At 37.4% G+C, this 72,089-nt stretch overlaps 1 long non-coding RNA gene across 1 annotated transcript; it reads left to right on the plus strand.

Annotated features, from left to right (window-relative positions):
• The first annotated feature begins 5,597 nt into the window (after positions 1 to 5,597).
• Positions 5,598 to 52,065, plus strand: LOC149808169 (uncharacterized). Its single transcript, XR_016419673.1, has 3 exons — positions 5,598 to 6,707; positions 30,926 to 30,954; positions 51,902 to 52,065. It is a non-coding gene; the product is annotated as an uncharacterized LOC149808169 (long non-coding RNA).
• Positions 52,066 to 72,089: the final 20,024 nt, after the last annotated feature.

Here is a 72,089-nt window from a genome sequence, read left to right on the forward strand (position 1 = left end):
ATGTAATACACTTGGAAAGTAGTGGTAATAGTCGAAAGGTCATTTGTTTCATTAAAAAAGCAGCAAAATATAATGTAAACATTTATTTCTAGGATTTCGATATACTACACTATTTAAAATTCAATTTCATGAAATGATAAGCAATTTAGGTGGAATTATTTCGCTCAAATTTAGACGCTGACGTAAATGTTAATTCTTGCTGTTTTTAACAACATGTACGTCGAACTGTGGGTAAGAAAAGGTCTAATTACATATGAGCCATTAACACATGTTAGTTAGTTCCAAAAAGACGTCGTTTTAAATATGGACTTTATGTTATAATATTACGACTTCATTTCAAAAGATATCGCCAATCAGCGATGTCCACTTTCGTTTGTACTGGTGGTTAGGTGAACATAATCGTTAATATTTAATATCACTACTTTTCAAATGTCACCTGAAGTTTCAGCAAGTAACAAAAATGGAAGATCACATCTATGCATCATATAAAATGTTTATGTTCTTCTTACATATCATGCAATAAACAACGTTGTAGAGTTGATTTCTATTTTGTCTTAGAACGAACATATATAGACACCAGAGTGGCCTGAGTAGGTCACCAAAACCTGCTGCTACTACACAACATGGACAAATGGAATAATGGAACTTGATACATTGTTTACAAGGATTATCGTGCTGCCTGAAGGAGTTGTGTGTCAGTCCGTTCATTAGTCTGTTATTCCTCATTTCATTTAGCTCTACTGTCCCTGCCAGTAGGATTTGTGTGATGGTCTGTTGTCCGTCGTCTGTCCGTCCGTTAACTTTTTTATGTCAACACTCTACTACGTTCGAACTTTACCAAGCTTGACCAGAGTCTTTATATTGATGGAAGCTCGGACGATTTGAAGAAGAAAAAAAAAGAAAACACCAATATCTGATAATAAACTTCAGAGTTATAGCCATCGATTAAATGAAAAATTCTATAGTTTGCCTTGTCAACGCTCTAGCACGTTTATTTTACATCTGATCATTGCCAAACCTGGCCAGATTCTTAATACTGGGGAATGCTCGGAGGAGTTTGAAAACCACTAATATCGGATAATAAACACCAGGGACCCGTTTTATCAACGAACTACGACTATTTTGAGCGTAAGTCAATTTCTTAAATGCTTTACTGTTGATTACACTTTCCAAATAAAAGTGATTAGGCTAAATTTTCTTTTCTTTTTCATAAGCTATTTCTGCACTACCTGTATAAATCATTGCATACAGTGAAGTCTTAGGTGGATCACAGTGGACAATTTAAAAAAAATTGTCACAGTAAATGAAGTTTTTGTCATTTTGTAAACTATTTGATCCTATCTGAAAACAATTTGAGTCAGAATCAGCAATGCATCCAGCGGGTTTATCGTTGTTGTCAAGGAATTAAGAGGAAATAACTTCAGATATGCAATCGGCGTCTGGTCAAATTTCATTATCAAAGATTACTTGCTATGTCTGTAATGGAAGGCAGCTTCTATATACTTGTTCAAGCTCACAGAGTACTTATTTTCTGTTTGTTTGTTAATAAAATAAAAAGAGCGCCATCTAGCGGTACAGTATATGCCCGTCTTGGTCACGATGTCAGTAACATGTATATCAATTAAAATACACAGGCCGGTTAAAGGGTTAATATCACTTACGGTTTTACTTTTGACCCACACTGTGATAGTTACAGACACGGCGCAGAAAGTTGCGCCCGACACATCGTATTAATATAAGTAATATTAGTGCGATATATTTTTCGAATATGCCAACCGGTCCAAGAAGTACAGGCCTTTACACGAATCTGAGTAAGACGGACAGACATACGTTACGGGCTATCACATAATACTATCTGTCTCGCGACGAGTATACATAGTATCTAATTCTATAAATGTCGTTAGCAAGAAAAATGCATCATTATATAAAATTATACATTGATTGGGAATGAAAATAACTGAAGGAATTGGAGACAGAGTGGATAACGTTACAAAATAAAACGTCACAGAACTGAAACCAACAGTATGCTGATCCGATTACCATGTATGTCTATCTACTCACTAGGTGACGGCTTTTATGATTTTGACCTGTATCGCGAAAAGTATCATCGTTCGTTCGAGGAATAATCGACTCCGTACTCGTGCACATTTCGCCAAGCATATCCAAAAAACCGCTCTAAATGTGACGTTGGCTGAAAAATAAACGTGGCTTATTATTTTCACTTGTCATTTTTATTAATTACATCGTTTGAAATGATATGTTTATACAAATTTATTTTACATCGACTTCTTACAGTTTATATTAATCACTCTCGCTTTCTTCCTGGGTAGAAGCAGTACTAAGCATTGTGGATTAATTATCTTGCTGAAGGATAAATAACATTGCCAATGATCGAACCCACAACCTCTCGATCTGGAGTCCGAAGTACTACCACTGGATCACGCATTCCGCACTACAATGCTTAGAAGAACTCCTTTAATTGTGTTTAAATTATCTTCATTGGTTGTGGGGACACTGATGCTGGAGCCCAGCCGATGTAATACATTTAGATACCGACTTCGAGAATAAATTCTGACGTGATTTCTCGGAATGACGTTCACTTCCTTAAGCAATGTCTTTCTAGACTTTGCAAATATAAACAGAGGAAACACTCAAGTAAACGACACCATAACAGATAACGACGACGCCACCGCCACCTCCGCACAGACGCTACTATATCGTAAGCAAATTTCAGCCATTACAACAGAAACAGCATGGAGTCAATATTATACAGAAGTTCTTTTTGTCTGAGAGGGAGGGTTCATAGTATTTATTCTTTTATGAAAAAGTAAATTTGCTATAGCACGATTTATGACCAGGGGTGGTGGTAGTGTCATTTGTCCATATAAATTTTCGACCGGACTGAGGATGGGTGGGTCACTATTATATATGGGTCCTTTTTTATCTGTGAAGGGTCATAGTATTATAGGCTTTTATGAAAAAGGCAATTTTCTAAAGCATGATTAATGACCGGGGGTCATTTTTCTACATAAAATTTTGACCGGGGTCACTCTTCTATGGGGTAGCTTTACTTCATTACACCGGCAAATTAGGTTGCTGACTGATGAGATTTGGCAACTATAAATATTAATTTTATTTGTACTTTCATCAAAGCCGCGTTGGAATGGGACAAGGAACCGCTAGCTTTTAAACTAGCAATAAACTGTGTCGTCTGCTATATTTGTAAACCGTGAGTAATGTCGTCTGCTCTAATCAATATCTGTACGAGGCCGTCGAAACCCTCAACTGTTATTTGTTTCTTAATTTTGTATGTAACATTTGTAGTTAGACACATTACAGATGTACGGCTTGCCTTTAATTATAACCTTTCTTTTGACTGAATGCATCCCCGCCCCTTCCGTCAACCAGTCGTCTTTCTATACTAGTTCAATTAGAACGTGTTGGGGAAAAAATGGCCGCTGTCTTAAAATAATTAAGAAAGATTTGCATTGGTTCGATGCACCAATTATAATTCAAGAGAGCCTAAAGATGTCTTCATAGATCAGTCTGAATTAATATATTCATTATATTATGATAATTTATTTAAGTTATGTTGACGCTACAAGGTGTCAAACATAACCATTATTTGTATCTATTAGTTGCTCACACATATAATTTACACTAGCATATTATTTTCATAAGAATATTGAGATGCTTTACTTCTGCTACTGGGGTACCAGGTAACCGAGTGGTCTAAGGTGTTTTATAGATCGCCGAATTCTCACCTCTATCTGCATGGGCTCAAGTCTCAATCTCTGCCAGCGTTGGTATGTCTGAAAGCTAGCCAGTAGCTTCCTGTGGGTCATTTGTTCTTCACGGGATTTTTCCGGGTTTTTCCTCTACAAGATATACTGGCCGCCAATAATAGCCTATCATGTGCTGAAAAATTGTCCCCACCCCACCCAAAAACTTTTACTCACATCAGGTGATGCACAGCATACAAGCGCCAAAATTAGTCGATTATCATTTCGTTTCACGAAATTCTACTAATACAAATATGTCGCATGTTTTACATGTAACACGAGCGTTTATATTTTATTTTCCACAGAGAATGGATTAAGGAACAATATATCGTATTCTTTACAGAACAGATCAGATATTGGATTTATTAAACTAACCTTCAAGCCATAGCGTGGAATATTAGAACACTACAAATAGTGGTAACTTTTAAACGTGACATTGCATAAAGAACATGATTAATGACTGGGTTACGAATGATCCTGTTTCAGAGAATTATGTGGAAACGTTGACATAATCAGTCACGCTTCAGATCTGAAATAAGTTAAAGACACAGTCAATAATCATTTGTGCAAACACAGAATATGAACAACGCACTGGCAATGAGTTAGTTAACATAAGTTAGTTGTTGTAGGTTTAACGCGATTTTTGAGGACATGAGAAGCTATACATGGCGGCCAGTATTATCGTTGGAGGAAGAACCGGTGAAAACCCTCCTAACAGCCACCGACCCACTGGAAACTACTGACAAGCTTTCTCACGTATCCACATTCGCAGAGCCAGAGACTCGAACCCACATGGACAGACGTGAGATGGAAGTGGTCGGTCAAAACGATAGGGCTTTAGGCCACTCGGCAACCCGAGTCCCCCACCGCTAGTTAGCAATTTAAATGAAAATAAATTTTGCATTTCGTTTTTAAATATAATATGCAGAACACTTGATTTGTACAATCACCACGCCAGAAAATTAAAAAAAATATAAAGTTTTGTCTCGAGGAAATAAATCATTTGAAAGTACCGCACAACACTAATAATTGTCACTGTCAGCAGCCATGAAAGATTGCTCGTGACAGGTGATGGATAAATGTATCAAGCAGTTGCAACTCTTGATTACAGCAGTTCCATGCTGAACGTAAGAAACTATTTACTTATCATGGAACCATGGGTTTTTTTATTGTACGTATCTGTAGTATATATACCAATATAGCAATGCACACAAACTGACCTCGTGACACAACGAACCATTCGGATATCATCTGATGGTTTCATTTTATTTATACATTTTACCCATGCAATATGACACTGCAGAAGAAACAACAGTTGGAAGTAAAATATTTCCAGAAGCATTATCCCCCCCCCCCCAAAAAAAAAAAAAAAATTAATAACTATCAAGAGTGAAATTGTTCGTGGACTTATCCTTTAAATATAATTGTAATTCATAATATTAATTTTAATTTAATAGTGTTTAAATTTGACCTATCACGGAGACTTACGTAGTTACTTCTTAAAATAGCATAAGAAGCGTTACAAATATTTGCCCCAGTTAACTGAAAACATTTTATGTCTCGCTCATTCATTACAAAAAAGTTCTCAAATTACTAAGTAACTAAAATCATTATTATATTCTCTTTGGTGCCATTAATTTCTTCATTGTCATTTTCTTCTTCATTACTTCATTATCAATGTTGTTGTTGATGATTTTATTATTATTATTATTATTAGTAGTAGTAGTAGTAGTAGTAGTAGCAGTAGTAAATGCATTAAAATATTCTCTTTTCAGAAATGTTTCACTTTCATGTTTTTTTATTTTCGGTTGAAGAACAATCTGACTAAAAACTTTTCAAGAGTGAATATAGACCATCTAAAATCGGGCACTCCTCGTTTCCAGACAGTCTTTAATTTACAACTGTGCAGTTCCTGCAGGTCTGTCCGAGCTGAAAAGTTATGTTTTCTGATTGCTCATTGTCTAGTTTTGTTTCTCTTGCTGGAATCAAAGAGCGTATTTTTACATTTCGCTGCAGGGCATGTATTATTTATTTTCCTGGTCCTGTGACTCCTATGACATCTCTCCGTCATCCGATCCCAACACTGTTATAGCCCTCGAGGCTACATTTCTTAAACCGTGTGAAGAAACGGTTCTCTTGGGCCCTGTTTTACTGTAGAAACATCCATCATATTTTTTTACTTGTGGTTCGGATGGACTTTCCTCACAGCATTATTTAGATGCATTGAGATATTTTTGGGGGGTGGGGGCGATGAGTGTCACATAACTCGTTGAAATCACCTAGAATATCTGTGTCACACGAGTCAGCGTCATCAATATCGATGGCGATCACGCCGATTACTTTTTCCTCGCTTCCATTAGTATCCCACGAAAATGCTGCTTACGAAAGTCATATGCATAACTGTTATTTATCATTGTGTCATTTGTATTTGTTTCGTACCGCTTAGTTGTTCTCTCAGTTCATATCTGGGCGCCATATCACTCTCAGGATATTCGTGGCTTTGTCCGCTTTCTCCCTCTCATGACTTTTGCAGTCATGAAAGCTATAATAAACAACTTGTCCTTTTACTGACATTTTTTTGTGTTGGGTTACCCGATGCTAAATTTAGCGTTTTACATTTGCGTCCGTTACATGCTTTAGTGTATTCCAGCATGGTTTGCCTTACTTCTATGATTTATGTTGGACAGTCTCAGTTGATACCAAAACCTGTCCCTTTTAGTTAATATGCATGGAACAGAATCACACCCTTACTCGCGGACAGCAACAACAACTAGTTTATGTTTAACAGGAGTGTTGTGGTTATGGCTGTCTACCCTTTACGGGTCTACCAAAAATATGTGAATTCCCTCTAGGCCGGACTTCCACTTGCCAGGCTTGAGATTCCCAAATACGTTGTTGACAGTCAGTGCTGATGCCGTTTGGAAAGTAAGTTTAGATCTCCTGTTGCTAGCCTAGTTATCGATGTATTTTATTCTAGTAATTTCACATGCTCAAGTTGAAATTCCGACTTATCCTTAATGTCGCGTATGCCTCACAAGCTCTTGCGCGAGAACTTCAAATATTTGTAACTAAAATACACAGTCAAATTTTTTAAATTAATGTCCACAGATTGAAAACTTCAAAACATATTGAATCTCATTGGCAACATGGATTGTTTCACTTGCTCCTCCGATTTACAGACCAGGCTCCTTTTAGAGCTTAACGATTGGGTAACAAAGCCGTCTTCAGTTCCTTCAACCAGTTGTTAAAACCGACTGCCCGAATTCTCCACCTTTTAAAATATAAGCTCAGTTTCATGGAATCTTTTTTTTAAAGTTCGTTGCATATACATTAAACAATGGCTCTCTTGAGCTTTTACTTCTTTCCTTCTTGACCCAAATTTCTAAAAGGACTCTTCCCTTTTACTGAAGTCATCACGACTGTCAAGAATTTACAATAAGAAAAAACCACTTGATGACAGAATGAAATATATAAGACAGAAAAGGAGAATCTGGATGTAGAAGGGTTTTATTACCTTATTGTTACGTGACATAAGTATACTAAACTGATATGAACCCCGTATCTCGCTCCGGACATTAAGATTGCTTTAGGTCATTTACTCCGTTATCGTTGCGTAACCTTTGATTTGCTTACAATTGATCCATGATGTTGTGCCCTTCGAAAATCTCATTCTCATGTAGGGATATGAATAATGCTTTCCTTTGTCTGATAATGGCAGGACGTTATTATTGAATCGGATTATTGGACAAAAGCCTAGATTTTCAGATTGATAAAACATGTTGTGTTTTTTTTCTTCAGAAAAATAGGGTTTTCTCTTGATATGGCAGGTTTTCTAATTTTCACAGAAAAAAGATATGATACCAGAAGAAACTACAATTTTTTGTTTATGTCCATTTAGAATTAAATAAGTTTATTCCTGCAATATAACGCTTGACACATAAACCTGCGAGATCTTACGATAAACCTGGTTGCTCTGTGATATTTCATGTTTTGGATAACTAGACCTGATTTTTCTCTCAATGTCCTAAGTTTTATGAGAAGAACCTGTGGTTTCTTTTATTATAGATTAGAGTACCAACTAATAATTACATTGAGACCAGCCTGCTTTTTCTTTGCCTTTAGCATAAAATCAGACACACAAAAATAAATCTGCCTTTTCTACAAGAAAATATCTTGTAACACCACATATTTCTTCTGTACAATTACTAAACCAAATATTATTTACAAGAATTCGAAATTCGCGAAGGTAGGGACATGTATTCGCGTCAGCTTAACTGGAAAGATAATGCTAAAGAACTGCACTCGATATTTGAAGTTGCCATCCCACATTGCAGGATCGGATTTAGAACCAGGGTCATTATTTAAGAATGAATGTACTCTGTTGTTGTTTCATCTGTGTATGAGGTCGGGCATGTCACTAAAAAGTTTTTAAATCCCTCGGGATTTATGAAAACTGACCTGCCCCCAATTTGGAGTTCCTAGTTATAAATATATGGATAGACTACGTTTGTTTAGATCTGTGTCCTGTAAATCAGGCATTTGCTAATGTGATTATTGGAATTGGAATTTGCAGTACCAAATTTTCTTTACAGACGTAAGTAGTGAATGGGGGCGATAAAGCGTCAAGGGGAATTAGTTTTAAAAAACACCCTGGGGGGATATAGCGTCAATGGAAGATTTAACATTACGGAAACCCCTGGGGGGATAGAGCGTCAAGGGAAATTAACATCTGAAAAAAATCGTGGGCCTGTTGAGCCTCAAGGGAATTTAACATACGCAAAAAAAAAAAAATCTTGGGCCTGTTGAGCATCAAGGGGAAATGGAACAGGGTCGGGACCCTATTTTAATAAGGTCCCGACCTGATGGGTCTATGGAAATGGAACAGGCGAAAATTGAAACAGGGAGGGGTCTCTATTTTTTTTTTTTTAAAAAGTAAAAAAATGTGATAGGCAATGAAAGACAAGGTCTTTTCGAGAGATTGGAGTGGCCCTGAAAAGGGCCTTTGGTTTTCCTCTTCTTCTATTTCCTTAACTTCTTTATCCATCCCCTTATCTTTGCCAAAATTCCCTTCTTCTTTCTCTTTTCATTTTCCGGTATCCAGTCCGATTGACCCATGGCTCGGAACTTGTTCTGGATTTTCATCCAGTTAACGTTCAGTTTCTCTAGTTCTTCCTTTTTCTTTCCATTTTCTTCTTCTTTCCTCTCTTTTCTCCACCTCTCCTTTATTTTCTTCACTTCTTCATCTATCACCTTTCTCATCTGTTCTTCCCCTTTTTTCAATTGTTCAACACCCCTTTTTGACAAAGGGCCACTCTGACCGTTGTTCTATCTCTTCCAAAAACCTTCTTACTTCTTTTACCTTCTCCATGGCCTCTTTCATTGTCCCCACTCTGACATAGGGGGGATTTATCAGCCCTCTCAATCTCTTCACTTCTTCTTCAATTAATCCCTCTATCATCTCCCTGGCTAATTTTAGTTCGTTGACGTAGTGCAGACTTGTTCTTAACCTCCAATTTCTTTCAATCCTTTCAACTCCATATTCCCCATCCACCATCCAAAAGTAAATATTCCTTAAATTGTTAAACAATTGGGACACTTCCATCTTCGTTTTGTTTATTCCGTGGAATGGTGCGAATAACGAACACTGAGGGTTCTTATAGTTAAAGTGCGGACGTGAAGGAAAACATCCCCTAAGACACAAAACTTATATTACCTAGATCATCACTTAAAACGCGCGTACGTGAAGGAAAACATCCCCTACTTTTCTCATTTCATATTATCTACTATCCACATACGTGAAGCAGAAATAAACAAACTCCAAATCTACTATCCACATACGCAAAGCATTAAAATTAAACCCAAATCTACTATCCACACAAACCAACTTAAGCTCTTACAAAACCCAATAATCTACTATCCACACAAACGTACATGAGCGCTTACAAACACAAGCACATACACTCACACTAGGAAAAAAGAGTCAGTGTTTATAGTCACACTACTCTACATACACACATTGGCAAATGGATTACTATTTCTTTTCTAAAGGTTTGGGTAGCCCTGAAAAGAGCTGTTTGTTTTGAACTCCATGGCACCGGATTAATGATGGCACCTTCCAGGCCTGGCACCACACACACACATCTCCTACTCCAATCTCCTTTCACTCTTTTTGGTGGGAGAGCAGAGACGGAATGAGTGGCTTCAGAATCCCAATCTTCTGTCTCTGGGATTCTGAAATTTCCTTCTTGTGGCTGTGGTACAGCCATTCCTCTCTCCTTTTCCTCCTCTTCTTTTTTTCTTCTCTCCTCCTCTTCTTTGTTTCTTCTCTCCTCCTCTTTCATCCTTCCCTCTTCGACGATGGCCTCCGCGGCCAGTTCATTTAGTATGAGCCTGGCATATTCCAGGTGCACATGAAGTTCCAACAGTTTCGCTAGCCTTCTGCTCATTCTCTAGTGTTGATCAATCAACAAGGGTAGCTAGACTGCCGAGCGATTTTCAATTTATACTAAAAGCGCGGACGTGAAGGAAAGCATCCCCTAAACCCAAACCTTATATTACCTAGATCAGGACCAAACAACGCGCGGACCTAAAAGAAAAACTCTCACATTTTTGTACTACCCATCACTATTCTAAAAATTTTTTATTAAAGAAATAATATACTATCCATATACCTAAATCAGTTAAATCAAACCCAAATTTACTATTCCCACACTTCAAACAACAAAAAACATTATCATAACCTACTATCCACACAAACGTACGTGAGCGCTTACAATGGCACAAACTCACACACACACACACACACACACACACACACACACACACACACTTTCTAAGCAAGATAAATAATTCAAGTGCTTATACACGCACTTTTATTTTTTTTAAACTTATTATAGGCAATCGATTGTTATTTCTTTTCTAGAGATTGGGGTAGCCCTGAAAAGGGCTGGGGGGTTTTTTTGTGTGCGAAGTTGAAGCTAGGGCGATCTTTTATATTCTAAGAATGCGACGTCCTCTGACGATAGACTTTCTGACGAGAGGTCTGCTTCTTACAAAGCCTCTGTCAGGTTCAGGTTGCTGATGCTACTGCTGTTGTTGATGTTGCTGCTCTCTCTGCTGTTTCTGAAGTCTGTACTTCTCTGTCCATTCTTCTTTCTCCCTGTTCATTTCTTCTCTGAAGAGCTCTTCTATCAGGTCTTCAGTGACTTTTAACATTATCACATTCTCTATCTCTTCTGGCTTCGGTATCAGACTGTGTCTGACCCTATGCAAATTCACGTAGGCTTCGTTTAGCTTAGCTAGTTTGGAGCACATCTTCGTAGGAGGATGAGTCGACAATGGATGGTTAGACTGGAAACTGCCCCGGTTTTAATATTCAAAGCCCGGACGTGAAGGAAAACATCCCTACACGGTTTTCGAGTCGGAACGTTCAATGAGTGTCATCAGAGGGATAGAGAGAAGTCAAAGAGCATACATCAAGATTCCTATAGCCAAACAAACCACAAAGGCATTTTTTTTCTTCAGAACACAACATTTTTTTATTTAAAATCACTTAACACTAACAAACAACTATAACATTTTTAACAATAATCAAACAATATAACATCAAACATTCTTTTCAAATCACAAACATTTTTTTCAACTATTATTTTGGATAGGGCTGACAACGTTGTGAATGAAATTGTGATTTCCATTGTTGGAAGTCATTAGGCCATTGATGGACACTACGTTTCCTAGCTTGAGACAAAATACAGTATAATGGTCACAAAACCATCGATCTACTTTCACATCGTTTCTAGAAGAAGAACGAGGATCAAATTGAGTCACTAAAAGTTCTAAGGAATAGCCCCGACTACGATGATGCAGAAAATACACACAATATTGTCCACACACCAAGGAATCTGTGCCTTGTAATTTCACATTATTGAATCGGGTGGTCTGAGCATTTCTTCTCATAAAGTTAATGATATCGTCTTCCAAAGGAGGCAATCCATACGAATCGAAATATTCCACACATCCTTCTTGAGGAAAGTAGACGGCTACCCAATGGGTTCCTGGGAGATGACTGTCATCCGTGTTGATCACATAAGCTAGATGGTCTTGAGGTTTGCGATGAGGGAGTTCATCTTTAGCACAGACGACAGGATTCCAAGAAGCAATGTATGAACTGTGGTTCAAAAGGTAATAAAGTTCCCAGGTATCCCTGTTTTGTGTGGGTTTTTTCTTCACAGGTAATGATAAGTCATCAATTCGATCCTGACTTTTTGCTTGAAAATGTCTGACAAGTAACCGTTTCTTCGCCTTGTCTCCCAACTCTGATCCAAGAGAGCTTCGATGCGATGGATCTCTTGAGTTGTTAATGGAGGACAATAATGTTCACGCAAGCCTTTATACCACTGTTGTAACACGTCTTCATCCGAGATGAGACTCCAAGCTTCGTCCAGATACTCGTCCAATTTTTCTTCTTGACTCAGCATCAGGCATTTATCGTGTTGAATTTGACTGGGATGATCGTTTTGACATCCATAGCAATCTTTCTTGATCAATTCCGTAATTTTTTCGACCAAGTGTTTGGCAAAACAGGAGACTAAATGGGCTTCTTGTTCTGGCCATCTTGACTTCATCATGATAACTTCTTCTTCCACAGTCTCCTCACATTCCATGTCTAAAGTTTCTCCACTAGGTAAAGAGGGATAACAGTCTTCCATGACTTCTAATAATCCAGAATGACTTCTCTCAAACTGTTGATTTCTATGGTGTTATCGAATTCTGCATACAGGATGACGTTCACCGTTTCATCAGGGGTTCGGGTTGCAAACTGAATTTCCACACGAATCTGGCCTGATTTTATAGGGTGGAAATGTCCTTCGTCGCTGCCTTGGTCTGGAGTGAAATCAAAAACCCACAAAGCATAGCCTCCTGCATAATCCTCGTACGTAATCCCGTGACTGGTGTTGGTTCCTAACTGTCCGGTGGCTTCGTACAAGGACAAGTACTACCTCAAGTATTTCATCTTGTCAAAGTCAGGTTCGAAATGTCGGGTACACAAGGTCTTGCCATCGCGATTGACTTCGATCTTGGACACGCCAAAGTGTCGAAAGAAGAAAGGATTTTTAGCCAAAGCTCCTTTGAAGGCTTCATTGCTCACGATACCAACGATTAAACGTTTGGGTAGCTGTCCTTGGAACAGATGATCTTCGATCATGGATCGTTGCCCCTTGGGAATGGTGAAGGTTTTCACTTCCACACGTCGTATCGGAAACTTCGCGGTCGTTCTGCTCAACGTCTGACTGATGTCGTTTCCCATTTTAGGTAACACTTCCACGCGTCGTACGTAGAGCCTGGCTTCCTCGATGACAGTTTTGCAAGCAGTAGTACCCATCAAATGGAAAGCGGCACTGCTACGATTCAGTCTCAGGCGAACATCCACCCCATTCATCAAATACTTTTCATGCAACCACATGTCCAAATGCAAACGATCCATCAGTTCTAAACTTGTGTTGACTCCCATGATTCTGTTTCTTCGTTCTACAAATCCCTCATTATATTTTTTATTTTTATCAGTTGTAATAATTTCGAATTCTTCAAACTCGCCAGCTTCGTCAGCTTCCCATAAGACACAGGCATTGAGATGAGTGTTCTTGGCGACTATTCCGTACGTCAAGAGATTTTCCAGGTAGGCACGATAAGGGTAAGTATCCATGCTGCTACTGACTAGTTTGTTATTCAAGTACAAGTCCACTCCACTGAACAAGGAATGCATGAAATTGTTGACGGGAGCTATTACATCATCGTTATCTAGGGACGTATTGTCCTCTTCGACAACTTTGACTTTCAGGTACAAGTAACTGCTATTCAGATCGATGTAATCTTCGGGCTGTCCTTTGATTTCAAACTCGATGGGAGCGGAGGCTGTCAAAGAGGAGACGGGATGAAATTCCACCCACTGGGATTCTTGCATGGTCATCATGGTGGGGGGCATGGCAAACAGATCCAGTTCCGACTTGAAACAAGCGCAAGACTCTAGGTGCATCATTTTTTCTGTTTCTCAATAATCGAAAACGTCTAAGTCTCGAACGGTTCTTCTTTTCTTTGTCTTTCTAGCTTTAGAAGTGTGAAGTCTGGTGAAAGGGTGTTTTCTTCGTCGTCTCTTTCTGCCTTGTCCTTGCTGAATGCCTGACTCGGTAGCGTGCAGGGCATTTATAGGAGTTTCTCGTCGGCCTAAAAGGTCTTTACCCGTATGCAACAAGACATTTTTGCCTGCCCTTAAGAAAGCTTCTTTGGGGTTTTGTTTGTCGATGATGACATTTTGGAGAAATTCTTTGCCTTGCGTCAGTGCCGCATCTTTCAAGGCGTGCAATCCGCGTATCACCATCGGTTTCAACACCGGGGCCACCGAACGAAAAGCCGATTTTAGCATATCTCCTAAACCGTGTCCTCGCTGTCGAGCAACCCCTCGGTACACTGGATACATGACTTACGAGTCGTGAGAGAACCGTTTTCGAAAATGGAGTTTCACCGTGACTTTCCCTTTAGTGAATGAAATATTTTGTCCCAAATCTCCTTTTATAGCAATGTTGACCGTGTCCAAATAAGACTTGCTGACAGGCAAATAGTGAGGATGCACAAATTCGCGGTGGACGTCATATGTGTTTCCACCTTCCTCGTCAGCGTTCGTGGCAGAATCCACTTTGAAAGGAATGACACGTAGTAACTGTACGAAGGTGTGTCCCACCACGTTGTACTCCACCACATCGGAGTACACAAACATTAAATTCAGTCCTTGGTTCAGTTCTACCGGGGCACGAAAAAACTTGGCAAAAGAATCGTTGTCGTAAATGACTGCTGATTCGGGTTTTTGTTCTACTATTTTCCTCAGCTCCATGTCCCCGCCCAACATGGCAAACAATTCAGGACAAAATAAAATGGACATGATTTTACCCCCTTCAGGAAATTTCATGAGGAAGGGACGAGCTACTTTATGGTACTCTAGGGTGACACTTTTTTTGACATTCTCCAAAGCTTTAAGAAACACGACATTAAACCTGGAGGCTATGGTGCTCACCAAATGTTGACCACTAAAATAATAGCCTGGGGGAATGAACAAGTGATAGGTGGTCCACTTTTGATTTTTTGTCCTAGGGGTTTTCTTGTCATATTTGACATGGGTATCCAAGTACTGTTGCAATGGCTCGTCATGAACTTCCACCGTAAAAAAAGTTTGATTGGGAAGGACATTGAGGACTTGGGTCGGGTGAATGATTTCCACTAAAGCCAATTCCCAATGGGCTTCGTGATCTAATGGGATGGCCTGAGGTAATTTGGCCGTGTAACAGCACAACGTGTTGTGGGGAAACACCTCCATGGAACTGTCACTGGGTAAGGTTAAGTAAAATTGGTTTTGGTGACTCATAATTCCAGAGTTTTGTGGCTGTCCGAGGGGTTACTAGAAGTCAGAGGAGTGTCTCCGCCCAAAATGGGGTTGTTATTGTTGTTGTTGGTGTGGTGACTGACACTGGCACTGGACACAAGGTTCCCGTTGTTCCCGTTCGAGGAGAATTTCAGGGAGGGATTGGGAAGCAGGTAACCGATGCAACTGCTCAATAAAATGGTCCACAATTGTTTGTCTCCTTGTTGCAAACTCAGATTGGCAATGGCTGCCCCGATGACAATACACCACGAAGATTTGGCAGAAAAAGACGATTTGCGTTTTAGGCACACGTTCTCCACACCACACCCACAAGGGTTGTTTCTGTAAATCTTGCAGAGAAGAACTTGGTGAAGGAGTGTTCGACGTAGCTGCGTCTGTGTGAAAGGGCATGATGGTCACTTCTTTTATAGTCGATGACTTGCGAAGCGTCGATCCAAGAATCAAAACTGGGTGGATATCCTTTCCAACGTACTTTGACTTCTTTGACACGTCGTTTGCCCACTTTACGGGTTCTGCGTTCGAGAATGCTTTCGATGTCGTACACGTCGTCTTCTTTTTTGGTGACACGTTGTAACTCGGGCAAATAAAACGTTCCTTTGAGCACTTCTCCGTTCATGTCTTCTAATTTATAGACAGCAGGATGACGACCATGCACTCGTCCAGTGACACGAACCAATTCGGTAGTCCAGTTAGGTAAGTAACCTTTGTCGAAAGTGCGTTTGGTTTTGCCAATGCGTACCCAATCTCCTACGGTCAACACTCCACTTTTCTTGGGGACAGCCCTCGTCGGGGACGTACCAAACAGGCGCTCAAACACCAACACTTCGTTCTCGGGAGTCACTTCTTGCGGGGCACGTCCAATGCTTCGATGGTAAGATTGGTTGTACGCTTGCACCAGGTGCGGTAAGATGTCGATGTACTTCAGAGTGTGGTGATGCGTAAAATATTTCCACATGCGTTCTTTCAAAGTGCGTTGGAAACGTTCCAAGATGCTGGCTTTGGTTTCAGGATTCTCGGTGGTAAAAGAATGAATGTCACGTTTCTTTAATTCTTTTTGGAAAGCTTGGTTCAGAATTTCGGTGTCTTTGTCCGTTTGCCATCGAAGAGGGTGACGACCGCTTTGGTTCAACACTCGTTGCAGGGTTCGCACTAACTCACTGCTCGATTTGGAAGTCAAGGGTACGACCCAGGCAAATTTGGAAAAGACGTCGATGACACAAAACAAATATTTGAAGCCACGATTGTAGCTGGCCAAATGAGAGACATTAGCTAAATCGGCTTGCCATTGATGATCGATGCCTTCCACTCGGGTGAGACTTCTGGAAAACTTGCGTCGAATGGGTTTGTGTAAAGTGTAGGTAGCTTGTTCTTGTAACCATCGTTGCACTTGCGGTGAACGGAGACTTTTCAGTCGCGTTTTGGCAGCACGATACAATTCTTGAACTCCTGCGTAACCTGCAGGATGGGAGGGATCGTAGTAAATGCTGGCTAACACCCTCTCCATTTTTTGTGTGTTAATAAGTCACCCACTCTTCCGTGATGCTACTTTGGATGGGACGAATGGGTGGTTTGGAAACGGATTTACGTGTCCGATGGGCTACGGGAGTAGAAGTCGAAGGTAGTGGTAGTGGAGGTGGCAATGGAATGGCTTTGGTCTTTTTTTCTTTTTCACTTCTAGTTTCCCTTCTTTCTTTTTCACTTCTGTCGAAGGAGGTGTGGACATCATCTTTTTAACTCAAGCTTTCATTTCTTCTCGTTGGGGTGTGGGGGACGGGGTCAACAAGGATGCTGCAATCTTAATAGACGTGGGAGCTGCTGACGGTGTTTGAAACACTTCTCGTATCTCTTCTTCCTCAGGCCTTCGTGGGGTAGCATCTCTGGTGACCCCTGGGGCTGGTAGTAGTGGTGGTGGTGGTGATAGTGCTGGACTTTTCATTAAGATCTTAAAATCTTTCAGAGTGGGAAGAGCTGTTTCGTCTAAAGCTTTTTGGTGAAAGAGTTGCAGTCGTTGCAAGAGTTGACCGTACTTTTGCGATTTTTCTGTTTCGGACAAATCTTGGCGATCCATCAAGGACTGCAATTCGTGTTGTAACTGGGACATCTCGCTCAAATTGGGATTGGGAGATAAATGTGGGGTGCGTTGTTCTTGCCAACGATGGTATTCCATCCATCGTTTGTAAGGCACTAAAGCTAGTTTTCGTCCTTCCATGGGATGTCAGGGGTCGATTCTGAGATCTTGGGACTTCAGAGGGCCTTTTTATCTTGCTCCCATGAGTCCTGCCAACATGGTTCCCAAGACTCCTTTCAGCAATGGGCCTAACAATAGCGGTAAAATTCCTCCACGTTGGACCAACATCTTCTTCTTTTGACGAATGGGAATTTTCTTTTGAACCATTTGGCGAAGAACGTGACGATGTTTGCCTAAGCATTGTTTCTGGTGTTTGGACAAAGGGATCGTGCCTTTCAAGACGTTTAAACAACATTCGCACACGGTATCGATGACATCTTTGGAGGCTGATTGAAAGAGTTTTTTTGTAGGGGTGGAGAAGCTTTGGACAAGACAGATAACATGTCCCCATATTTGACTAAACGAGGAGGCAGTCCTTTCCTTTTCTTTCCTTGGGTTTTAGAAAAGGGATGTTTTCTGGAGGGTGACATGTTTGAGTCTTCAGCACCAAAAACACTGATACCCCTACTTAGTCACAGGCCTTTTTTATACTGGAACGCGTCGCCACTGATTGTCTTTACGTCGTATCAACTTGAGGACAGGCATGACACGTCGTGCAGGGGTACGCAACGGACTAAATCGAGCCAGTTCTTGCTTGGACAAATCCAGTAAACATTGTAACATGCCCGATCTCTCTTGGACTTTGATTTTGGGAGAATGTACTTTGTGAGCAGCGGCCACTGCCGTTAAATTGGAGGTCGTGGATTGCGAGTGTAAGGTTGCGTCCTGGCCGAAGTGCCTCTCTTGCGACTAATTTTCTTCTGTGGACTTTTCTTTTTCTGGGGACTTTTTCTCGGTTTCTTTTTCTGGGGGCTTTTCTTTTTCCGGGCTGGTGACTGGTAAGAGGAGGGTCCCGCCACTGGAGAAGTTCTTAGAGACCCGTGTCTCCTTCGGGACTTGGTCTTGACACCGTGGCTCTTTTTCTTCTTCTTGGAGCTTCGTTTGACTTTTTTCTTGGGGAGAAGTTTGGGAGCATTAGGATCCCATCTTAAGAGAGAGCGAATGATGACCCCTCCTAGAGTACCGCTTCCTCCAGGTTTCAAAATGATTTGTTTTTTGGTTTGAGTGTCGATGCGGGGATCGGCCAGTTGGGTCAAAGCGACTTTGTTTCGATCAAAAAAGCGTTTGATTTGATGAGGAATCTGAATGATCCCTTGGAGTAATTGACGTGCTGTCACCGTGAACCATCGTAAGACTTCTTTGAGACTAGCTTCTAAGACACGAGCTCGTATTTGTGGATTTTTTTCTCGACTGATGCCATACAAGGCACGAATCAATTTGACGGGAAGATGCGACTGAATGGACGTCATGTTCAAACTGTGTGAGACAGACGAAAAGAATCTGAGGTTTTTATAGATTTTTTTGTTGAGTGAAGTTAAGTCGAGGACGGAGACGTGTACAGGACAGGCCCTCCGTCTTGACACCAGTGGTGAAACAAGTAGGTACGAAATCGCAAATCATCGGGGGTCGTAGGTTTCAAATCGACGGGTAAATAGGCGTTTGGAGTTTGAATGGCATCGTCGTACGCCTGAGTCAGTCAAGGCGTTCCTAACTGTTTGGCTAAGACTTGCACTTGCGATTTATCTCGAGGGCTTTTAAACAAGACCACGTAATGCGCATTGAGACTGATGGTGCGATGGGCTTTACTTTGTTGAAACAAATTTTGGGTGATGTAAACGACACTGGCATTACGGTGATGCCCTTTGCGCGTAAACCACAGTTTAATTTCTTCTTCGTCTTCTCCTAACGTGTCGTCGAAAATGACCAAATGGGTTTGACGGGAGTCAGAGACGATGCCATCGTCTTCTTTAGGAATGCCTTCCACAAACACGATGGAATCGCCGTGACTTTCTCGCAAGAGGCTGTACGCCGATTGCCACTCTTTGTAACACCACACGATGCGTTGAGGTGGTCGATCGATCAAATGATGTTTATGTTCGATCAAACGTTTGACGAATTCGGTTTTGCCTGAACCGCTAGGTCCAGCAATGAGCATGTTAAAGGGATGGCGAAGATACAAAGCCTCCCAACTGGCACAATCTAAGTGTTCGTCGATGACTTTGACAGTGGAGGAAGAGGGAGCAGAGACAGCAGAAGTAGCCATAGTGTTAGGAATGTCACTTGTGACACGAAAACAGACAAGACGAGAGTTTATATACTTTTTTCAGGACACGTTTATTGAATGTTTTAAACATGAACACGAAAGACAAAAATATATAAAAGCCAAAGGCTTAAGTACAACGATAAAAGGCACATGATAACCATCAACGTGGAATAGAAACAAGTGTCTATACAACAGGTTTTGGGTAATGTTGTGACCAGTTCTATAGGGGGTAAGGTCACACAAGTGTCCTCCAGAAAGGGTCTTTCAGGCATGTCCACAACAGTTCTGTCCTGGGTGACGGGTTCTTCTGGCACCGTCACTAACACTGGTTGAAAAGTAACTTTTTTCCTTGAACAACTCTCGTGCATACTGGGCCACTTCTTGGGTCCATGCCTCAAATCCCCATTTTTGCCAGTCACGGACATCTGTCCAATGGGGGTGTAAGTCACAAGCCACACACACATCGTCATACACGTCTTCGGTAGCTAAAAGTTGACGAATCTTTTTTTCATGTTGAGGTCGAGAAGTATCCAAATGAAAACGCAAGGCTTTGAGCAAAAGGAGTCTTTCGTGACCATTTAAGGCCATTTGGGCGGTAAGTACTGTTCGTAAAGTGTCCACAAGGTAAACGAAATCCCAGAAAACAAGTCACTAAGACACACACTATGCGTCGTCCCAAATTGAATGGATACAGTTCTTGTAATAATTGATGGTAATGATTCACGGTTTGAATATTTTCATTGAGTTCCTTCCACGGAATCTGTTCAATCACATGTGATAAACGTCGTGGCATGGATTCCTGTTTTTATAGTCTCTTTGTTTCGGAAGCAATACACGTACTTTCTAGCCAGAGATCTTCGTTCTCCAGTAGGGAATCTAAATCTTGCATACTGTAACCTAAACTTCAGAGTTCGTTTAGAAGTTTCCTCTTCCTCTAAGTAGATTCCACGTAATAGACCTTTGTAATCCTTTAACTCGTCTTCCTCAATGCGTTGCACTAGGTGAATCTCGAAGTAACCAAAATGATGAACATTTCGTTCATTCACTAACTCAAAGTGTTGAACAGGGTCTGACCGCTGAAACAATTTCTGACGAATCAGTTCTTTTATACCATTCAGGTACCAGTGGTTAAACATCTGGTGACGTAACGGATGCAACTGTTCTTTACGTTTGACTTGTATTTTGACCAGCTCTCGGTAAATGCGTTCTCTCAACTCCACAGGCAAAGCACGAATGCTCTCTTGTAAAGTATCCATGAATAGGTCATACTAAATCCTCTTTCTGACACAAGAAATGTACCGTTTGCACAAACATGGTTTTACTTCAGTGTCGAATTTAAATAGTTTAATCACTAATTTACACATTACAATTCGCTCAGAAGTTTCCTCTTTCACTAAGTTGACATTGTGTAAACGATGTTGGTAATTCGTTAACTCTTCCTCTGGAATTCGATGCAGTAAGTTTACAATGTAGTAGATAGAATCATCAATAGCAAACCAATCCTTTTTAAAACCAGGGGATCGTTGATCAATGTGTGTCCAATGGAACACTTTCAACTGAATCAGTCCTTGTATAGCATTCAGGTACCAGTGGTTCAAACACCGGTGACGTAACGGATGCAATTGTTCTTTACGTTTCACTTGTATTTTGACCAGTTCTCGGTAAATCCTTTCTCTCAACTCCACAGGCAAAGCACGAAAGTTCTCTAGCAAAGCATCCATGAATAGGTCAGTCGGTACAATTCACAGTCTTCTTCTAGAGCAAAAGTAATCCACATAGTGAGTAATTTCTGACCACTGCCACTCAGGGTAACGTCCAAGAATCTCATTGAACTCTTTGATGTAAACGGTTTAGAGTAATATAATAGGATGAATGCACCCTTGACCCAGAGAAATCTAACACACTGGTTGACTTTTTTCACTTTCCTCTTGTGAATTTCTCGGCATAAAAGTTCTACAGTCACCCATTGAGATTGCACTCTGGCAAGCCCCTGCCAAACTTCTTTGTAAATCTTCTCTTGCAGTTCTTTAGGTAATGATTCAATATCGTTTTTGAAATGAAGTTTAAATACTGGTCTCGGTGATGTCCAAAATTTGACTCCTAACCAATTTGGTTTCTTCTTCAACGACATGGTAAGTTACTTCAATGTCTCGGTCCCACTAAGGGTAAGTAATGACAATTCGGTGGCCATTGAGCATGTTCTAGGTAGGCCGAATCTTGCGGTTCCCAGTGGTGAAGTGACACACCGCAATTGAAGCACTTGACTTTATCCCTTTTGCCCAAGTAGAAAAATCCGGCTCTGGCTAATTCTTCGGGGGTCGGTCCTCCCAGATACCGAGGCCATTTTCCTTTGAACGATTGAAGAAGAGTTTGCTCAGGGCTGGATGACATCCGTAGCGGGGTAGACGTGAAGGTGGACATCCACATTTAAAACGAAACCCAGTAAAGTGTCCAAGAGGACGAGCGGCATCGCTTTCGCATCCCTCAGGTTTGACACGCACAGCATCACTTTCCATGATGGGGGTAGTGAGAACAAAGTTCCCATGATGCTTTACGGCATCGCTAAGGTCACAGCGTACAGCATCGTTCCCATCGCAAGGCTCACAATCGCATTCCACCTCAGAAGCCCCAAACTTGAATTGTGCCTTTCTGAACTTGTTTTGTGTTTCTCTGGAAGTATTCATCTTGTTCGCTTGGTCTTGGTAGTCACAATGAACTATCGATCTTGCCTAGGGTTCCTTTTTATATACAGACCAATACCGACGTGTCCATACGGTAAGGTGAAATGATTGGGAAGTAGCACTCGCTTCTGGTACACGATTTGATAGACTTTTTCCAAGGGTCGACTGACGATGTAGTGAGTGGGTAAACGTACAATCTTGTTGGGTTGATAGGTGGCTACTTTAAAGTGTTCATCTTCTCTAGACTGCAAAGCTTCTTTCAATACGTCAAAGTTCACCACTCGACTGGTACGATAATTCAGAGTCAATCCTTTCACTTTACACTTCGTGTGCACTTCTCCTTGTTTGTCCCGGTATTCGTAGCCGTAATGTTTTGGACCACCACTGACGAAACTTAGAATCTTGTCGTCGGGGTGCTCGTCTGTCCAGGCTCCTAAACGGTCTCCTTCGATGTCAGGGTGATGTTGACTCGGGTGATGGATGTAAATGCAACTGTCCGTGTCAAAGGACAGAACACATTCCCCTAACAGTTCTAAAGCTTCGTACAATTTTAAGCGAGAATGAGCTGTCACGTAAGCCGCAATGATGACATTTCCAAAGGGGTCGTCTTGTACAAAGTCCAGATCTTCTTCGTAATTGACCAAGATCAAATCCTCTCGAACGACGTCCACGTGTTTCATGTATTTGGTTTTGTCGTGAATCATCTGGAAGTAGCGGGAAGGTTCTGTCAAATATTCCGTCTTGGGTAAACACGGTCGTTGTGCCATTTTACCCCACAAACAATTTAACATCACTTTGGCAAACGATCGCCTGCCTTCGTTTTTCTCGATGTGATCTAAAGGAATGCCTTCTTGTGCCAAGTATTTCTCTTTCAATTGTATTTGGTCTTCGGGAGTGTGACACCAGGACGGATAGCCACTGGCTTCTTGCTTCAGTTTCAAAAAGGCATCCACGTAGTCTGCGAAAATGTCTTTCTACGTGGGGTCACCCTTGTGGTATTGTTGTGTCTTGGGAAAGTGGCAAATTTCGTACACTTCTAACAGTTGGTATCCCATGTCCAAACCTTTGAACAATTCTACGCTGACCCACGTCCCCGTCAAAGCCCGTTCTTCCTGGGTGTGCTGACAAGGTTGATCTTGGTTGCACGTTTCGGCACAAGTACGGCACAAAGGAAACATCAGTTTGCCTTGGCAATGGTGAGGTAAGACGGGATGGTACAAGTCCGTGGGAGGCAAAACTTTGCACTTAATCAAGCCTTCGTATTGTCGAATGTTTTTCAGGTCGATGTGTTCCCTTAGCAATTGTGGGTGCCCTGCAGGAAAGCGACAATATTTGCACACGTAAGGATACAGCGAACACACGTCCAAGTATTTGATTTCTTCTCCTTTCTCTTCGTCGGCTTGGTACAGCAAACAGGTGGCATTGGTCCTTCCTCCGTACAAACTATCCCTCGGGTTCAGGGGGTCCATGAACTGGTAACTTTCCACTAGGCGTTTAAACTCGGGATCGATTTTCAAACGGTGATCGTATCCGTGTTCCCACATTTCCACCACTTGGTATCCTTGCTGTTCTAACTTTAGGCGTCGCTGACAAGTGTCCTGGTACAAGTCTTCCATAGTTCGTTGTAAAAACTGATTTTTAGTGCCACGGTCAGGGTAACAGACGGGACATCCGTGAAATAAGCAACCGTTAAACTCGTACACGATCTTGGGGTTTTCTAAGTCCCACCCACTGACCGAATGCGTTCCGATGGTCTTTTCGCCTCCTCCGTTGCGGTCATGCTGAATCCATTTGTCTTGCTTGTCGCACAAGTAATGTAACAAGCGTAGGGCTTTGACCGAGTATTGACGTTTGACATAGTTGGTCGTTTGAGGACTGATGACAGCCACGGTGTTTTCAGGCATGAATCGTTGTCGGTACACTAAGGAACACGCTTTGGCAATGGTGCAAGCTTCTTTCAAAGGATCGACCCCTCCGTGTTCCATGAACATTTCTCGAAATTTTCCACAGCAACGCCGTAAAATGTCCACGTCGGAATGACAATGCTTTAGCATTTCTTCCTGAAAGTCGAAAGGGTCTGAGGCATGAACCAAGCGTAGAAAGCTTCTCGTTGTTCGGACGCATGTTGTCGGGGTCGTAATAGTGAGCCTCAGGCAAATGGGGTAGAACGGCATGTTGATTGGCTTCCGTATTGAAAAAGTGTGGAAAGTACCCTTTAGCCATTTCTGTCATTCCAAACGTTTTAGGCATTCGACTCAAAGGCATGGCCAAGTAACTCATCGAATCTTTAAACTGCACTTGTCCCACTTGCATTAAAATGGTTTTGGCTCCGTTCAAAGTCACTTTAGGACGTTCGGTGCCATGTTCCGTATAGTATCTCAAAAGAAACTGTCCATCTTATCCGGAGAAATTGTGAGCCATCACCGTGGCATGGTGATGACAATCTCCGTAACGTTCGATGTCATCTTGACTCCACGTCTTGTCGATGGGGTCTAAGACCCATTGTGCGAAATCGGCTAGCGTGTTCGGCCCTCGAAAGATTTTTTTCACGCCCTCCAGGAAGTTTGCTGCAGTGAGGGCAATGACTCACGATAGGTTCTTGAATGCACTTTTCGCACGCTCGATGAGCCACGCAAAAATTAGGAATGTGAATACCGGTCTCTTACATGCATTCGAAATCGAAAAAGATGAAATTGCCTTTCTTCTTCTTCTTCTTGTGACCATCCTCTTTCTCTGGATGGGATTAGTACTTTTGCACGTAGCATTGGTGTTCCAAGTCAACGATGTGGTGGCAAATGTGACATTTTTTCTTTCCTGAACATACGTGTGCGTTGGTACTGTTGGTACGTAGACCTTGTCCACACGCGGAACACAGTCTCAGCAGTTGACAAGCGCATCTCCTCTGTGAACCTTGTGTTTTCAAATGCTGTCGGTAACAGGCAGGGCTGACAAACGTGCGCAGACAAGTTGAACAATGCACTGGTTCTTGCCCTTCGCTCAGACAGGGTGGAGAGGCCGAACATCCTGAGCATTTCGATCCACAATGCTTGTGTTGCTCTCGATTGTTATAACCATAGTCACATTTCTCACAGTAATAGCTTTATCCCAGGAATCCAGTGATAGTGGTAATGGTATCGAAATGGTCATCGTGATGATAAAGGTGAATGTATTTTCCATCCTTAAAATCTTGGCCTCGAAACAACAGAGGCCCAGCCACTTCTTGAGGGTGCACTTTCAAGGTGTAGCGTGGTGCTAGGACATCTTGCAAGTTTTGCATTTCAGGAATGCCACAGGGTTCGTCTTTGGGTAAACCGGCTTGTTGTAACAGGAGTTCTGCTTCACTTCGTTGTTTGGCTCGGTCCGATTGTTGAATAGTTTTCCACGCTCTTTTCCATTCTACCGTGTCGTTTTTGTTGGCATAGGTTCGTCCCACCACGATAGCCCTGGCTAAACACATCTGGTCTTGAGAATTGTGAATTTGGACGAGGCTACGCTTAATGTAGCGAAGGTCGTTCACCAATAACATCTTTTTGCGTTGTCCGGTCCCTTGTGGAGGAGAGACGTGGGTCATGTCCAGTGTGGCTTTTCCATCGGTGATGTCAAACTGGTCATTAGATTGTTGCACGTGTTGAATCTTGTCCATGACTTTGGAAGCGGTCAATTCTGCAGGGCTGCTAAACTCGATCCAAACAGGGGATTTCAAACCGTCGTGTTGTATGGAAAGTCTCAAGCGATCGTCTTCTTTGGGTTGGCATTGTCGCTTGAGTGTGGTGAGCAAAGAATCCCACATCTCGGTGATGAACCCTTTTGCTTTCTCTAACTGTACTTCGGACTTGAGATCTTTAAACTTCACCGTGTATTTGTAAGTCGTGGTTCTAAATTTTCTAGAGGGACGCTTTTCAGTCTCTCGAATGTCATAGTACTTTTCAGGGTTGACTAAGGGTGGTGAACTTTGTTTTGAGGGTTCGGATTCTGGTTCACTCATGTCCTCTTCAAAATCACTGGCATGAATTTGTGCCAAGACTTCAGCCCTGGCGATAGATCACGTTTCTGCCTCTTACTTTCTTCTTCTTTCTTCTCAAATGAATTGAATCGTTTCATCTTGATAGCAAAAAGTCAAATGACTAAAGTTTAAACACCATGGACTAATTTATAGTCATAGCAGACCAGCGTATATAAAAGGGTATGTGTCTTGTCCTTTCACTATTCTTTTCACTCTCAAACCGAGCACAACGATGGAAGAGACTAGCCAGATTGAACGTTTCATCAGAGCTTTGCGAGGGGTCATCCGAAAATTCTCTTCAGACCAGTCGTCGGACTACTCACCTTCCTTGTGAGATAAAAGTCAAGATACTTGCTATATCTGTCAGAAGAAAGGGCATTGGTCTTCAGAGTGTCCAGACCGTCAAAAAAGAAAAAAAGGGTGCTAGAAAAGACAAAAGTCAAGATACATGTTATTATTGTCAAGAAAAAGGACATTGGTCTCCAGATTGCCCAAAAAAGAAACAAGAGAAGTCAGAAGAAGAGAGGGATTCTTCAGAGGAGTCAGAAGAAGAGAGGGATTCTTCAGAGAAAGAAAGGAGCCAGGTAAAGAAAAAGAAACAGGAGAAGAAAAGAAGGGAAGAAATTGAGCAGGGAGATTAGGAAAAGACTGTGACGGTGAAGAAAATTAAAAAACAGAGAGACTAAACAATGAGACAGAAGAAGTGTATGAACTTTTCAAAGTGTTCTGTTGCGAATTGTGATTTGTGAATTGGATTGTAAATATTTAAAAAAGAATAAATTAGGTATAAAAAGGTAAGTGTCTTTGGGTTTTGATTTTAAAATAACAACGTACACTCACACACTCATACACACGTACTATAGGGATAAAATGGTTTTTTGTTTTTGAGTTTGAATGGATGTTGGCAATTGAAAGTCTATCTCTTTTCGAGAGACGTGGGTGGCCCTGAAAAGGGCCTTTTTTGGTGCAGGGGCGAGTTTAAACAATCAACTTTAACTGTCTTAAGCCTTTGCCACGGCCAAGGCATACTTCTGGACTGCGTACTGTTGATGATGATGATGATTTGGTTGAAATCACTAAGGGTGGTACGGTAGGCTTAGTCACAGGGTTTGAGTGTTTAGCTCGGGAAGGTCGTATTCTCTTCGGTCGTAATAAAGAAGTCTGATACATTTGTTTCAGACTTCTTAACTCCGCTAAAATGTCTAACAGTACCGTGACCGTTTGATTTTCACACTCTTGTTTGTTTGCTGCTGCTTCTTCTTGTTGTTGTTTTTTTCTTACCTCTTCTTCTTGCTGTTGTTGCTGTAGGAGAAAAGCTTGTTCCGCTTCCTTTTGCTGTTGTATAAATTTCTCCAATTCTTCTTTCTGTCTCTGTCTAAAATTCTCCACGTGTGGTACTGAAGGAGAAGGTGGCGAAGGTACCGGAACAAATTCTTGCTAGGTAAGAAAATCCACAAAATCCCAATTCACCTCTTCTGAAAGTAAGTCCGGGTTCCCTTGGGTTTCCGTCATGCGAATCTATATAGACCACGTGACGTCACAGACTGCTCTCTTCGGATTGGATGCGGGCTGACTGAATTATGTAACGCGTGTTTGGATTGGTCAACGAACTCAACCCGTTTCAATCCTTGCTCTCCCTATAAATAAGTGCAGTTCACTGCATTCCTTCACTTGTTCTCGGCGCCTCAACATGTGGACCGACGTTCAATCTTCTACACTTGTGTCAACGATGATGTTCAGGACGAACATACCGATGTATGTCCGATCCGAGTGGACAGTTGTCCATAGGACCGACACGAGCCTATGGATACGTAGGATTTACGTGGAGAGGCAAGGATGCCTCAAAAGAGTTTTAGTCTATGGACCTACAGTTAGACGAAGTTTAAGAAGAAGATGTCGCAGATGCCCTTTATGTTAAGGGCATATTAACATAAACCCAAAAGCCCTTTTCAGGGCCACTCCAATCTCTCGAAAAGAACTTTACTTTCATTGCCTATCCCATTTTTTTTAAAAAAAAACAAAAAATAGAGACCCCTCCCTGTTTCAATTTTCGCCTGTTCCATTTCCATAGACCCATCAGGTCGGGACCGTATTAAAATAGGGTCCCGACCCTGTTCCATTTCCCCTTAATGCTCAACAGGCCCAAGAATATTTTTTTTTGCGTATGTTAAATTCCCTTGAGGCTCAACAGGCCCACGATTTTTTCCCATGTTAATTTCCCTTGACGCTATATCCCCCCAGGGGTTTCCGTAATGTTAAATTTTCCATTGACGCTATATCCCCCCAGGGTGTTTTTTAATGCTAATTCCCCTTGACGCTGTATCGCCCCCATTCACTACTGACGTATTTGGGGTTTTCATTCTCAGAGGATCTTGGACTAAATAGTACTTGAAAGCTGACAACAGCTGGAACATTTTTACTATGCGTCATTTTCTTAAAGATCATGTATTAATTCAAAATTGCATCGTAGTTGATAAAAAATATGCACATGTAGAGCGTGCAAAATGACACGAATTAATTTATTAAAAGTGCATATCTGTTATGACGTCACTAATAATTTATATGAAGTTTGTTAGTGACATGCCCAACTTTATACATATATTGACAGCAAAATTGTATGTTTACTTCTTAAATATAATTGGTTATATGTTGTTCTTCTTCTTCTTCTTCTTCGTCTTCTTCTTCTTCTTCTTCTTATTATTATTATTATTATTATTATTATTATTATTATTATTATTATTATTATTATTTATGAGGAAATGCATAATAAAGAAGGAATTGTGTTTTACAGACATACACTCTGTCATAGTAATTGTCTTGATACATTATTGTGTTCATGCTAATCCTTGAAGAGTTGAACGCCACATTTGGTTTTTCGTTTGGTTGATTCCGATTATCCATACTAACACTCGAAGAGCTGAACGCTCCATTTGGTGTTTGGTTTGGTTGATTCCGAGCATCCATGCAAATCCTTGAGGAGTTGAGCACCCATTTGGTTGTTTCGTTTGGTTGATTCCGAATATACATGCTCCTCAGTCTGAAAAGGTTCTGTCTCAGAGAACATTTTGAAGCTTGGTTTGAAGTCTTTTGTCTTCTGAAGACGGAGGCCATTCACTTTCCCCTGTGGTAATTCCTGGTAGGCAATTTCTGGGTCGTATATTAGATAAAACTGACCCCAGTTCATGACTAATACAGTTATAAAATAATTAATTTCATCTGGGTCCATCTGAATGTTATCTTTGTCGTTCTGAGGAAAATTCAGAGCGAAATCGTCGTAATTAATGTCCTGTCTTCATTACATTATTTCAGCTGAAATTCGCTAGTAAAACAAAATGTTGTGCTAATGGGGGGGGTATAAACTTGTTTATATAGCGGATATAAACTTGTTTATATAGCGGGGGATCTGCTAGATCTAGATCGCATTTAACTGAAGGTTTATAAATACTACAGACAATTTTATCAAATGTATTCAGTCACAAAATATCAAAAATTGGTCAAAATTGGTAAACATTTGTAATTTGTTTTCATTTTTAAATTATAACATCCGAGCGGGAAAAATAACTGCCGCCATATTTGTTCATCTTTCATGCATATTAGTGTCTGTGCTATTAGTCATGTGAACTACATCCAGAAATGAAAACAATAAATATTACAGTCACGTGATCGTCTTACGAAGGAAACCCACATACTCTACTGATGTAGTAATTATTTAACTGTACTCAGGCGTACGCACACAAACACACACACATATCTGGCTAAAAATTCCGTAGTATTTTATTACGATTACATTTAATCTCTCGGACACTTTTATTTATAATATCCAAACGGGATTTTCTCAAAATATAATACATACAAGAAATCAATAAACGTGAGGCTCGTCCTTAACCTCGTTTTGATAACACGCTAAATGTATCCGAAGGTTTATAGCTCTCCAGGTACTGCTAGATGTACCAGTCACAGCTTTCAGTGAGTGGGATGAGACCATTTGTTTCGTCATTGCTGTTCTATTTATTAAGGTTAACAGTTACATTTTGTGATAAGTGACCCAGTCTCAGTATGGAAAATATTCTATTTAAAGCATGTCCCAAGGGCACAGACCTCAAGTTTCTTTAAACTAATACTACGAAACTAGTATTGTTTTAACCCCTGGTGGGCAAGAAATCATCACAAACCACAAAATCGGGTCTTGCGCCTACTCGCGCTTTCACTAAACATTAATTTTTCAGTGTTTACTTCGTCTCAAATCTCACAACTTACACGATAAAGTTTCATCTCATCAAAACTTAATGTGAGAACATTTTAAATTATAGAGTTTCTACATCCTAAAATCACATCGATTTCTACTGTACTTGACACTCTGTAAATATGTGTATACTGGAATTAATTTTCTTTCTGAAACATAAAAATGGTGTCTCAATTTCTGCATCATTTTCCTTGATTTGATTAAATATTTTTTGAGAGTTTAAACCTACAAGGAAAAGAAAAATGTGTACAAAATAATTACTTATTCTTAAATATACGTATATTATTTGGAAACAATAGCCCATTTCTGCATGCATATCTTTTTCATTAAGTAGTCTCTATATTTTGGCTGAATATCTGATTGAATCAAGATTTATTTTGAGTAATATTATATTTATATCCAACCTATTGATTAATTATTACACAATTAATAATCTAAATTATTTGCTACCCAGATGATGACCTAATTACTCAAGAGTGTAATGTAAGTATTGTATTTAATCATGTCGTATTTAATCACAAGGTAGCATAACTGGGTCTCTCTCTCTCTCTCTCTCTCTCTCTCTCTCTCTCTCTCTCTCTCTTCACATACATCTTTCCATTCTCCAAACGGGGAGCATCACAATAGGTCTAGTACATGCAGATAACAGCATTGACAGATCGAGGTTTCGAAGTGCCCGGGGGAAGTGTTCTTCAGTGGCGTCTCTACTTTGCTATTGAGGACATTTTTTATCTCGGTTGCCAACCTCCATCCGTAATTGCAGCACCTTTATATCTTTGTGAAGAATAGGCTCCAGGCGGCATCCCCCTCCCATTTTCGACTGACGCCCATAGGCAACTGCACCCTTCCAATACCCGCTCCTCCCTCTCGTCGCCATTAAACGAACGTGATGGGTAAGCTCTTAAATACGACGATCCACGTATGACCAAATCAATCACTATAAGCACTATTCACTCATTGCCATCACTCACTGCCTTTCAATTCAGTAGCCAATCATTCTTTTCCGTCAACTGAGAGTGTAGCCTAAGTGTGTTGTTTGTTAGTCACAGATATCAAACACCGTGCGTGAATGTGACAGGTATATGATACTTATGCGAACATAAGAAATATCCAGATATATCTATCCTCAGCTATCCATAATACTAATATGTGTATGCAATCACACGAAGTCGAAATATTCAGATTTATTATATGCACGATGCGTGGATAAGGAAGATAATATCAACGCTATTAAAACAAGATTGTCGCTCGAAAAGTAACCGGTAATCAAGACAGAAATATGCAATGTCAGATCTGACTGACACAATAATATTCTCGATAATCAGCAAAATACATATACGCTGTCAAACACACATGCATGACAGAAAGGTGGATGATAAAGACTAATTTGTAAACCAGAGAACGCAACACAGAAAGCCGTTGCTCCCACGTGTGCGTGAAAATGAGTAATCAGGTGTGAAGACCACGTTGTTAGGCTTTACCATATGGTTCCTTAACGAGTGTGTGTGTGATTAGGATTTTTAATGTAGCTTTAACAATTTTTCAGTCATATCGCTACGATGTCCGCAGTGTGGCAGTTTATAGTGATGTCTAGCACTGGGGCATCATGCCGCAGACATGTAGCATGATGTCCCACCCAGTCACATTATCTTGACATGAGTCCGACCAGTCCTAACACTAACCTCTTAATGCTGAGCACCTAGCGAGGCAGCTGTTACCAATTTTGTAAGTCATTGGTATGACTCGGCCGGGGATCGAACCCACGACCTCCCACTTCCGAGGCGGACGCTCTAACAGCTAGGCCACCGGAACGGTTCGTAACGAGAGTAGTTATTTTGTCACTAAATATGATTATTCTAGGGCATAAAACCTGATGACATTAGTAATAAGCATTCCGAAATTATAATACAGATTTTGAAGTGTTCCTTGCCATTCTAATAGTTCCAGTGGAAAAAATCTAAATTCAATTTAATTTTAATTTTCATGGAACAGAAACTATGATATGCACAGCCATTGATAAAGAGTATTCAAAGTGGAATAATAATAATAATAATAATAATAATAATAATAATAATAATAATAATAATAATTGATGAAGGTTGCGTATTCAGCATATACTACTCCTTGAGGGATGGAAGAGATTCGTGTGTATTGTTGTCAATAATGACCAATTTTCAGTTTCATAACGAAAAATATCGGAGTTTAAACTAATTCTATTAACATGTTTATTGACACAGCATTATTTATCCTTCTTGTAATGTTCCTGGAATGTAAAATCAATTCTTTATTTTACTAGTTTACAGGGTCTTTCATTAGTAATGCTTAATTGTTCATTTTACTAGTTTACACTATCTTGCATTAGTAATGCTTAATTATTTATTTTTCTAGTTTACACTGTCTTGCATTAGTAATGCTTAATCGTTTATTTTACTAGTTTACAGGGTCTTACATTAGTAATGCTTAATTATTTATTTTTCTAGTTTACACTGTCTTGCATTAGTAATGCTTAATTGTTCGTTTTACTAGTTTACAGGGTCTTACATTAGTAATGCTTAATTGTTCATTTTACTAGTTTACACTGTCTTGCATTAGTAATGCTTAATTGTTTATTTTACTAGTTTAAAGGGTCTTACATTAATAATGTTTAATTGTTTATTTTACTAGTTTACAGGGTCTTACATTAGTCATGCTTAATTTTTTATTTTACTAGTTTACACTATCTTACATTAGTAATGCTTAATTGTTTATCTTACTTGTTTACACTGTCTTACATTGGTAATGCTTAATTGTTTATTTTACTAGTTTACAGGGTCTTACATTAGTAATGCTTAATTGTTCGTTTTACTAGTTTACAGGGTCTTGCATTAGTAATGCTTACTTGTTTATTTTACTAGTTTACACTATCTTACATTAGTAATGCTTAATTGTTTATTTTACTAGTTTACACTATCTTACATTAGTAATGCTTATTTGTTTATTTTACTAGTTTACACTGTCTTACGTTAGTAATACTTAATTGTTCATTTTACTAGTTTACAGGGTCTTACATTAGTAATGCTTAATTGTTCGTTTTACTAGTTTACACTGTCTTGCATTAGTAATGCTTAATTGTTTATTTGACTAGTTTACACTGTCTTGAATTAGTAATGCTTAATTGTTCGTTTTATTAGTTTACAGGGTCTTACATTAGTAATGCTTCATTGTTTACTTTACTAGTTTACAGGGTCTCACATTGGTAATGCTTAATTGTTTATTTTATTAGTTTACACTGTCTTGCATTAGTAATGCTTAATTGTTTACTTTACTAGTTTACAAGGTCTAACATTAGTAATGCTTAATATTGTTTACTATGGAATGATAAGTAGATCTTATTTCAGAAAATAAATTTTAAAAATGTTGTCTCTGGAACTGCATCAAACGCGGAGCAAAATAAGCAAACAAAAATTGTTGTGTTTCATTAACTTGAGACAACCATTATGTACGTCGTAGTCTATCACAGAGGAAAGGAAGGTTCAGACAACAATATGCATGAATTGTTTATGCCCTTTAAATCGTTCCTTTACGCATTGAATTATGCGACGGTGGATCTGGGTCTGTGCAGTTTGCAGCTGGACTCGAGGTATACGATATATTGTTAAAGCTACTGAAACACGGAACATGTTTTATCTGTGCGTTTTATTACATTCCGGATCATGTGCGAGTACTACATCAAGAATACACAATAAGAATAACGTCGTCTGAATACTAGTATCTAACAGTGCCTCCTTCGGAAATTAATGACATTAAATCCTATCACAAAATTCTCATTTATGAGTATATTTGAACAAAATGTCCAAGAACGTCAATTCATTTCTGTTAATGAAACAGTTTTTGTCAGTGGCGAAGCACCTGCCCCCCCCACCACCACCACCACCACCACCAATTTTCTTTTTCAATGACGGCAGGTATTGTAGATTTTACTTATTATTTACAATCCTAGTGACATTTTCTAATAATATTAAGTGCTCCAGACCATGTAGCAAGGAATATAGTAGTTCCTTTTTCTTCGAACTTTTGAATTCAGATATCGAACTATTTATGCTCATAGGCGCAAGAGAAATTTTATTATCTTAAAATATTTTATTCCAGTTTTGTAAAGATCACGCTAATTTTCTTCAAAGATGTCGTATAACAAATGTTCACATATCGATGATTGCACTCTTGATCACCTCAATGCGAACGGAGCACGCAAATATGAGGTCAAAGGTTAAGGTTGAGACCATTTCCACATACAGCATGGAGTTAAATGTACGATGCGTAAACCTTTTAACAAAAGAATTTATAGTAGATGTTTGAATGTTGTATTTGAAACAAGCATGATGATCAGCAATATTGTGAAGGTATATCAAACAATGTATTAGATCATCAGGTACTTAAGATATGTTTCAACTGAGATTCCAATTACTGTTTGAATAAAAAAAAGTGAATTTGCTGCTAAAGGTTCCCTCTTGCAAATGGCAAATTCCAATAATTACTCACTTAGCACATATATGTATTGGATGGTATCCTGTCAAGGTGACCAACATACAGGCATAAATACGCATATGTTATTCGTCCTGCAAGCATGACTATGGCATCACTGACTGGTTTGATTGCTGTGAGTACATCAGGCCAGTTTGTAGTCTGAACTGTCTGTGGCACACTGAATATGAGATGCTACTTGGTTGGCTGGTAAACAGGATGTGCTGCAGTTCAGAGATTTTGCTTCTCTCGCTTCCGCACTGCATATGCAATTCTTCTCAGTTCAGAGTATGTAGGTCCAGTATGGAGGCAACTGCGCCAGATGGAGAGATTCTGTGCGAGATTCTCCCAAATGTATGGCTTACTGTTGATATGCTTGAAGGATGACTTGAAGGAATATTTGAAGCGTTTTCGCTGACCACCCTGAAATCGCTTTCCCTACTTCAGCTGGTAATATATCTTCTTTGGTAGTCGTTTTGTCTGACATACTCGTGACGTACCTGCCCATTTATATGTGATTTCATCAGCAGATTGTGCATGCTAGCCATGTGAGAACCTCAGTGTTGTCCTGCCAACTCATCCTCACCAGTTTCCTAATGCAATCAAAGTGAAAATGTTTTAGCTTCTGGGTATGGTGTCTGTACTCCTTCCAGATTTCGCAAGCATATTGCACGATCGGCAATACAACGGCTTTGTAGAACTTCAGTTTTCCTTGCAGACTGATGTATCTGCGCTCTCACACAGTTGTGCTTCCAACTCAACAATTGCAAACAACGGTCTTCGTTAACATGGATTAACATGGGTCATCATCCATCGCGTCGCGACAATCTTTAAAAGATTAAACCACCTTAAAATTATACGAAATGACAGAGAATTACATATATTCACTTTATCCAAGCTGGCTTTTAATATCAGTCCTAGAGTACATTTAAAGCATTCGGAGTTTACAGTATCCTTTATGCTCAGTAGGAGAATTGTTCTCCTTCACCGACACATTTCAGTCATGGGCATTGTCCATTTCTTTGATTAGCTTCCATCCAAGCCATTTTTTTTGTGATATTCTACTTGCCATGAACACACATCTTTACTGCTGGGGGTGGAGAGTGGGGGTAACCTCCTCTTCCTCTTCGAATATCTACATACTGCAGAGTAACTATGTGAGGTGTACATGCCTCACAACAATTTCAAAAACAACACACGTCCGAAACACCTAGTTCACAAATATTACCATATCTTTAATTAGTAAACAATAATAACTGAAAAAGCGGCATCATAGCCTTAAGTTAAAAAATTTGATAGGGGTGCAGTTTACGAAAATATCCCGTCACCTTCAGAATTTGGCTCAAAACGTTATGTCAGAAATTGTGTACATATCATATATGTAGATAGTATCTGTAAAATGGTATAAAGGAAAATCTTTGTCTGCAAAACAAAAGATGGTATTACGCTTTTAGACTATTTTCTGACAAAAAGCATTGCATTGTTTACATTCTGAGTCATGACTGACTGAATTTCTTTCAAGATTTCAAATTGTGTGCAACCTCATATGTTTTGTCTTTGTTCACCACCGTAGCATCAGAACTGATTGAACATTCATTTACAATGCTGCTAGATTGCCAAGTAGGGATTTGGGAGATTCAAATTTTAGAAGCGAATGCCAGAAATGCTATGTTAGTAATCAGCGACAGAACTGAAGAGGTTGCGAATGACAGAAATGCTATGTTAGTAATCAGCGACAGAACTGAAAAGGTTGTAAAAACTCTTCCAGCTCACTTAACAGAATGAAAATACACATTCAAGCAAATAATGTGCTTTAGAAGTAATTTTAGTTTGACATAAAAGAAACCGTCCTTTCCTTATTATTCTGAGGATGCTAATCGCAGCACTACTGTTATCAGGTGTGTGTTTGGGGCGGGGGTAATCACATAGACAGTCTAGCTAATCAGGAGAGATCAAAGTTTAATTAACTAACATTATCTCATGTCATAATATTGATATATTGATGTGTAGGACTCTAGCAAGCTTACAAAGTACTATATAAGATATATTCTTTCATGCGTAGCCACTGTAATTGACGATACATATATCATCACTCCTTGTAGTTTAACAGAGAAATTGCTTTTCTGATACCAATTCATTTACAACTGACTTTAATTATTTCTGGAGTTTACAAAATCATAGTAAATAATAAGCTACAGTAAAGAACAAATATTAACAGTGGAAAATTCAGTTAAAGATAATAAGTATTTCAGATGTTTGGCCTTTAATATGCACGTAACATAAAACAAAACTCTTACGAAAGCTTAAATCTGTCCGTCAAGTGTCTCTTTTGCGTATTTAGATCAGGATGAGTATCTGGATGAGCATGAAGCTATTGCTTCTTTCAGTATGACTAACAAATTAATCCTAGCATTTTACCATGCAAACTGAGGCCTGCAAAAACAAAAGAATCAAACAAGTGATACTGATGTACTTTTAATATTCAGTGAAAACATTTGAATTTCAGAGGAGACACTGTGTGTATAGTCAAAAGCATACAAATTTATGAACTAATTAGAATGTTTCAATCCCATGAGTGTGAAAATGTTTTTCCTGTTGCGAACATCCACGAAGGACACAACATTTACCTTACATGCAGTTGATAAAGGCTACGGGAATCGATATGCCAAAAGGAAAGAATGATCCGCTCTTTTGACAGCTTACATTCTAGCTATAAAAATAAATCTTGAGGAAGTCAAGTTCTTGGTACCCCTAAAAACAAAATTTTTTTACAGGTCAATCAAAAGTGATAAAAATTATATGCAAGTAAATCGTGCAGGAACGCTGAACCGTGAATAAGCAATGAATAAATAAATAAATATATATATATATATATCGTACAGAATATTTACCTCACAAAAAAACATTTAGGTCAACCAATATCTCTATCAGGTTATGTCGCTTAATTTTAAACCTTTTCCCTTTTCATAACTCAACCTAGAATTTTCAAAATATACTCATAATATTGATACATGTGATAAAATGCATAGAAATTACTTACATATATAGAAAGAATCTCTGATGTCAACTTCACAGTGGGATTATGAAGGTAGAACTAAAACTGTGCTAAAATTTTCAATCTTCTCAATATTGTCCACAATATACCAAAAGCATTGCAAGACCATTCCATTGATGGCATTCACCATTCACCACACTATGCCAAAAAGCATCGCTATTTGCAAGACCATTCCATTTATGGCATTCACCATTCACCACACTATGTTAATTTATGATTTCTCTGAAGTGTATCTGCCCCTGTGGAGTTAAATTACTTTTAAAAATGCATGTTGACATGATATGCAGATTCTTATGTGTGCCTGTACTGAAATAGGAATAATATTCATTAAAATAGGGATGCAAACCTTGACACCTGCAGAAAGAGCAAGAAGATACATTATAATCCTCATTATGTTCCAATATCCAGTAGGTTCATGATGTAAATAATTCTAACATGAAAATTCAAAAAACAGTTACCACGATTTCAAATGTGTATAACATACAACACTAAGTGATATGTGGACAAACGAAGGAAATATACTGAAGATAATGCATAAAAATTGCTTACGCATATAAAAAGAAACGGACAAGTATAACAGATGTGGCTGACTGCACTAATAAAAAATATCAGGTTTTCTTAAGTGTGCAAGGGACAGTTATTATGCACAAATTTAATGCCGCATTCACAGGCCTAGTGTAAAAAGTTATAAAAATAAAGACACAACTAAGGTCAAAAAGGTCCATATATTTGGATAGCTGTATTAAAACAAAGCATAAAAATTGTATTTACTTGACCAGAGATGTGGCTGACTGCACTAATAAAAAATATCAGGTTTTCTTAAGTGTGCAAGGGACAGTTATTATGCACAAATTTAATGCCGCATTCACAGGCCTAGTGTAAAAAATTATAAAAATAAAGACACAACTAAGGTCAAAAAGGTCCATATATTTGGATAGCTGTATTAAAACAAAGCATAAAAATTGTATTCACTTGACCAGAGATGTCAATGTCAGTTCATAGCAAAGAAGGTTATAAACCCCGACCCCAAAATTTATACCGCCATTTTTCACGTCCGAAGGTCATTTGACAACATGTTATGCCCACAATGCAAACACTATCCCATTTCATATGTGATAATTCTGCAAAACAGTGTGTACTAAGCAGGTCGATCCAATTAAACGTAGTTGTCATTCAAGCTGTTATTTTAGATCTTCCACTTGCCCTGAAACCACACGTTTACTACGGGGGGGGGGGGGGGGGGGGAGAGAGAGAGAGAGAGAGGAATGCTCTTCTTCCTAGCTGGCTATTGGTATTTCACGGTCTATATACTGCAGCGTAACAATGGAAGGAAGGCCTCACTTCGTTTTCAAGGAAGACACAAGCCCGAAATGCCTAATTGGCAAATATATCCATATCTTTAATTAGTAAACAATAATAGCTGAAAAAGGCACACCATAGCTTTAAGTTTCGAAATTTGACAGGGGCCAATTAACGAAACTATCACCTGCCAAATTAGGAATATAACTCGAAAATCCTTTGTGTCAAAAGCTGTGTAAGTATCACATAGGTAGGTATTATCTAGTAAAATGGATTGATAGAAAATCTTTGTATGCAAAACAACAAGTGTTATTACTCTTTTAGAAGAGTGACAACTTTGCGGCAAAAATCACTTTATTACTTACATTGTGAGTTATGACTGGCTGAATGTCTTTAAAGATTTCAAATTGTGTGCAACCGCATACGCTGGTTTTCTTTGTTTACCACCTTTAAAACAATTCATTTACAATGCTGCTTGAATGCTAAGAACGGATTTGGGAGTTTCAAAGTTTAGAAGCACATACAAAAATGATATGATAGTTGTCAGTGACAGAACTGAGAAAGTTGTAACAAACTTAATAGAAAGAAAATACACATTCAAGTAAATAATGTGCTTTGGAAGTAAATTGAGTCTGATATAAAAGAAATAGTTCCTAACCTTTCATTATTATTCTGGAATGATAATAGCAACATCGGTGTTATGTGGGTGGGTGTTTTGTGGCGTGGGTAATCACAAACACCGGTCTAGTTAATCAGGAGAGATCAAAGTTTAATTAACTAATATTAGGCAATGTCTGAATATTGATATACTGATGTGTAGGACTCTAGTAAGCTTACAAATTGACCACGCATATATAATTACTCCATACAATATAACATAAATTTCTTCTCAGATACCAATTTACTTATAACTGACTTTAATGTTTTATGGAATTTACAAAATTATAGTAAATAATAAGCGAACGTATAGAACAAATATTAACAAGGGAAAATTCAGTTCAACATAAAAAGCATTTCAAAAGCTTGGCTTTTAATAAGCATGCCGCATAAAATTCAACTCTGACGGAAGCTAAATCTGTCCGTTAAACTCACTCTCTTGTGCATTTAGATTCGAATGAGTATCTGGATGACGGTGAAGCTAATTAACAAATTAATCCTTATATTTTACTATATAACCTGAGACCTGCAAAAAGAAAAAGAATAAAACAAGTGACACTGATGTACTTATAATATTCTGTGAAAACTTGAGACTTTCAAAGGCGAAACTGTATGTATATTGTCAAATGCTGAACTAATTAGAATGTTTTAATCCCATTAACCTGAAACTGTTTCTTTTTCCTGTTGCGAACATTCGTGAAGGACAAGATATTTACCTTTCACTGCATTTTATAAAAGCAGAGTAACTCGGACTTTGCCTAGAGGAATCGGCATGCCAAGAGGAAACAATTATCCGCTCTTTTGACAATTTACATTCTAGTTCTCAAAAGAATTGTTGATACACTACTTTGAGAAAGTCAAGTTCTTCGCACACAAAAAAAACCCCAAAACTTTTGTACCAGTAAAAAGAAACAAAGTGACAGGAAATTCTAAGCAAGTTCATCTTGCAGGACTGCTGAACCATGAACAAGCAATGAACATACATATGGCATAAACAAACAGGACATTTACCTCACATAATGCATTTAGCTCAACTATTATGTCGAACAGATTCTGACACAATTTTAATCTTTTTCCTCTTTGAAAACTGAACATAGAATTGTCAAGATATATACATAACATTGATACATTTCTTTTTCTCGCCCAAGAGTGAGATGCGAATCTCTGGTGTCATCTCTACAGTGGGGTCAGGAAAGTAGAAACTAAACGTGTACTAAAACTTTCATTCTTCTCACCCAAAATATAGCCCACAGTATGCCACAGGCATCACTATTTGCACGACCGCTCCATTGATGGCATTCACCGTTCACAACACTATGTTTATTTTTTATTTCTTTGAATGTATCTGCTCTGTGGAGCTATATTATTTTTAAGGATGCATGTTGATATGGTATGCAATTGTTTCTGTGTGTCTGTACTGAAATATGAATAATATTCATTAAAATAGGGATGCAAACCATGACACCTGCAGAAAGAGCAAGAAGATACATTATAATCCTCATTATGTTCCCATATAGTAAGTCAAGACCAAAATATCCGACGTTTTCATGATGTCAATAACATAGAGGTACAAATATATACTACCACCTAAAAACGATCACTTCTACTTAGGCATCATGGGAGTGTAATCTAGCAGAAAAATGTACTTACCTCCGAAATTCAAGAGCTTTATAACGTGCAAAACTACGCAGCTCCGAAAATGATGATTTGACCAAGGAATTGCTCCGATAAGCATCGGCAATTTTACACTTTGCAAAAACACATATTAGCACATTCTTTTGAAAGAATTGTCCTTAGTTGGAAATAACTTTCAGGAGATGTATTAGACTGACTTAAGGAAGTCATGAAAATTAACAACGTAATGTGGTTACGTGTTTGCAACTAATTTGGTGCTCTTAACATACATACCGTGTCCTCAGAGTGGGTTGACGTAGCGATAATATCCGAACTTGGACAGTAAATCGCCAGATAGCAGGGTCGCTTATTTAGCGACTATGGCGCAGACTGGGCTTTCTCGAGCACTACCTATTCGAAGATAACGCGCTACAATCCCGCATTACCTATGGTTCAAACACCCACATCTGCGTGGTTCGGGGTGGACAGACCCAGTGGAGAAGGTAACTTTAATTAAGTCTCGTCTTGAGGCCCGGAATTTCGATACTGCACAGAGAATGTTACTGCAGGTTCGAGCGTAAATCTCTGATTGTTCCGAGTCAGCTCGACTTAACAAGAGTTTCTGACCTAGCTCAACATACCAATTTCCCTTCTCTCTCTCTCTCTCTCTCTCTCTCTCTCTCTCTCTCTCTCTCTCTGTTTTGTGTAAGATGTACCTGTACAACTGAAACAAACTTTTTCCTGCTTCTGTGATAAAAGATCACCATCTGGTCTGAAGTAATTCGTTTCCAGAAGGCTAAAACAACATCAAGTAATGAAACGATTGAGATGTCACAGAAAATAATTTTTTATCAGACGTGAAAGATTTTTAATGAGATTTGGTTCTATTGCATGAAATGTTATCAACATTTTGGTTTTGCCTATAACATCAAAGTTTATTAAAGTAAATTTAATAATTCAACGAGCGCCATATTGTCGATGATAACAATTCAAAATTAACTGTGCTAACAAAACATTTAACTTAATTTCCTAAAAATTCTTAAGTAAATAAAGCGAGTAAACTATTCATTCGTCTTATTTTCTTCTTCTTTTCTAAGCAGTTAATTTTCAGACATTAAAATACTAAGTTATTTAATAAACATATGAAAATCGTGCAGTTTTCTTGAACACACTTTGTACTCCTGCCAAGTGTCTTACATCATTTTCTTCCATGACAGAGACGAATCTCAGGTAAAGATATATAAAAGGTTTCAAGATAAAATGCACACGTTTTCTGTAAATACTTAGTAGATACATACACTGAAATTATTGTTGTTGTTCTTCATAAAATGCCTCTAAACAAAAAATTCCTCAGCTTGTACAGTTGTAGATGTTGATACAAGTTGATAACGTTTTATCTTTACGACAGTTAGCAGAATCTCCTGCAGAGAAAGTCAGAGGGGAAGCTGACTCACGATCTAATAACTGTGGGAGTATTTTTCATCGTTGTTTCATCGTGTCAGAATGCATTCAGACGAAATCACCGGCCCCAATGTTGATGAATCGTTGTTTAAAGCATTGAGGATCTCTGGCACCAACGTATTCGTGACGAGATATCAAACAAATATATTTCACAGAATTCTAGACAAGCAAGAAGAAAAGGCGCTTTACACTGAGATATTTAATCTGAAAGGCTATGTATCTATTGATCTACCTCACCTGATATATATATATATATATATATATATATATATATATATATATATATATATATATATATATATATATATATATATATATATATATATATATATATATATATATATATATATATATATATATATATATATATATATATATATATATATATATATATAGATAGATATAGATATACATACATACATACATGTGCTCTCTTGAGACGCTGACTGTTTTGCAGTGAAAATTATGGTGAATGGGACTTGTATTCAATTCACTACTTCAGTGGCTATGTTGTGATGCTCATAAACTTAAGCGTTTCCATTAAGTGTGACGTAGACACCGTTACGCAAATCAAGTCAAAACAAAAACTAACTATGGAGAAGTTTGTGGAATATGAAAACTCTGCCACCTATATTATGCTTCAGGTAATGTGTAATAGATTACTACGTTTTAGTCTTAACATTTTCCAAGCCAAGATGATATTTATTGATATCAAAACTGTTCAGTTAAAAAATATCAATATATTTCTACACCTCTAAATTATATAAAAGCCAGAGGTAGTGTAAGCAGCTATCGTCGACAATCGAATGATGAGTAGTTTGCTTTTTGAATCAGAAATTCCGTCAGAAAACGTTTTGAAGTTCATAAATCTTGTGGCCTATTATTGAACTTTTTCCAAGAGTAGCAATAGGGTAATTGGGCGATAAAATGGGCAACTCCAAAAAGACGTTACTGAGTTACAAACGCGAACGACACGCAACTTTTTAGAGGGCATCTTTGAACATTCTGATTGAACGATATATTTAATACAGCATTTTTTGCAGTAGTTTAACTTCTGCAACCACAATTTATACAACTAAAACGATGTTTTCTTCTTTTCTGAACGCTACAGACACGAATAATCATAAAATATAATCAAACCAAGTTTGAAAGCCACACCAAGTAGGCATTTATCCGTCCAATCGGATACTTTCCCAGGTTCCTTTGCATCACATTTTCGCAAGAATTAAACCACTTGTAAGCATCTTTCCATTTCAAGTCGCTAGTTTTGCTTTCTTCCCGGAGGTGGCGGCTTCTAAAGGTTTTGTTGAGGAAGAATCAAGATATTTGATCAGAATGATTTAATTACTTGAAAGGAATATTCTCCAATGTTAATGTTTGCAAGTAAGGACACGAATTGAAAATTGGACAAAAATAAAATGTTTAAAACAAATTACAATACAATATTTCGGGTTGTGGATAATTAAATGTCTATTATATGCTAAAATGTGTGTTTCTGTTATTTAAGAAACGTTATTTACTATCAAATGATCGTGCTTACGTATTTAAGGAAATGAAATTTATCCAATAACTCACAAAGGAAAACTGTCCGAGGGATTTATGTTAACTTTGCACGCGAGTAGATAAACTTTACACTTCGATAAAGACCCAACCATGATTGTTTTATACTAATGATTACATTTTTCTCCTTTCTGTCGTCCAAATCAGCATATTCTGGCAGAAAAACTTTTGATTTTAGGTAGCACAGTTTTTCTTTAATTAGCCGCTTCGTTTATCGTCCATGTGGAGCTAAATGCATATGCTACCCTTGGCAAACAACGATGACATACCCGTACAAAATCATAACACAAGGGTTAACGAGGTCGTCATGATTGTTTACTGAACTACCCCTAACTCTTGTTCATTTTCACTGAGATCTGTCAATCTTACGCTCTTACATTGATTGTAAATTCTGCCATATGCTTTGTTTGGCAACAGAGGTGAGAGGTTGGGTGCAGTTAGGTTAATGTTTGAACTTCTGAATGAAGATTTTGTCTGGGATTGGAAAACTTGATCTAATTTTACGGGGATGATGGTTTGTTGTTATTGTAATGTTGCAAGGAGTTGATACAGGCAAACTGAAAGCAATGGAGTATGATTGGGAACTGAAAAAAGTATCCAGAATTTACCAATGTGTGCAAAATTACATATCGGTATCACATGGGAGGTTGCAGCCAATCACATGTCAGAAAGCTTAGTCGATTCGAAACATGAGGAATAATATGCATGTACCTGTGACTCGTAACAGAAGATGAAATACCACGTTGTCATAGCAAACGTTTGAGGTGTTCGGTGTCTTACAGTACAACATCACAAGTGCCTTATCTATTACCGAAGCAACTGGACTAAAGAGCCTTGCACAAGGACATGACAGGGTAGCCAACCCGCGCTGTTAGGAAGGTTGCATTCTTACTAGTATACCTTCGTTCGTCAGTCCTTAATGACATCGACTGGGCCACCGTGTCATCTACTTCAGTTAATCTCCTCTAACATCGTACAGAAGGACCAATCGGGCTATTCCACATCCCCGAGCCCGTAAGGGGTACAATCCTGAACAGAGACAAATAAAACTTTGAAGTGTAGAAGGGGCTAAATTCTAAATAGTTAATTATAAATATAGAATCACAACAGCGATATTTAACAGTAAATTGGGGTTTAAAGCAAACCAAATACCGTGCCGTTGCTATTAGTAATATATATCACCGCTATCTGCAACTCGTAAATTGTTATTACCACTCCTTCAAACGTCTTCTATAATGTCTAACGGGTATATGATAAGGTATTTAATCCCTATCACAATTTATTACTAAGGGCACGTAACTCTGAAAACATGTTCAAGGAGAATATACAAATAAAGCAAGCGGCTTAGTAAATCAATTCAATTGTAACTGTATTGACGTCAAAATAGTGATAACATATCAATACTTGTCATGAATTAATAAAACAAATAGAACTTAGCTGGAATAGGAAAAATGTTTGCTAGCTGATGAGATTTTATGTTTGTGAATGAAACTGGTGCCTATGTTAACAATAACATTGATCCGTTTTATGTTATTCCTGAAGTTATTATAGTAAATGGGAGGTTGAAACCACCATACATGATATTTTCCTGAGTCAAGGAGCACCAACGTGATTACTCGACCCCTGTAACCATTGGTGGGTGGGCGGAGGTGGGAGGAGAGTGGATCACCCACTTAGTGACTATCGCCAAGCCACCGATTAGAAACATCTATGGTATACCGTCAGTATTCATGGACAGTCTGAAGCGTAAGCAGGAAGACAAGGTAGGGGAGGAGTCCTCTAATGATGAGTGAATAATGCTCGATTGTAATGAGGTTGAAGAGTACCACAACAACCCACTCAAAACCTTTGAAATGATGTTCCCAATGCCCAAAATTCACCTGACGCGTTATGGAGTTATGGGCGCGTTGGCGGGGAATATTGTATCGTCGTCGGTGTGTCAGCGACATGATGTGCATGGCGCTGAAAATGACCTTGCACTCATCCCGGTAGAAGTAAAATATATGATTCAGCGGGATGACAAAAGAGATATTGTCTTACTCGTCCAGTTACCCCTTCTACTGCACGAAGTTGGCATTAACAGCCCAACACTTGACGGGTGTCTCTGTTCTGCTTTAGCAGAGGGCTTTGAAACGAATATTATACTGCACAAGGGTTCAACGGCATGTCTGTGGCGAACATTACAAACTTTATCATCGGGATCGCTCTGCGGCAATTGTCATCAATGCAGCGGGATAAACTGTGGGTGGTCGTTGAGAACCACATGTGATCAATTCAGGCCTCCACCTGGTGGTTGTCAGTGAGGTAGCTGGGGCAAACAAACAGCGCCATGATTTCATACTTCATTCACATCCTTTACCTCAAACATTAAATATCAGCAACACCAACATTAAATTCACACAATTAGTACGAAACCTAAGTGTTACTCTGGACAGTACTCTCACATTGCACCAACATGTCATGAACATATGCAAGGCTGCATATCTTGAGATGACATGCATCAGCTCCATTCGCAAATATCTTTCAGCTGATGTCACTAAAACACTTGTGTGTTCATTAGTACTTTCAAGACTGGACTATTGTAACTCAATTCTGTCTAGTTCATCTCAATATCTACTCCAGAAACTTCAAAAAAGTTAAAAACACAGCTGCTCGGATCATACTTAGAGTACCATTATCAGAGCACACCTCCCCGCTGCTCTGTACCCTACACTGGCTATCCATTCGATACAGAATCAAACACAAAATTTGTTCTCTGTCCTACGTTTCACTGAGGGACTCCAGTCCAAAATACCTATCTGACCTCACCTATGTGTACACACCAGCAAGAAACTTACGCTCTTCTTTTGACAATCGTATACTCATTATTCCCACTATGAAAACAAAGTCATATAGACAGCGTCCTTTTGCATATCAGGGCCCAGCAACGTGGAATGATTTGCCCACTGAACTTAGACACAAAGATACAGTGATCCCATTCAAGAGATCTCTTAAAACTCACTTATTTCGACTGCAAGAACAAACTTAAAGACCCAATAATGTTTCCTACCTTAAATATTTTTAACATGTTTTTTTATGTTTTTTAATTTCATGGTTTGTTTTTATAATCATATTATTATATATGTTTTTTTATGTTATAGGCGTTGTCTAATATTGTAAAGCACTTAGAGCTTCTAAAGATTAGGCGCTATACAAAGTCCTCATTATTATTATTATTATTATTATTATTATTATTATTATTATTATTATACTTGACGAGTGCCCTGAGGCATAATTTCTTGAGATCCAACATTGTGGTAAGTTTTAGTCCTTTCAGGGTCGCCGCATCGCGAACATCTCCTGCAATGCGTCTGGAGGTTCAGCAACAGCTGCTTTTCACCGTTGTTCGATGGATCAATCCCTCGTGTGGCTGAATACTTAATGACGCCCATACTTATTGAACGCATGTGGCATATTTCAAAATGCTACCATATTGTTTGCGTTGTTGGCGCAAGACCGAAACAGTTGTTAAGAGCCACGTGGGATCCGGCGACGTGTGTCCGTCTAGGATTATTGCGGGGATGGGACCCGGCTAAACAACTGGTTAGTTGCTGCTAGCAACCAAAAGCAGGTGAAGCACCCATCAACCATGTATGCCTAGATGCACAGGCACGACCTAGTATACTCGCAAAAGGCCTAAGTAGATCTTATCCATAACCTAACGGCCATCCAAGGACCTGCCATCAGCGAGCTCCTTTATGGCATGTTAGTTACGGGCGGAATAACACGAATCTACAAGCTGGGTCCCGCTCAATTTGCAGGTCGACCACGGGTTGGAGTTTATGGGTGCCGTGTCGTGATCCATTCAATGCTAGATGGTAGGATCCACCGCACCACCTCTCCGGTATGATCACTAGATATGTAATAAGAACTTTCAACAATTGTCGTCTGGCTTTTAGTTCTATACCTCGCAGCTTGTCGGCCTGGTGGCCATCTCCATAGAGTTTGCCTATGCGAGCGGCGATAGAACCTTCATTTCCGGCATGTCAAGTGTCTCTATATCGCTTGTCAGGTACTGTGCAATAGGTACTAAACCATTTTCAAATACACGGTTCTATTTGCCCTGTAAGGCATCCATGCACACCTGTTTTTTTTTTTTCTCTTCGGACCATGAATACTGAAATGCCGTGTGTCTAATTAGTGTGTTGATGATAGTCACCACATTTGCTATGCCCAACGACTGACAGACGCCTGCCTAGACCTACCCTTCTTCCATCACCACTCACCCTCCAAATGTCTCAAAAGGGTCTAGTTAAAACGTTGGTAAAGAAAATATGCCCAGTTTGCTTATTTTCTGTCATTCAAGAAAATATTGTAACGGAAACCACTGCGTTTGTTTTCTTTTTTCTTACATGGGTGCCCGATGTAAGCCTGATACTAAAATGAGTAAATATTATGAATATTAAGTTTTTGTTTTACACTTAGCCCTCGATTCCTTAATGGTGCTTGCTTTAACAGTAACACAATTCAGAACTTTAGGCATCGTTTTGATGTGAAGAATGTTTCCATTTCAATGAGCTATTACAGATAGTTTTGATGTGAAGAATGTTTCCATTTCAATGAGCTATTACACATCGTTTTGATGTGAAGAATGTTTCCATTTCAATGAGCTATTACAGATAGTTTTGATGTGAAGAATGTTTCCATTTCAATGAGCTATTACACATCGTTTTGATGTGAAGAATGTTTCCATTTCATCGTTATGAGTCAGATCTGTGAAACGTTCGTCTGGTCTGGCAATGTTATAGTTGTCCTGGGTCATCGGTATTTTCAAGACTGAAGCTTTATTGATACAATATTGATACAATATTGATACAGTGTCGTGCCAAAACGAAGATACCAATATATATTTCGATACGCATACACTTTTCACGGTAAAAAGTATCACCAACTTACATTTGAAAGGAGGATTTTCAGTGTATCTACCGATCCCCACAACTTTTGCAGAATGTATGCCGTTGTAAACTGTTTCTAACGCAGATAATGTCGAAACAACAGCAAATTAGCCGATAATAAGAGTCATAACCTGGAAATGTTCCATTTATTTTGGCCAATCGGCAATCTGCCATTCATGACGCCCATGTGTATGTCTCTTGAATGGATGTTTTACTAAAATGGATCATTTTGTACGAACGTTGGTGGAAAATGCGACGGTTGGAATTCTTTTTCCCAATACAGGTTATTTACATTTTTCTTGTGAGTAGTAATTACATAATTATATATCTGATGACGTATTTACTTTGGCGTGACAATGTATTAAAAAAGCTGCACAATGTGGAAATTATTTGTCGTCTGAACAAGCGTCACAATGTCTGGCCGGACAAATACAAAATGTTGACATTATCTGTCTCTTAACGACTCCCATATCTAACTCACACAGATATGTGATATCTCACTGTAAAGTAATTTTGACACAAAGATGTGTGATATCTCACTGTAAAGTAAATTTGACACAAAGATGTGTGATATCTCACTGTAAAGTAAATTTGACACAAAGATGTGTGATATCTCACCGTAAAGTAAATTTACAAAGATGTGTGATATCTCACCGTAAAGTAAATTTTACACAAAGATGTGTGATATCTCACTGTAAAGGAAATTTGACACAAAGATGTGTCATATCTCACTGAAAAGGAAATTTGACACATAGTTTAGTAAGAGCTTTCACTGCAAACGCGAATACCAAGGGCTATGTGTGTAATTGCAATTACTTGAGTTACAAACATTGTCCCTTATTATGTGGTTATTTTTTGACCGCTGTGGAGCAAAACTGTACACTGTGTAAAGCAATGGTTCTTAACCCATGAGTCGAGACCCAAATCTGAGTCGCCATGTTGTTTTGAGTGGGTCGACGAGATCAACCTTAATAATTTTAAATTTCCTACCCAAATAATGTTTTAGCATTTGATGGGTGGCGAGGCTAACACCACAAACCTAATCTATGAAGCCGCTCAAAAAGGTTCAGGACCTGAGGTGTAGAGTATAATGTTCTGTTCTTGGACTTGTTCTCTTGATTCTGTACACTCAGCCGCTCTCAAGTGTCAACGATCATCATCCAGTGTCTCACCAATTGTACGCTGATGACACCCAAATATACAAATCTAGCCACCCAACTGAAGTTGATGCTACCATCCAAGGTGTAGAGAGGTGCATTTCTGATGTGAAATCATGGATGACATGTAACAAGCTGCAGATGAATGATGATAAAACTTAGGCCATCCTGATCACAACACAAAGACTGTCTCATTCACGTCCTTTACCTCAAACAATAAATATCAGCAACACCAACATTAAATTAACACAGTCAGTACGAAACCTAGGTGTTACTCTGGACAGCACTTTCACATTGCACCCACATGTCATGAACATATGCAAGGCTGCATATCTTGAGCTGAGACGCATCAGCTCAATTCGCAAATATCTTTCAGCTGATGCCACTAAAACACTTGTGTGTTCATTAGTACTTTCAAGACTGGACTATTGTAGCTCAGTTATATCTGGTTCATCTCAATATCTACTCCAGAAACTTCAAAAAAGTCAAAAACACAGCTGCTCGGATCATACTTAGAGTACCATTATCAGAGCACACCTCCCCGCTGCTCTGTACCCTCCACTGGCTATCCATTCGATCCAGAATCAAACACAAAATTTGTTCTCTGTCCTACGTTTCACTGTCGGACTCTAGTCCAACATACCTATCCGATCTCACCCATGTGTACACACCAGCAAGATACTTACGCTCCTCTTCTGACAATTGTATACTCATTTATTTCCACTATGGAAACAAAGTCATATGGACAGCGTTCTTTTGCATACCAGGGCCCAGCAACGTGGAATGAATTGCCCACTGAACTTAGACACAAAGACACAGTGATCACATTCAAGAGGGCTCTCAAAACTCACTTATTTCGACTGCAAGAACAAGTTTAAAGACCTAATAATGTTTCCTACCTGAAATATTCTCAGCATGTTTTTTATTCTTTAATGTTTTTCTAATTTCATGGTGTTTGCTTTATAATAATATTATTATATTTTTTTATCTTATAGGTGCTGTCTAATGTTGTAAAGCGCTTAGGGCTTCTAAAGATTAGGCGCTATACAAAGTCCTCATTATTATTATTATTATTATTATTATTATTATTATTATTATTATTATTATTATCATTAAACTGGGCAAGTTAAAAGATGCAAGTTATTTAAATACGATGCAAATAGACTGTTGATGACACTAAAAATATTTTGCAGGTACGGAATTCGGAACCCTTATGACTGAATAATGACAGCAAGCTGGTGACAAATTCTGGCATCATGCTTTACGGCACCAAGCTTTCGCTGTGAAGGACACTAAAGGTCAATACACGTCTACAAAGAAAAACAACCTTTGTATCTAAATAGACGACATGTGGTTATGTGCGGAAGTAAATCGAAATTAATTTGACAACTTTGACAATGTCTTCTTTCCTAGACCAAAACTCGGATGAAAAATGTTGTGTCATATATCTAGGCAAATATATTAGGAAAATAAATGAGACAAAGTTCAAAAGTTTAAATTGAACCGTATACTTAGGATTTGAAAGCAAATTTTCTTTCTCGAGTCACTGAGTGTGTATAAAAATCCTTTTAGCAAATTTTAGTTAAGGAAAGTAATCGATGGTTGGGGAAAAACAAGATAGTTATCTTTCTATTAAGCAGAAAATGGCTGCAGTTCAATATTGTTTTAAAAACTTTCATCAATTTGCTTAATGCCCGTTTTGTTTCTCCTACTTTAAAACCAGGCGAATGGGAAAAACATACAGCTTGCTTGATGGTAAACTAGTTCTGCCATCATTAGTTTTTCAGGTTGTCAGACCACTGGAGTTTTGCCAATTATTGATTAGATGGACTGATAAAACATTACAAAGCTATCAGGATATTGTTTTCCAAATGTGTAGTTTTTGCATAGATGAGAATTACCAGATGTATGCTGAAAATATCATAATGTGTGTTCATCTCTCCAACAGTTCGAGGTAAGTTATTCCCTTTCCAGTTGCATGCCGGAGCCAATGTTAACTATTGTTTCATTTTTTCTTGTATATTTTCTAACTAAAGGCAGAAAACAATTTAGTATTTGAAGGAAACAATTTTCTAATCCTTTTATCTGTTTCGCTTCCATATTATGTTTCCTTTTATCTGTTTCGCTTCCATATTCTGTTTCCTAACAAATAACATTTCCTACATACAGTTAGTTGTATGTATGTTGAATGCGTGTGAAAGTTACACCTCACTTTTGAAAGTGTTTTAAATACAAATACCGAAGTGATTTAGTGTAGTGACCGAACATTAAGAGCAAGACATTAAGATACGGTTGTTTTACCCCGATACGTCTAATATCTCTTTGTAATTTTGTGAACAGTTCGAAATTAGGAACAAAGATTTGTGACTGGCAAATAGTACACATCAGATAGAAATATGTCGATTATTTTATATTCGTGATTTTATTTATCATCTGGAAATATTAACAGACTGAAATTGTATTCAATATATGCTTTTATGGATAAACAAATAAGAAATATGTTTCTTAACAGTCAAATGACAATGGCAAACACACATTCAAACACTTAAAATCAAATAATAACTCACCCACCCAAAAGAAGTATAACTATTAAATAATTTTTTTACAGACTATGCATTATAAGTTGTTGGCCGATTGCATCTGTGCAGTACAATATGGTGAGTGTGAGTTACAAACATTGTCTCTTATTATGTGTGAAGTATAAAATTATACTGTGTAAAGCAATGGTTCTTAACCCATGGATTAATATATATATATATATATATATATATATATATATATATATATATATATATATATATATATATATATATATATATATATATATATATATATATATATATATATATATATATATATATATATATATATAGATATATAGATATATACATACACATACATATACATACACATACATATACATATATATATATATATATATATATATATATATATATATATATATATATATATATATATATATATATATATATATATATATATATATATATATATATATATATATATATATATATATATATATATATTGTATTTGAAAGAAAGAGAAATTTAAGAAAAACATTTGTAGATTAAGGAATCACAAGATATTTCCTATATTTATTTCCTTTGAAAATTACAGGATTTTGTATGTTCTAAACAGTCAGGTGATAGAATTATAAAAAAATGTTGCCAAGTGCCTTCATCTCTGAAAATCGACGAGTCTGGAGACCAATTAATATGTGCAAAACGTTGTGTTTCATAAATGAGGTAGGTGCAGCCCAGGAATGGTTACTAAAAAATTCAAACAAGTTTAAAAGCAAGCAGATTGGATAAAATGTGCACTAGTGAGTAAATGACAAAGAAATGTTTAAAAATTTAACAGCAGACCTTCAGTGTACTGGTAAATCAAATTTTACCTTTTTAGTTTCGTCTTCTACCTTGTTTTGCTGATCTCTTGTATATTTGTTATGCTAAAGTTAATAATAACTTATTTTCCTTAATTTCTTTATTCCCACCGTCAGCGGAATCATGTACGTAGACATTCCCATGTGCACCTTACATAAAATAAATTTGGTTTGTTCTTTAAAGCAAAATAAGGACACCATATTAATAACTCATATATCCATTTTTTAAAAATACGGTTATTGCAACAGACGAGTAAACCATTAGAAAATTAATGCATCATTTTGATTGTTATGTCAATATGGATAACGAAATGAGATGATATTTTCTCCAACAGTTGAATTACATTTTTACTGCACTGATTGATCCTTTGTATAATGGATCATCAAAAGGATTACTAATCATTCATAAACCATGTGGTGTCAATTCCCATACATCACAGTTCCGTCATTCAACTTGTACTTAGTGGCACTGTAACAAAATCTCCAAGGTTGCGGAAACTTATGATGGATTGATCGCTGCGGCATATGGTGTTACGTTCGCGCAACCTTTTTTAGTACGTAGATCTTCCTGATTGTGAGCATTATTCTTAAACCCAGATCGCATTACCATGAATTAAGCTGGTCTGAAAATAGCGAAACATAGATGTCTCTTTGGCTTTCGTAACACACCATCCAGCGACCATATGGACTTGGCATTTCACCGTTTAACCAAACTTTACTACTGTAAGCTTCATCTCCTCTGTTAGGCATATGTGCTAAATATATATAAATATAATACTATCATACAGGTTAGAGAATTTTCCATTCGTAGTCTACGGAGATTCGAACCCAGGTCCGCGGGTAAAATGCACACATCGTCTTGCCTGCACACACGAACTCGTATTCCACCACGACTAGGCACACATCACCAAAATGTGATTAAACTGAATCGGAGTTATATGCACTCGTGCATAGCAGACACACTAGCATGACGACTTGTAATTAATGCTCATCTATCTACATAGTCATTCCGAATTCATATGAACAGGATTAATTATAGAGAATTATAAATATCTGTCTGGTTTATATTTATAATTCTCTCTCTCATATATCTATATATACTCTCACTGAGCACATTATATTAGTAGTTCTTTCAAACAATTCAAACTAATTGACCATCGTGATCTTGATCTTTGACCTTTTTCCTCCAAATCCCTAGTCTAGAGCTATTTTACATAAATGTCAAATTTTTTGTAACGTCTGAAGCCAATTCATCCATGGCAACATTTATCCTGAGGGATCAAACATAAAAAGCAATTTAACCGTCATTGGACATTGTGAAATTTAACTAGTACCAAACTCTCTGACCATGGCCTAGTGCCGCCTTGGTTTTTAATTTAAAGGACTTCTATTCAGTTACGGCAAGAGGGTTAGATCAATCATTGTTTGGTTTTTAAAATGCCGAATATGGATACAAGAACATTGGAAATAAAAAAAATTAACAGATTTTTGTGTTTCACACTAAAATCAAAATTAACATTTAATCGACCAGCAAGACGAGTGTATTAAAAATTTTCTGGAACGATAACAAATGTGGGACTGAATAAATGTAGAAGCTAAAATGCTACAGTTTTAGTATTAAAAAGTTAGTAAATGAAATTCAACATATGAACATCAGTTACCAGCGTCTGTTCCTCACCCAAGTTTTTGCTCATTTTATTCCATCAGCTATAGACAACCAAAATGGTTTCCATTTTCTAAATAGCAGCGAAACCAGTCTAAAAATTATGACCCTTTCTCGATCATGAGCTGCTTGATTTAAGACTGATATAACCTATTATATGAAAAAGACAACTGGATGCATCTAACATGTGCAGTCAAGTAAATAAAGGAATATAAGGGAGTGTATAGGAATTTTTATTTGATATGTATACGTACAACGAATTCTTAAGTCATCATGTATTTGTCGGATAAAGAGGTTCCACGATAATTATATCACATTCAAGCATCTATATCGGACGTGAAGGCGTCTGGTATCTTGCCTTTAGTGATGTCCTGCGTGTGTATAGACTGTTTTAGTGATACCATTCGCGATACCTAACCATGTATAGGTCAATGATTCATACGTCCGTTATTAAAAGCAAACATGTAGTATATATATTACTTCTAATTCGTTCAAGAATGTTAGGTTATTAAGTTACGTTTAATATAGAAACAGGTATTTCCCTCATAATGGATGATATCAGATAAATCGATACATTACAATTTCCTATGTAATATTATTCTTTGTTCGAAAATACTGAGGGTGTATTCCATTGGTATATTTAAAATTATTAGCAACATCCGTTTGGTACAGAACAGGGACGAAAACGTGGCATAACTTGGCCAGCAAGAGTGATTTTTAAACATTAAAGTTGAAATGAAACTGTCATATTTTATGTTCAGCAGATATCCATGCTCTTCAGCTTTGCCTACAGGGACACCTGCTCATAAAGGACATCTATTGAGAGAGAGAGAGAGAGAGAGAGAGAGAGAGAGAGAGAGAGATCTGAATTATATTTCAGTTTAGTGGTTCGGATAATTTCAAAGACTAACGTTACATTCAGTTGAAGAAGAAAAGAGATTTTTTTTCAAAATTAGCATCATCTCAGATAAAAGTGCATGTTGGAATGAAATACGTATGTAACAGATTTGTTTTGTTGCAGTGAACCAGAAATATTACCAGAAAACAAAATGCAATGCTATGAGAAACATTTCTTGTAAAATGTAAAATGTTACCATTATCATTTAAAAATTCTATGTTTGTTGGTTTTTTTTGTAATTGGAGAGAATCACTGTAGCGGATTCGCTCTCACACTCACACTCACACTGCGTGGCCATGGAGCTTTAAAATGCTGATATAAAAATTTTAGACGCACGATTTATGAACGCAATAAATAAATTAATAATAAAGTAATAGATACATCTTTGTTCAAATCGCCTGATGACATGATATCGTTTGCAGTTTAGAAGTGTATTAGGAGACTCCTTCACGCTAGCATGATCCTTTCAGATACTACTGAGGTCCCAAAACTTAATTCCAATCGTAACTGATTAATCGGAGTTTCGAGAAAAATATGGAATTTTATTACAAGGGCAAAACACCAACAATACCAATCTAGTTATCAAACTTCAAAACTACGTAAGTATGAACAACGGGAAAATCAAATCATCCTAATCAACTGACGATGGATTTACAGTGTTCGTGCTGTCCAAATCATTGATGTACAAATTCTGCTAAAACAAACTGGGGGAAAATGTGGAGACAGAATGAGACTATTAATGACGGCTACCAATTCGTTATGCTTTCTAGTTGATGAAGAGAACACTGACGATGAAATTAAAGATAGCATCAAATTATATGACACTAGTGACTATCCAAATAATATTGTGTTTTGTTTCCCATACTAGAATAAGAAGCGTTCCAGATTTTTAAAAGATGAGCTGAATGCACCTGCAGTAGTACAGACAAAGTGCAGTTGTCTGTGTATGACGACATGCTTTTTGGGGGTTGATAACGAACACGTGTTATGTTACGGATATGCGAGCATGCCAGATACAACGTATACCTAATGTACTATCATGCTATGGTCCAATGGATATCCAAGTACCATTAAAAGCTTGCTTTATTTTGTTCTACTTCAGATTTTCTCTAAGTGTTCCTCCCCATGCATCTGGAATAACAAGAATTTTACAAACGCATTTTCTCAACGATATTTGGTTGGAGTTTGTTTTGTACATACAAACACCAGTTCCAAAAGTCTATAACTAAACTCTTTTTCTTTGGGTTAGTTGCTTTCTTTTGTACATTGTCAAGAGTTCCACAGCCATCAATATCCAACAAAGTATTGGTTCCGTGATGGATATCAACAAGTAACTGTAACCGCTCATCTGTTTTATCCTATGATATATGTTTGAGCAACCATTTTATACGGTAAGTCTTGCTACGTATAAACGATGGACAGATGATAACGATGTAATGGAGAAAGACTATGTATTCCATCTCTAGTATATTCAGTGCATAGTATTTCCTGAGTTAGTTACTACACAGATTATCATGATGTGAGCCTCTTTCCGACATATTTTGTTACGAATCTAGGTCTTAAATTATGGAACGGAAGGAAAGTGAAACCAACAAATTTAAGTACAATCAACAAGCACATTATTTCTCTACAATACAAAGCGCAAGTTCAAGAGACACTTACAGTACTGTGAATTAAATCCCAAATAATCCTAAATAGCCGATTACAAGTTCAAACCTATAGACTGTTCTGAATGAATTACGTTAGTCTTGAATGTCCTGATATAGCATAGTGTCTTTGAATGAGTTCTCAATGATCCAAAGTAGTGTGTATTAATTAAAAATATTAGCACTTTATTAATTCCAATGAATATTATAAATAAATAATTTCTCTTGAATTTTGTCTGATCTCAGCAACACAACAGCAAACTGTGGTCATGGATTCCCACAAACTGATATATGGATTATTTGTTTATCAAATCCATATTTATGCACATTTTCTCGTGGACTACATGTTTATAGAATGTGATGATTTCCACCTTTTAAAAAATAGTCTAACTGAAAATAAAACTGACTTTGAACTCGTTCTACGTAAAAATTATGTTTCCAAACTAGTCCAAGGGAAGCTTCCATTCTATTTCTAAACAAGACTGGACCTTGAATGCTATGAAATTGGATGTTATGTAAACATTATATTTATAACTTACAAATCATGGGAAAAGTTAACCACACAATATAATATACGTACAATTTAAAGAGTGTTACGTTTCTAGGTCTATTAATATGTAAAAGAAAGAAGTGAAACCAGCAATTTAAGTAAACTCAACAAGTTATTTATTTCTTTACAATACAAAGTGATAATTCAAGAAACACAGTGTCATGAATTAACATCCAAATAATAAAAAGTATTGAATGTTCTGAACTAATTCCAATAGTATTGAACGTCCTGGTATATTGCAATGATGCAATGCAGAATGTCTTTGAATGAGATCACGATAAACTCAGACTAGTGTGTATTAGTCCGATAGGCACTGAGCATTTCAATACTTCGAATGAACATTTTAAATAAAGCATTTCTCTCAACGTATCTCTGACAGACTGATATAAACAGGAATTCATTATTTGTTAACAAATCTCGAATTATACACGTATTCTCTTGACCTATAACGTAGTTCGATATGAAGATTTCCAATGCAGAATTCTAGTCTTACTGTAAGCAAGACTTATCTAAAACTCTTCAATGTTTACAACTTACAATCATGGAGAAACGTAAGCTATGAAAAACATTTTCTTTACAACTTACGACCATGAGAACAATTAAGCACACAATATAAATTAAAAATACATAACACAATGCGTTAAACATAATTGATTTTTAGCTGATTGTCTTGACACAACATTCATACACATTTCGTGAGCATGTACATTTTTTTTCTTCTTCTGATCTGCACTGGATATCAACGTGGCTAATATAAACGTCTAGACTGGTTTGCTTGTGTAATGTGTAGGTATCAGTCCAGATAGCAATTCTTTTAATTCGGCCTATTTTATATTTTCTCTTTCTCCTAATTAATTTGTTGTCATAACTAATTGATATTCGTATCGCAACTGTACTTTCATGATCGTAATAAAAATGTTTTACATCCTGTTCTTTGCTATAAATTTAATCCGTATGAAAATATTAGAAAATACTGCATGCTGGAAACGTTGATCTTGGCTAGCAACTTGTTATTTGTGCTGATGCTGTTTCTTTTCAATGTTTCCGTTATTAAATACAATTTTATATCTATACTTTTTATAAGATTTAGAGTTTATAATTTATGCTTGAAGTCATCAAAGTAGCACGTTTATTCATTTGAATGCAATTCTTTCAAAACACCCTTATGCCATCCAAATCTTGTAATTAAATGGACATTATTTCTTAATATTTGTATTTTTCTTTTTTTGTGTTACGTCCTAAAATATATGTAAGACACCTTCATGGTGTTGTTTTCAAGTTTAAGATATGAAATATTTATATCATCTCTCTGACAACAGTTGACTTCACTACACTGTAGATTTGTGACATTACTTATGATTTTTAAAAATAAAATTAGTGTTGTGTTTTGCACAACATTGACGTTTACTAATTGTCTTTATAGCATGACACGTACAGTCAGTTTTAATTTTAGATATTTTAGGTGATACAGTGGTAGTGGTCTAGTTATTACAATGATTCTTTAGTCAACCAAGTTAGTGCTGATATGGTGATTGCTAATTTTGATATTAGCAGCAGAAGTAGTAGTAGCATTAGCGGTAGAAGTAGTAGCAGCATTAGCAGCAGAAGTAGTAGTAGCATTAGCAGCAGAAGTAGTAGCAGAAGTGTAGTAGCATTAGCAACGAAAGTACGTGTAGCATAAGCAATGGTAGTGGTAGCAGAAGTGTAGTAGAATTAGAAGCGGAAGCAGTAGTAGCATTAGCAGCAGAAGCAGTAGTAACATTAGCAGCAGACGTGTAGTAGCATTAGCAGCCGAAGTAGTGGTAGCATTAGCAGTAATAGTAGTAACATTAGCAGCAGAAGTAATAATAGCATTAACAGTAGTAGCAATAGCAACAAAATTGGTAGTAGCAATTGCAGCAAAGTGTAATAGCATTAGAAGCAGAGTTTTATAGCATTTGCAGTAGAAATAATAGTAACATTAGCAGTAGAAGTAGTATTAACATTAGCAGAATAAGTAGCAGTAGCATAGCAGCAGAAGCGTAGTAGCATTATCAGCAGATGTGTAGTAGCATTAGCAGCAGACGTGTAGTAATATTAGCAACAGAAGTACTAGTAGCATTAACAGCTTAAGTGTAGTAGCATTAGCAGCAGATGTGTAGTAGTATTAGCAGCAGATGTGTAGTAACATTAGCAGCAGTAGTGTTGACATTAGCAGCAGAAGTGTAGTACCATTGACAGCAAAAGTGGTATTAACATTAGCAGCAGAAGTGTAGTAGCATAAGCAGCAGAAGTAGTTTTAACGTTAGCAGCAGAAGTAGTATTAATATTAGCAGCAGTAATAGTAGTAGCATTAGCAACAGACGTATAGTAGTATTAACAGTAGAAGTAGTAGTAACATTAGCAGCAGAAGTAATATTAACCTTAGCAGTAGAAATGTAGTAGCACTAACAGCAGACGTGTAGTAGCATTAGCAGCAGACGTGTAGTAGCATTAGCAGCAGTAAAGTAGTAGCATTAGCAACAGATGTATATTAACATTAGCAGCAGACTGTAGTAACATTAGCAGTAGACGTGTAGTAGCATTAGCAGCAGAATTGTAGTAGCATTAGCAGCAGACGTGTAGTAACATTAGCAGCAGACGTATAGTCGTAGCATTAGCAGCAGATGTATATTAATAGTATCATTAGCAGCAGTAGTAGTAGTGGCATTAGCAGCAGAATCAACAGCGGTACCAGGATTGGTGGGAATATTGGAGATAACACTGAAGAAAGTCACTTCTCTGTGTTTTTCGATAAATGACTACATAATTTTGCCTGTGAAGAAGAGAACAACCGACATACTACGTGTTAATTATAATTTTTGACATTTAGAAAATGCAAAAAATGCAAAAATAATATTGAAATAGAAGAAACTTCATGTGAAGTATTCATTGCTTAATTTGAGTCATTTACATTTGATTTATGGTTGGCATGGGTCGGTACTGAACCGGCGACCCTTGGATTACGAGTCCGACACCCTATAAGTTGAGTTACTTTGGTTTCCTCGTAATGTACATAAGCAACTTGAAACAACTACTAGTTTGCAACAAATAACTAGAGAATACTTTTCGCACACACACACACACACACACACACACACACACACACACACACACACACACACATACATACATACATACATACATACATACTTACATACATATTGTTTATGACGAATTGTTTCTTGATTTATTTGTGTTGACTGTTACTGTGCATATCGGTCAAACGTCATGACAGAGGACGGAAAATATTATATTGACCTCAAATTTGATCAAGGAGGTGATATCTTTGAGACGTAATGTCGATATCTTCCCCGTAAACATGACCCCACCTTGATTTGTAATTACCACTTATACAGAGATTTTTGTATGTGTGTGTGTGGGGGGGGGATCGCAAACTGGACAAATATCTGTCTTCCATTTCCCTCATGTATCTTTAAAATGCAGCAATGCTTAGACCCATTTAAAGAGACCAATTTAGATGTCATTTAAACACATTGTTACATGACTGTAACATAACAGCCATTATAATTATTACAATTTGCAAATGTATTACTTATAGAGGTTGTTACGCTGCACTGTCATTATGTTGCTTGATCTTATTAGTTCCTTCAGATAGCTACCGATCAACAAGCCCAATCTAGTCGAACTTCAAAACCTTTCAGTTGACCTTTTATCTCTTTACTCAGTGTCTATCCAAAATAGCGATCACCGCATACATGCAAAGTAACGGAAATTCCTTACAGCGACTGAAAAGTAGGTCAGTGCGCAATAACCGATTTAAAATTTCAACAGCTAAGAAAGTGTCACGTCACTGCAGATGTCAGAAAAATGACGTGTCCCTTTGAGTCGTATTTGATAGTAATGCGTGTGTTTGGCAATTTTACTTATTTTGGTTCATTTTGATTCGCTATGTCATGTCCTCGTCTTTTTGTGTTTTTTTATAGTTCTCCAAGGTATAACTGTCAGAGTTGAATGCTCTAGAATCAAAAGCTCACTTTAATAATCAGCTATAGTGCATTGTAGACCATGTTACGTGTTCATTGTGGTAAAGGATCTTAATTAATATAATTATGTTGGAAGACAAACGTAACAAGTTCCGGTTTATTTTGAAAACCGATCACTTCTGTTTAGGCATTACAGGATTGCGAATTACAAGCAAGATTTAGTTACCTCCAAAACTGATGAGCTTTACAACGTGAAAAATTACGCACCTCCGGAAGTGACGATTTCATAAAAGAAGTGCTCCAATAAGCATAGGTAATTTTACGCTTTAGAAAAACACATTAGCACACTTTTTGGAAATTATTGTGCTTAGCTTAAAATTAAATTAGATTGACTTCAGTAAGTCACGGAAATTAAGAACGTAATGGTGCCACGTGTTTGGAACTAATTTGTTACTCTTAACATACAGACGTGACCTCAGAGTTGATCGGCGTAGCGATAATATCCAAAATTGGATAGTAAATCGCCAGATAGCAGAGTCGTTTATTTAGCGACTATGACGAAAACTGGTTAGAAGAAAATGTTATGACATTACATAGTTGTGTGAAATAGGCATACCGCTTGTCTATTGTTTTGACTGATGCAGAATCGTTAAATATTGTAGACCATATTACGAAATTATGTTCAGGATTTTTTTCTTCAAAGTAACGATATTCAGCCTTTAAGAACTATTTAGCCAATATGTGTGATGAAAGTTTGGAATAGATAGTCATATAATAAGGACTGGTCATTTAAAATATTGTTAGGATTTCGTCTATATTTTTTTTTTTTTTGCTTTTTAGCCAACATGTAATATCGTCACCTTTACTCTCTATCTGCATTTAAAATTTGTTTCTTGTCGCTGACTGGTGTTTTTAAATATTTTTTGCAGCCAATCGATGAACAAGTTACGAGATTGTTCGCAGTAGGGAATGATTCTAACAAGTGGGGTTTTCTAATGATGTCAGTGGTTTTACACCACAAGACACCATTTTAACTGACTAATTTGCAACTGACTTTAATCTCAGAATCAGACTCCTTTTTTCTGCAAGTACTAAATACTACGAACTTGCCCATAAAATGAGAAAACATATCCAAGTTGCTATTTGCAATATTAAATATCACAAAATGACCTTAATGGCATTGCGAAAAAAACGCGATTCACTCTCCATTTCAGGCAGACGTGAAAATGAAATTGTTTTATGCAGAATGGACCCGATGCGCCTTTCTGCATTTCGCGAAAGATGAAAAATGCAGGAAGGAATCGTGGTGATTCAGCGGTAAGCGTGCTGGATTCTCGACTGAAAAGGTGCAGGTCTGAATCATTCTCTCGCACCAAGCTGGGTCGAGTACCGTGGTATGCCCTTGAGCAACCCACTTTACTCCAATTGCATTGTACTTCATAACATACTTAGGCTGCTTTGCCGTAAAACATCATACCAAAACAAAGCACACGTGCAATATATATGGTTTCCCAATGATCCGTTGGAGGTCTTGTACGTTTTAGGTCTGACTAGTCTCAGAATCGTTGGGGGGGGGGGGAGGGGCTTTACCGATCAATGCCATCTCACAAATGCCTTCGTTGGGTTCGAGTCTCGAACTCGGACAATGTGTGCATGTGAAAGCTCCCCTACCGGGTTTTTAACAGGCTCTTCCTCCACTAGTTATACTGGCCGCACAATATAGCCTTTCTTTTGGTGAGAAATGTGGTTAAACGCCAGAACAACAACAACAAATCTCACAATCAGGGGATGACATGTATCTCATCGTGTAAATCGAATTGACAAAAACTGGCTTTTGTTTTTAGCCTTGTCATAAGATCTCTAATCCACGAGGAAAATAAATGTGACATACAATAATTAATGGACAAACGCATTTCTCGCACGAAATATTTGCGTATTAATATCAGGTCAAAGCAGTCGTATCTATTTAAACTGTTACAAATGGAACATACATGCAAGCCTTTCTAAAGATCGTTGGAGATATTGCTCTTTAGTATGCGAAGAAAGTAAAGCTGTGGAATTACTTTTTGTTTCTTGCCCTCTTCATTACCTTAGTCAAATACTCAATAGAAACACCAGTTGTTACTAATGAAGACAATTTCAAATTGGTAAGGATAATGTATATACTTCTATTTATTATTTATTTATTTTTTATTATTATATACAACGTACATAATTCAACAGAACTTGCCAATACAGATGAAAGTACGACGGAAACCTGCGTAAACCTGAATGTATTGTGTTACATTGGTCTAGCCAAAAGTCCAAATCACTTCACTTAACAAAATAATAAATGTAACGAGCACAGATGATGGAAAGAAACGAATAAGAATCATTACATACCTACCCAGCTGAAATGTTGCTGTGGTTAAAGAGACATTGTGCTCACCAAGCATCCATGCAATGTAATTATACCTGAAAATTATACTATATTTGCATTCAAGTACAACAATTTGCATTTTATAAGCACTATTCCGTGACAAACATTTCAGATCCTGTACCCCCCAAAAAAAGACTGCATGAGCATAACAATTTAACTTGTTTAACATTTGAATAAATTTGATCTTCTTAAACGTGGGTGAATAGTACTTTGGACAACTTGTATATGTTTTTTCGTTTGCATCTCTACATGCCTGACAAATCTGAAAAGTTTTGAAAGATTTGAAAATTGATCTTTATGTATTGTGGAGGCTGGAGGCTTACCTTAATTTTTCCGCTTAATCTTGCGACAATGGGGCCAGGTATAAATCGTTGTAAACTGCTTCTTATGATGCGAAAACAAGCTTGCAAATAGTTAGCTTAGATAACTTAAAAAATTTATGTATTTTACCTAATGATGGGAATTTATATTTCCTCCGTACTTGAGCGAAATTTTCTTTTATTAAGGATACTAATTGTTTATGTTTTCAAATAACGCAGAGTTCGATTCCAGAAATGAACCATTACGTATCTAACGTTGAGAAAATCACAGTCTTGATTTCGGTTCAAGACATCAGCGATAACGTGGTCATCGGAAAGAGGGGTTATACCTCAGGCACTGAAATTTCTACCAATTCGTTTCTTTTAAATTACAAACTAATTAAAAACTAATTGAAATCCCATTTTCAAAATTTAGAAAATTATTCTCTCAATCTCCACTTTCTTGATCATTAATAAAGCAATACAATATTCTTCATTTTAATCAAATATTTCCAAAATAACATTAAAGTACCTTTTATAGAACAAAAAAAATTAAAATGTCTGAAATATATATTTTCAGAATTGTTTAATTTACTTAAAATTATCATATGTTCTACTATTTTACCATCGCGACAAACCTGATCCCAAAACAGAAACTGATAAAGTATTTTCATTTTGTATTAGGATGAGGCACCGATCGATTATTGTTTCAATGTGTGATTTCATCTGTTATTGGTCACTTAAAGAAAGTAGCCTCCACGATGCTTTACAATGATCAACCCCCCCCCCCCCCCAAAAAAAAATGGATGATTAGTTCACTGAGAAGAAACGAAAATACGGACTGGTTTGCGCTTCACGCCACAATTATCTCGTTTCCATTTGTTGATAATGATGGACCTTAACCCCAGATTTTATTAGTATGTATCATCAAGCCCATTTCTCCAAATCTGGAATAAGTCTGTTTGAACGACATATCTCCATACAATTTCTGCATATTAAAAGAAATGAATATCCTTGAATATTTGGCCATATGATGACGTTGGGAACAACTGAATGGATGTTATGCACATGAAAACTTTTAGAAAACTCTCTCGAAGAATGCCACACATTCGATCTCTAATTCCTTAAAATTTAATCTGACGGAATTAGCTGTTTGTAATATGGATATCGGGGGGAATCCTGTTATTTTATTCTTCTTGCATAACTTCACATTTCTGGATAATATATTTTCCCTCAGAACTATATGGAAATCCATTAGTTAATATAATGATGTGATTTTACTTTCGTTTTCAATGTTGTTCGCAGATCCATATGATCATCTTTGTGGCATATAACACTCAACAGACTTTCAAAAATCATGGCTCCAGCAATCGGTTTATCACATTTGCTTTGCATCGTTTCAATGCACGCTAGATTTATTCCCAAAGAGTGCCATATTTACAAGTGTCAAAATTGTGAAATTTACTACGGCTGATGCTGCATCGTGCCATTCGTTTATATCGTACTTGTTTCAAAACTTGAACGGAATGGCACACTTCACAATTTATGTCAGAGGAAATTGACCCCATGACCGGCGATTATTAACCTTTCAGTGTAAGCATAGAAGAGATCCCTGTCCTTGCATGGTGACAGGCCTCGTTTCAAGCCGGTTGTCACTTGATTAAATTGTTTTTGATACAGCTGCAGTGTTTACCTCTTCCACAGTAAAGTGTGCCACTTAAAACCGCTTGACACAGCCTCCATTGTTCGACCTCTTGGATATTCACTAGTCTCGACAAACAGGTATAACGTCCTGGAAAAAGCCAAACATTTTTCAGTGCGGTATTTCATTGCTGCTTCTGGTGATCGTCTGATGGCTTCTCATTGTCCTGAGGTAATCTGAGCCGTATACATGATTTCGAATATAGCTAAATGATTTTAAAAAAAATTGAAATAGGATGGAATGTGTTTCAAGTGGACCAGTATTACTATATACATGAATGTATAAGTGAATGTATATTTCGTTATTCCTTGTAACACGACCGGCCAATAAAATAAATGCAGAATGAATCACCCAGTCTATTTTTGCATATAACTCATTTTATATATATATATATATATATATATATATATATATATATATATATATATATATATATATATATATATATATATATATATATATATATATATATATATATATATATATATATATATATATATATATATATATATATATATATATATATATATATATATATATATATATTACTCGTGTATCCCCATTTATATTATATTACTCTTGTATCCCCATTTTGTATCCAGATTTCCTCACTAATAACCTTGAATATTTGGTATGTGATTGATGGGCATAATTTTGATTGTTGAGTATACAGTTTGCCGTACTTCAGATGTGCATGCCAGCTCCGTTTGGTCATTTTTACTACTGGACTTCAAATGTACACTCATTAAAAACTGGCAAATATTTTGTTTACTTGCGACTTCTTCATAATTCATTTATTGTACCTTCAGAAGCTGTTTTTGCCTACACAAACCAAATTAATGTTCTCTATCTAACAACTGCTACCGTTAGGACAATTTGGAATAGTTCAAGCTCATTTTCGGGCACACGGGTACCGCCCTTTTCACCTGTTGTGTGATTTAGATGGTGCACTATTTCCATCATTACCACAGGCGATGAAATTTCAGTCACATTGCAGGAAAGTATAAGATAGAGGTATTCAACATTCACTCCATTGTGCGTGTTACAAATGCAAACAACTTCACTTTACAAGGGAACCTCCTTTCGAAGCCCGTAATAACTGCAGAGTTGGACCTAAATAGAAACACATTTGAATGCTGCTTCTGAAAAACTGCTCAACAAATGTGACCAATCTTTACTGGCATACTTGTTTTTTCAATCATGCCAATCAACAACTAAACGTAGAAAAATAATCCACACCGCTTTTACTGGATGGAAAAACTACTGAACAAAATTTCACCAAATTTTAAATGTGGTGTCCCGACACAGAATCTTTCAATACTGCACAACTGATTCTGTTGTGAGATCGAATTTGGATGAAGATACGAAAATTAAAGAAACTTTAAAATAATTGCTTTCATAACATATAAAATCAACAGCATTGGTAGAATTTTTTCTGTCGTTTCCAGTACCATCTCTAGCCCACAATTTATAACAGCTATCATTGATTCGTATGCTCGTATTCAATCAGTTTATGCATGCAACATTTATTTCAGCGCTTTTTTGTCTTAAAGTCAGCCCCCCCCAAAAAAAAAAAAATATTTCTATATATATATATATATCATTCCAAGTCACCTGGAGGTCTTAATCATTTTTTGCAAGAATATCATCATCACTACCATAAAGGTTAACGCAAATAATTATTCTGTTTCCTGGAATCAAATTTCACACCGTGACAGGCTTTTGACTGGAAATGCTTCTCTAAATCATTAAGATATAAAGATTTCACCCTGCCTTACTACCACACCAACATGCCAGGACATAATTTTACCAGATATAAACCTAATTACATTCAGCGATTTACCATCAGCGTTGTTTAAAACCAATTGTTTTCCAAAGCCTTCACTTAAATAATATGTCGAATGTCATTTTGAGATCGGCTTTCTTCTTGCATTAAATATTTCTACAAGTTGCATGTAGGAAAAAATTAACAGGAGTGGACTATCCTTGTATAAAGACCAGACAGACGTTCCTTTATTATATTGGTCCTCTCTTAACAGTCTGATGATTTTACATTTAAAATTGCTCATGACAACTTTCAAAAGAGAAAGAAAAACTTCAATGATGTAATCGGTCCTTAGTTCGAGATAATATTTTTATTACCTTTATATTTATATATTGTCTGTGTATCTCTTAGTAGCAGACCTATTATTTATTCTCATTTTCAGTAGATCATGTTGCATTGTAATTATGATTTTAATTTTAATCAAAACGTTGATTCTGATCTTTTGAAATATTTATAAAACACATTAATACCTATATCCGGAGAACGTTTCTTTTCTCCAACATAATTAAGTGCTTTCAAATACTGATTTGATCTAACTTGCATGGGTTTTCTTAGTTTACAGTTTATTCTAGCCTTGCAAATGAACTTAAGTTGTTTCGGTTTTGTTTGGGTTTTTTTTTCTTTTCTATTGTTATTATATATTTGGTTTAGTTTTTGTATTTATTTTGTTGTTTTGGGGGTCTTTTTTGTTTTGTTGCTGTCGTTTATTTTTGAAAAAGTCGCCTTGCCTGCTTTAGATCAGTTTATGACTCCAGTGTTTGCGATCTTTGGACTAAATTATGCATATACATAGCACTTCTACATTCATTTACACACCATTTATATTGCGTATACTTAACTTCACTAATTTGTTTCTCTAAAGCTAAGTTTTAGTCGAAATTTAAATACACTGGAGATTAAACTACAAAAGTTCATTAAACATAATCATTTATTACAAGTTTAGTAAGTCTGTTCTTTGCTCCGTCAATATTATTTACCACGCTTTTGCTTTTTGTCTTCTTCTATTTTATAAATACTTGACACAACTGAATTCTCTCTTCAAATTATTTTCTATATGAAATGAAAAACACCGATTGAATAATGTCAAAATTTATAAACAACTAATACATATATTTTGAAGTATCCCGTCCTCTGCGTATCTATGAAAGCTGTTAGAAAAATCATGAAAACTAGATTCTCAAATATTTCTCATTCAGATGTCGAAAAGTATTTTAGGAATTAATTCGGCTGTGATCAATACGTTAATATACACTTTACCTTTCTTAAGAAACATTTCCATTGCTGACATTCATTAAAACGTACATAGGATCGTATATATTTTTAAGATGAATGTACAATGTTCTCTACTCGATATAAAATACATAGGCACTGATTATAATGTCAATATCACGACTGTACAGGAACTACTTGCGGTGTACAAAAGTGAACGTCTTCATGATATTGACTCCTATGTACAAACGTGAAGTTCTTCATGTTTATATCCCAGTAGACAAAGGTGAAATTCTTCCTGCTAATGCTCAACAGATTGTCTGCATTTTATCCGTCATCGCCAACCAATAAAATGCTGAAACACGTGACAAATTAGTGTCAATCAAATTAGTAATTAAGATACTGGAATTCCAATAGCAAAATGTTTGAGGATCAGCTGTCTTTCATCTTCCTTGGAATTACCGCATAACTGCGCGCATCTTTGATTACGACGATGTCCAATTTTAACAAATTGTAAGTTTTGAAACTGTATTTGATGTCTTGTGATTAAATTAATGAATTACTGGTATTCATTTGTAATAGCTATGGTCAGATCGTGTTCATTGGTTAAATGTTATGAATATGTCTCATTCAAGCAACTAACGGGCCCAAGAAACATTTTCTTACTGTAGCATAACGAATTTTTAAGGCATTCTTAAATACAAATGGAGTTACGGTGGACATAAGCGAACAATATTGAATATTATTGATGGTTACGGAGGTACTCGGTACCATTCTTTGAGAATTACAGTAGCTCTCTGCCCCTGGTAGATACGTTCATATCAACGGGCTACGTAGATATATTTTAAAAAATTTTAAAAAATAAATATAAATATAAATCTCGTATTTCACGAGAAAAGAGCTCTATCTATGGATTACTTTTAGTGATACTGGAACCATCAGACAAAAAAAATGTAGACAATTCCGTTTAAATTACCGTGTTGAAAGTTATCTTCTCGCTTCCTGTCTTGCTAGACTAACAGATTGTATTATCCAAAGAAACAGTTATGCAAACTCCTTATTTGCTTTTGCTGTACGAGAAAGTAAATATTTGTTTCAGATACTTTCATTGACATAGAAACATTCTAATTGTATATTAGGACAGAATATAATGGACTATTTTTTGTAGTCATTTAGTTGATTCTGATACTGATCTCCTGTTCTACTTTCCTTTTCTCTCCTGAGTTAATGTTCTCATAGTTCACGCGTAAGAATCTACTACCCTCCATGATTTCAACTGTCCTTTAAACGTTCCTACAGTAATAAGTGTTAAGAATTAGGTCGTTTAAGTTTTGTAGCGTCCATGTCTCCATTTCTTGCAGCGTATATTATGTAAATGAATTTAATGAACATCTCTCGGTATTTTTTAATGTATAGCACGCTCATCATATAAAACTGAAGGCTATGTATGCAGTATACTCTATCGCATATTCACGTGAATAATATGTGAAGAGGATTTGATTTTACAAATATTTTGTCGTCTTCAGCTGTTGGATGGTGTTTCAGCCTTATTTTAATTATCAACTAGCGCGCCTGCATTAGATTATGCATTAATGATATTCGATAGTTAACATCGCTTATTTTATTACCGTTTTAATAAAAGTATCTTTGATACTAAGCCAAGCAACCGATAACATATCGTCTGCTACCTGAATATCAAAAGCCTGCTGTATTAATCACCATGTCGGCGCTTTTTGTATGATTGTTTGGTTGTAAATTTGTTTCCAAAATTACTCTTGTAATATGTGTGTAATGTGGATAA

Source organism: Sinohyriopsis cumingii, chromosome 1, assembly GCF_028554795.1.
Source record: "Sinohyriopsis cumingii isolate HCF-2022 chromosome 1, ASM2855479v2, whole genome shotgun sequence".
In the NCBI taxonomy this organism is placed as follows: domain Eukaryota; kingdom Metazoa; phylum Mollusca; class Bivalvia; order Unionida; family Unionidae; genus Sinohyriopsis; species Sinohyriopsis cumingii.